Here is a 72,089-nt window from a genome sequence, read left to right as displayed (position 1 = left end):
CATTCCTTCAAGCTCTTTTTGCATCCTCCTTAACTACTAGGATGATTAAAGTATAAAATTCAAAAGAAGCTATGAATGGTCCAAAGAAATACCGCAGCTGTTGGATGCTAACCTCACACTATACATGGTTCCCTGAGCCCCACCAGGGGTGATCCCTAAAGGCGGAGACAGAAATTAGCCCTGAGCACAGCCAGGTGTGGCTCCAAAACAAACCAAAGAAGATGCAAAGTTCATCAAATTCAACCTGCTTATTATACAGAAGTGTAAATTGCGACATAGAAGAGTTAGATGAAATTTTACAAGGTACTAGTGACTGTGCACCTGTAAATGGCAGGACTTTATCCTCTGTATTTCCTCCTGGGCTCCTTCTGCCTCTTCCTCCTTTCCCTCCTACTTCTCCTCCGCCATGTTTAGGAAATAGTACTGGTGCTTATGTATTAACAGGGAAAACCCAAAGTGTTTTTAAAAGAAGTTTTAGGAAGAAAATAAGGACCAATTACAGAATTTCAAATATTAAATAGTAAACTGCTCAGTGAACAGGGCTGCTCATGAATTTTATGATTCTACTGGCCTCACACTCTTCACCGGTCAAAATCCACCTGTGAATTTCATACCTGACACATGAGCAAAGGCAGAAGAGTCATGGGAAATAGCTTTGTGCTTTGAGTTTATTTCAGTTGGCCAAACTGAGGCTTCTGTTCATTCCTTCAGATGTCAGAGACAAGAGGAGTTTTCTAACTTCTGGGAATATACTATTCTTTTTATTTTCTTTTATTGGCATAATAAATAAAAAAATCAGTGACTGAACTTAATGAAATCAATGGCCAAAACAATACAAGTTTGCTATGGTATGGGGGTGTAGGTCAAAAGTTGGACAGTTTGCAGCAGGAGGGAAGTTGACCCCGGTGGGGGGATTTGGTGTTGACATATCATATGCCTAAAACTTAACTATCAGTAACTTTGTTAATCACGATTTTTTAATTAAATACAAATATTAAAAGAATAAAAATTGGAAAAAATTAGTTGGACAGATTGACTTGACTAAAATCAAGATCTTAGGTATGCGCGGTATAGTCTTCTGAAGAGGTGGGAGGGGGAAATTACTTCCTTGTCCCCTTTTCAACTGTAGGCATCATCTGATTCCAAAGTTCATGCTCTGATTTATAGCAGCTATTTTTTCTCAAAAAGCTCTTCAATTACATCCCTCCTACCTATTTTCCTACTTCTCTCTCCCATTATTAAGGATGCTCATGGTTATATAAGGTTTATCTTTCCTAAGGTGAACTGGTGACCTTGAATTAGGTTGTCCATCCCAATGACTCTTTGCCATAGAAGGTAACGTGTTCACTCATTCCAAGATTTGGATTAGGAATCTATCTATCTATCTATCTATCTATCTATCTATCTATCTATCTAATATTAATAATTAATTATTGTATCTATCTATCCATCTAATTATCTATCTATCTTGTCAGCAATCTGACTACCTTTAATATGCTTATCAAATAAACAAGCAATTTTTTAAAAAAGTCACTCAAAGATGGACTGACTGTAGATCAACAGCTGTACGATGATGTGTCCACGGAGTTATATTTAGCAATGAGAACAGCCTATTTGTAATCACAAAGTTAGTTATCCCTGCTGTTACACTTAACCCCTCTTCAGGTACATCATCAACAAAGACTTCATTATTGTATACTGGAAATTTATAGCTCTGAGATGGCATCTTGTTGTCACTCAGGAGAGTGCTGTGGGAAATTGTCCCCCTAACACAACTTCCTAAGGTTGTGGTGTAAATTTTAGGTCTTAAAATACCTAAAAGGGGTTGGAAGTGTGCACCCAGAATAGATAACAGGGCAAGCAAAGTGCACCCAGGATAGAATAGTATAAGCAGTTATACTTATATACTTAGTATACTTATATTACATAGTATAAATAGTATAAGTATAAGCAGTATAAGCAGTCCATTAGGTGTCTCCTGATTGACTATGTGAAATATTCCAGCCTCTGCTCTTCAAGTACCCATTGGAGGTTAACTTACTTACTGAGTGATCTTAATGGCTCTGTCAACTTAATAGCTCATGAGTGGGGAATGCAATGGTGGTCGGGGCAATATTGCATTGAACAAATGGCCTGTGATGATTGACGGCAGCCCTGGTGACCTAAAGTTTAAACATTTCATCATTTCCTATTTCTTTGTCTCCTGTGTTTGTCTCATTCTCTGCAAAAGTACCCGCTTCTGTGCCTCTCCCCCACCCTCTTACTGGATAGAGTTTAAAGTTGTTTTGTTTGCTGAATTTAAATACACTGTACCTTTTTCCATTCCAAGTCAAGGTAATATTGCATGTTTATCAATGTATAGATTTGACTACTTCCTTATTCCAATAATTGAAGGATAGTGAAATGTGGTGATCCATATACAAGTGAGTATATCATAGTTGGCAAATTTTACTGATGACTCTGTTGCACTTCTGTGGCTTCCATCTCAGTACTTCTAGCATTCCAGCTTCCTCCTGCTCTAAACTTTGATTGTTGCATCACACTGTGGAACTTTTGTGTGTTTTGTGCCACACCTGGCAGTGCTCAGGGTTTATACAAGTCCTTGTGTTTAGGGATAAATCCTGGGGGGAGTTGAAGGATTCTCTTTGGTGCTGGGATCAAACTTGGTTCAACTGTATGCAAAGTGAGCACTTTACCACTTGTTATCTCTCTGTGGACCCAATACTATAACTTTTAACACAGAAGTTTAGTCCCCAAGCTTCTGCTGTCCCTGCAACTGTAATTTCAGTTGATAAGTGTCTACCAGTGGCCCCCTGGCTTTATTTCTCAGAATAACCAACCAGTGTCTAGAAAATTTTCTCATGAAAAATTTTATTTATTCCACTGCTATATCTATTAATGTCTATATCACAAGAGATTACAGAGAACAGTTTTATCTTCACTAAGTATCTGCCCTTGCTTTTTAAAAGAATATACTGTCACATTGACTTATATAGTGTTAAGGAGGGAGAGACGTCAGCCTCAAGAAGGGAGTCTGCTCTTTCCCCGTTAGGACACTGGTGACCTGGAAAGTGCCTCGGGAATCTTGGAGTGATAATCTATTTATTTTTATTTACTTTTTTATTTTTTGGGGTCACACCTGGTGATGCTCAGGGGTTATTCTTGGCTCTGCACTCAGGAATTACTCCCGGTGGTGCTCGGGGGACCATATGGGATGCTGGGAATCGAACTTGGGTGGGCCGCGTGCAAGGCAAACACCCTACTCTCTGTACTATTGCTCCAGCCCCTGGAGTGATAATCTAGACAGACCTCAGGTCTCACCAGCCCCAGGAAGCAGCCCTTACACACCTGAGCCCACTTGTTTTCCCTGGCATGGGCGTTGATCCCTGACATACAATTTCTTGGGGAGCAGAGGACTCAGGCGGAAGCAAAGAATCATTCTTTGCAGAAAAGAAAAGTCAGAGCTAGACTTTACCCAGGATTTTGGTATCCATGGCCTTTCCCTTGCCATAAAGAATTTGGGGAGGAGAGGAATAGTGAAGCAAATTATCTTTATTTAGTGATGATGAAGAAGGAAAGAGACAAACATACAAGGGAGGGGGGGGAGAGTCAGAGAAAGAGAGACAGAGTCAGAGAGAGAGAGACAGAAAGACACAGAGAGACAGAGATGAGAGAGAAAATATGGAATTCTCCTAAGGGAAGAGGGGAGAGAACTGAGAGTCCACATCACAAGTGGAGTTGCAGGCAACTCCCCCACCTCCAAAGGGAGAGGCATATGCTTATCTTTACAAAGCTAGTTTTACATATTTTTCTTCCAAGCTGTCTCAGCAGGGCTTTCTACCTAAATAAGAGTGTATTGGTATGGCATCGGCAAGGAAAAGAGTTTGAAACTTTTGATCATCCTCCTTCATGTCCTTATCCCAATCCTTATTTCTACTGGAACTTCCTTCAGGAGGGCATGCAGCCTATCTCTGGGTCTGTGCTGGCAACAGTTAGGGTCTTATCAGATCTCAGTTCCTGTGTCTGGCCATAGAGTGGGTCTGACAATAACGCTTTTTAACTGGTTTAGGGCTAGTGACAGAGTAACTTCTTCAAATTTCATCTTGGCTTTATTATGTTCCAAGAACTCATTGCTGTCCCCCTACTACCCCCATCAACTATACGACTTCTTCAATACTGTCAAAAAATTTTGTCCATGCCATTACTTTTTATAATATAATTTGAGACTTTCCTATCAAGACTTTCCTAGACCCTGAGCTTTTGGGATACTGTGGAATTTTTTCAGTAGATTGTATTGTTGCATAACCTCAGAATGAAATATATTTTAACTGCATGATTTGTCTTTGAATTGGACCTAAAAGTGTAATAGAAAACGCAAATACTAAATAATTAATTATGTAATTTCAGTGACAATGAGATGTAAATGTCTTCTCCATGCTAAAATACTGACATAAAGGAAAACTTTCTTAAGAAAAATAGCTTTTTAAAATAAGGCTTAAGGAAATCAATATACAGCAAATAGGTGGGGCTGGGAGAGAAAGTATTTTCAAAGTCCTAAGATGCGCTTCATAAATCTGAAAGCCATTTTGGCCTATTTTTTGATAGAAAAGGCAAAGATAACTTGAAAGTAAGCCACAAAGATTTGGGGTCATTCTTGGCAAGATCTGTTCAGGACTAAGCTCTTTTTCTCACAGAAATGGATGATGAAATGATGTGAGCAGAAATATATTTTATTTCAGTTTTTATAATTATCTTTTAATTCAATGAATACTTTCTAGGAAAATAATATTTTAAAAGACTGCTTTTGACAAATATTGTGTTTAATATATTTATTATAAGGTGATCAAGATGCAGAATAATTTCCAAACTATAAATTTTCTGATTCTTTTAAATCAATTCCTGCCCCTTGTGAACAAGTATTGCAATGCTATTTTTATTGTTATGGGAGAAATTTGTCTATTCTGGAAATTCATAGAAATTAGATCACATTGGGACCCTCTGCGCCTAAAGACTTTGATTCCAGAGATCTAACACATTCGGGCATCCAGCACAGCATCCAATAGCAATGCACTAGGACTGCGAACTGGGCTACAACTCTGTACTGCCAGGGGGTGGATTTTTTTCCTCCCTACCCTGTCTTCCTGCATGGAAAGCGGCGGGCTGGCGGCACCCACGTGGCAGGCGCCATCTTCTATGACTCCAAACCCAGAGGTATTCGGTTTTTACTTTTGGGGCTCCCAGGAACTCATGGGAAGGGGGCTTAACCAGCACGCCTTCGGCCCAGATAAATCCGGAGCCCCTGAGCGTGAATCGGACCCTCTGCACCTAAAGACTTTGATTCCAGAGACTTCTTACAGCAATGCACTGGGACTGAGAGCTGGGCTATGTAATTTCTGGCAGAATTTTCCCTGGACTTTATACAGAAATCCAAAACTTAACATTTATAATTGTCAGCAATGTGAAACGGTTCCTTTTGAACAGGTCTGACTTGGGGGGGAAACTCCAAATAATAACAGTAAATTTTTGTTGAAATATTGAAGGTTATTAATGTAGCAGCCACCTCTCTGGACTGTGAACTAAGCAAAAGCCCCACGCTGGCCGATGCGGCGTGGCGTACACCATACTATAAGGCGCGGGAAGGGGGATGAGGGGGAAAAGGAAAAAAAAAAGAGAGTTATGTACTTGTAGCAGTGGGGCTACATATTCATTTCCAGCAATGAAAAACTAATTATCAAAGGTAGTAAGTCTGTCTCTCTTGGGTGGAAACTCCAACAACTATAGTGAGTTTTGTGTTGAATTATGGAATGTAATCAAGGTAAAGAAAAAATGAAGTGAAATTCATTAGTTATACAGTAGGGGGTAGGGGGTGGGGGCGGGGGGTATACTGGGGTTTTTGGTGGTAGAATATGGGCACTGGTGAAGGGATGGGTGTTTGAATATTGTATAACTGACATATAAACCTGAGAACTTTGTAACTTTCCACATGGTGATTTAATAAAAAGTTAAAAAAAAGAAATTATATCACATAATCTTTTTTCTGGTTTTCCACTTTTATTCATTTAGCATGTTTTTTATTTTAAAAGCACTTTTTATTGATTTTAAATTATTATGCAATATTATATAAATTCATGGATAACAGCTTCTAAACTTGATATATGGATATGCCAAACTGCACTCTACCATTTCTCCTGTCCTTTTTCTTTTCCTCTCTGGTAACCATATTTTAGTCACAATATTTTTGATATTCTCCCATGTTGTAGCTGATCTTTTATTTTATAGTGCTTTACATTCTAAAAAAAATTACTATTAGGTTGCAAAGATATTCTCTCTTCTTATTTTCTTCTACAAATTTGACAAGTTAGCTCTTCAGGTATGGGTTGTATTATACACACAACACATTTTCTTTATTAATTATATATTTTTAACTTTCCTAATGATGCTGCTATAATTTGTTAAAAAATATTTTTTTCATTTGATCTGACTATGTTTGAAAGCATTCGTAATATGCATAAGCATCTATTCCCAAACCTTATTCTGTTCCTCTGATTTAATTATTTATAATTATTCCAAAAGTCATATATTAATTTATCTCTTTATTAAGGTATAAATAAAACAATTGAAATCTTTCAATTTTACTTCTAATTTTTTTTAAATTTTATTGAATCACTGTGAGATAGTTACAAGTTTTTATGTTTGTGTTACAATCACACAATGATCAAACACCCATCCCTCCATTAGTGCACACTAAGAAAATGATGGCTGGAGGAATCAGTTGGGATGAGAGATGTGTGCAGAAAGTAGATAATGGACCAAACAGGGTGACCTCTCAAGAGTCTGTGTTGCAAGCCATAATGCCCCAAAGTAGAGAGAGAATATGGGGAATATTGTCTGCCATGGAGGCAGGGGGAGATTGGGAAAGGGGGAGTATACCAGGGATACTTCTAATTTTCAAGATCAATTTTCCCATTTTTCTCACTGGCATTATATACACTTTAGATTGGTCCTATAGCTTCTATACTAACAACTGCTAGCATTGTGTAATTCAGAACACATTCAACATAAATTAGTGATTATTTAAATTCATCAGTTTATTATGTCTTTATTTATTCTGGTCTTAATTTATTTCTCCCTATAATATTTATGGTGTTAAATATGAAAATATGAAAATATTTCTTGATTATGTTTGACTTAATTTTCATATATTTTAATTTTGTTTTTCAGGTATCTTAGAATGCTTTAATGTAAATAGTCATTTTATTGGGTATCAACAAAATATTTCTTACATTTTTGTTTATATTTGTGACTTTTCATTGCTTTATAGCTGTGGCTAAGTCATGCAATAAAATAACAACTAGGTATTTAGTCAAAATATGTTAATATGATTTATTTGCATATATATAAATGTATATTAATACCTTTCTCAGAATGATAAATATGCAACTTTTAAATTTTAAGAGCATGCTATTAATGCATAAAATTATAACCTTTCAGGTAATCAATGGAAATTAATACTATTAACCCAGTTTACTTATAAGACATTTTAGCAACATTTTTGCTTTCTCATGCTCTGTGAACCTGAGAACTCCATTGTCAAACTCTCCACAGTATATCAAACTAATTGTTGATTTCAAGTTTGCATACTCATTAGATCATGCTATCCTCATTACACGCTCTTTAAAATTTGTTGCAATGAGGTTTAGCTCCAAGTTCAGAAGAATGGAAGAAAGTATTTACTTGGAGATGACATGTTATAAAGGAAAGGATATTATAAATAAAACTGAAGTTGGGTTGTATGAATCAAAGGGTAAAATGCTTTCAGGTGTGAGACCCTAGCTTCTACTCCTGGCATTCCATGGCCTCCTAAAAGCCCCTAAAACTGAGACAGGAACCCGAGTATCACTTGAAGTGTCCCTATCAGTCTCAAGCATAACCAACTACGGACCCTGCAACAACTGCAAAGAAAAATAATAAAGTAGGGATGGTCTTATTGTTAAAAATACTAAGGCTGATAAAATATGAGAACAGATAAATGGAAATTTGAAAGGGTAAAAAAATACTGAAGGGGATAGTTAAAATCATTTAACATTCAAGGAAGAATTGGTTGATAGTGGAGGATGGTAAGTGCACAAATTGAGCTAGGGATGTAGTGTGTATGTATGTGGATAGCTTGGCTATTGGTTATAAATTAATAACACTTTATCATTTTTACTCCATTAGTGAAATCATCTTCTTGTTGGATATCCCTTAGTCCAGTTCAATTTGTACATACACACTAAACTCAGTTGGGAAATTACTTTCTTTGGAGAGCTTTGTTTACCTCTATGATGTTCAAATATCATCATTTCATTTACATGGATATCAAGGAACTTCTCATTTACAGGTTTACTTGCAATTTGTCATTAAATAACTATTTGGCCAACATTTATCTACCTTGATAATAGTAAGTTAAAAAAATAGAAATAACATATCAAAAATGGTTTTCAAAATGTTCTCAGTATGAATCAATATATAAGAAATTGAATACTCCTTGGAAAAGATAATAGAAGTTATTCATCATGAATTCTATAAGAACACAGCTGAATGAATATTATTTTGAGAACTGAATAGTACCTACAAGATGTTTGACAACCTACTACTGAGGCATGACTAATAAAAATACGGGAGTTAGGATTGGGGAAGAACAAAGCTGTTATCTGTAATCACTAATGTGACAAGAATAAAGAAACAAAAATTGGTGAAATCAATTGCATAGAAATGATTCATGACGACTTCCCTGAGGAGCTGAATGCATTAATTGCTCAAAATCAGAAATGCATGATGATCTGGAAAATAGGACAGGCAATCCCTAAAAATTAAGTGCATGAGCAACAGGAATTTGGGATCTGGAATTCAAAATATGCTAGGAATTGTATTTGAAATTTACACAGCCAGTGAGTAGAAAAGATGGGCTGGATTTAAGCAGGAAGGAGATGTAGCCTTATGGACCCAGACGAGGCTCAATAGGAAGCTAGTAGAGAATGGACTCCCGTTATAGGGGACTGGATATGTGGGCAATTACTTCCCTAGCAACCTCAAGGTAGAGTCAGTCTGCTGGGTAGAATATTTAATGTGTTTTAGAATATAATCTGGGCAAAAAAAAAGTGCCAAGAAAGAATAAAAAGCTTAGATATTTTTTTTTAATATAGAAGGCAACAGGAAAAAATAGAATAAGAAATTGTGAATTTGCTCTATAGTTTAAGGATGCCCAATGATTGATTACCCCAGCTTGACGATGCACAGGGGTTACTCCTGGCTCAGCACTCAGGAATTACTCCTGGCGATTCTCGGGGGACCACATGGGTTGCTGGGAATCGAACCCAGGTTGGCCTTGTGCAAGGCAAATGCCCTACCCGCTGTGCTATCTTTCCAGTGTCTTTCTCTATTAACTTAAGCAATGGTCTGTGTGTTGGGAACCCAGTGGAATGATGTACTTAATAAATGGCATTTCTGTGGGCTCAACTCATTGCTGCTCATGAGACTCAAAACAGTCCTATTTATTTATTAAGTCTATTTGTCGGTCTCTTCGTGTCTGTTTGTCTCATTCTTTGTGACAGAGCCCCCTCTGGACAAATGTGGAAGGAACCAATCTGATTGGTGTTAGCTATGGAGACACGAAGTTACTATTAAGCTACTAGAATATACAAGGAACCTGACTCTGATGCTAGTAAATTTACAATGCTGCAAAATTTGAGGGAGTCTAGGTATGGCATGTTCGTTTCCTATAACACTTTTTGTATGGAATTCTGGCAGTTGCTTTAAGTATAATGACAAAGGATTTAGTTAATTAATTTTGCGAGGGAGCACATATCTGATATGTATTATATATAGTCGAGAATTTATTCCTTGAAACCTTCACTGAAGCCTGGAGCAAAGTTGCCTCTTTTAAAAATAAGATACAGTTATAGACCAAGGGGAAAATACTTCTTAGATTTATATCCTCAAAGTGCCAGGAAGATGAAGCTAGTTTATGAATAAATGGAGACAGCAGAATTGAAATCCGCACGACAGTTTCATTTTTGTTTCAGGCACATCACTGGTAACCCTCTCAGTTTAGCTTCTCCTCATCACTCCGTTGTCACAGACATTATTCCAACTTTCACATGAAGCTCTATGTGAGGTTATTCAGTTTTACGGGATCACTCCCATCCCATGGACACATTTTATTTATATCAATGTTATTATTAAACAATTCTTTTTGTAAACAACATACCTGATGCCTGTTGGATCACTTCCCAGAAAAGTGTCAGGAGGTACGTGATTTCCTTTAAGTCCTGGGACTTTGCTGAGACAGCCAAGTGCTGGGTTCTCGTGCAAGGCGATGAAGATTAGTAGGAAAGAAGATTTAAGCACCAAGTCGATCCAGAGAGTAGAGTCAGCCTCATGTAGGACTCAGTCAGGCTTATGAGGCAGCCAACTGGAGACACCCAGTCAGGCATCAAAGAGTCCAGGGGCTCAGGTGCTCTCTGGGTTCCAGAGAGAACAGGCATGGGGCCAGGAAGCTGTTGGAAGGGTTGGAAAGAGGAGAGCAGTAGTGCAGAGGGACCTCAGGGGCCCTGGAGGACTGGGAGACCACTTAGGACTTAAGTGGGTGGGGCAGGGCTGTGGGTTCCATCACTATGGCATCCCCTCCTTGACCTTGTGTCTCTTTGTGACTTCAGTGCACGGTGATGTCATCAGAGTCTTTGTAACCCGCGTGCTCTGGGCTCAGTTGCCACAGGCCAGCGGACTGATTTCCCTAATTCTGAAATGGATTTCAAAAACTGTCACTGTCCCACATGTCCTCAACACCCAGACTACCCTATGGGGCCAGGGTCTAAGAAGGAGAAAAACTCTGAGCTCGAGGAGTCTGAAAACACGATAGAATACCACTCCTCCCAGAAACCCAAAGATAGGGTGTTTTTCTTGTGTTTCCCACCCCCCCCCCCGCCACGCCACAGGGGGCCAATTTTACATTTGGAGATCAATTGGGTGTTGAGCTTAAGGCCCACATACAGTTCTGCTGGATACCTGGCTCTCTTCCTGGGCCCTCAGCTCTGCAGAACACAAGTCTCTCACTTGACCTCCAGTCACAAACCCGCATGGGGGTCACTCACACAGGGGCCTCCAAGTGGGGCTGATCAGGACAGGGGTGATGCTCTTCTGAAAGCCCCGAGCAGAGGGGCCACTGGTTTGCCTGAGGCACACAGGACCCCGGGGCCTTGTTTTGTGTCTTTTCTTCTCTGGCCTGAAGCGGGGGGGGGGGGGGGCTGGGTGGTGGCAGCTGCCCTCCAGGTGGGCGTAGGGTTGGAGCTAGACCTTTGAGTCTCCTGACTGGAGCACATTTCCCCGAGACCATGGGTGAGGAATCTCCTCTGAAGCAACTGTTCCCTCGGGGCTCCCAGGGCGGTGCTGGGGTCCCAGGAGACGTTCTTTCTGACCTTTATGCCTGAAGCAGGTGTCTCCGTGAGTCCTGGGACACTGCATGCATTGGGCAGATCCCCGAGGCTCTCAGAGACAGAGCTGACCCGGGATCCCCTCTGGGTCCCCGAGGGAAGCCTTGTTCCTCCCCCAGAGAACCCTCCCCTGCCTTCTAGGAACCTCCTATTTCAATCTCAGAGGACATGGGAAGGGTCTTTGGATCTTCATCATGATCCAGTGACTATTCTCCATCTCGCACATCAATTCAGGGCCTCTTTCTCCTTCTCCCTCCTCTCCTCCTCTCCTTCTCCCCCCTCTCCCTCTGCTCCCCCTGCTCCCCCTGGCCTGCTCTCCAACACCAGGGCTGCCAGGGGCTGGCTATGTGCAATAGTGCAGGACCCTCCCAGGCATCTGATGCTGGGCTCAGCCCCACGCCTCACCCCTTCCACTTCGGTCTTTCTTGGCACCCGCTGTCCTGACTCTTCTGCTCTAAAATTCCTGGGGAGTGCTCCCCAGCTGCAGGTGAGCCTCCCGGTCTGGAGAGTGCTGGAGAGTCCCAAGGGGATCCTTGGGAGTTGGGTCTGTACCTGCTTAGCTGGTGGAGCAGGATTTAGGGGCTGTGAGACCTTCAGCCATGCCAGGAGGAGCACGGTTGCAGAGGACTGTGCACAGGGGATGCCCGGGTTCTGCAGGGTGCGGACACGATGGATCCTGATGGAGGCATCAGCCATAATGGGGCTGAGACTTGAGACGCTTCCATGGCCCCCTTGCTCCAGTTTCCCCTTGACCTTTCCCAACCTCTCCCCTTGCCTGTCCAATTCCACTTTCCCGGGTTTTGCCTGCTGCCCCATTTTTTGCTCATTCTCTCTCAAATTCTTCTAGATTTTGTATTGATTTTGCAGTCCTTTTTTATGCTTAGATAAGTGATCCACAAAAGTTATATTTGTCTTGTAGGGTTGGAGCCATAGCACAGCGGGTAGGGCGTTGGCCTTGCACGCGGTCTGACCAGGGTTCAATTCCCAGCATCCCATATGGTCCCCCAAGCACCTCCAGGAGTAACTCCTGAGTGCAGAGCCAGGAGTAACCCCTGAGCATTGCTGGGTGTAACCCAAAAAGCAAAAAAAAAAGTTATTTTCATCTTTCTAGATTGTTTACAATATCTAGAAACATTTTGGTCCTTATGGTTTGGAGAATGGAGTACTCTTGGTTTCTCATAAGCAAAGATTAAGGATAATGCAAACATTTTGCTTTTTATAAGAATATACCCACAGAGGGGCTGGAGTGATAGCACAGCGGGTAGGGCGTTTGCCTTGCACGCAGCCGACCCGGGTTCGAATCCCAGCATCCCATATGGTCCCCTGAGCACCGCCAGGGGTGATTCCTGAGTGCATGAGCCAGGAGTGAGCCCTGTGCATCGCCAGGTGTGACCCAAAAAGCAAAAAAAAAAAAAAATATACCCACAGAAAATAATTATGTGACCCAAACAAGCAACAGTGCAGGTATTAAGAATCTGTTCCTCACAGGAGAGAGGCCACGTGGCCAGACCACAAGCTGGTGAGAGGACAGGAGAGAAAAACGTGACCAGACTGTAAAAGGCTGGATACAGGGGATGTGGCAGCTGGCACGAGTCTGGGATAGACTCATGGGAAGCTCACACCCCATGTAAGTGCTTTTCTACTCGTAATCTGCAAGTCCTTGGCTGGGGGTTCTGGAGGAGAGTTGGAGAGGTGGAGAGGGATGGGGTGAGAGGAACAAGAACAAGCAGCTTGAGTAGTGGACCGTGAACAGGTGTAATGGGGGAGGGGAGGCGGGCTAGTAGTTTCTGAGACCTGGAGGCCTCCAGGAGCAAAGCAGAGAGCCACTGCAGCTGGAGAAAGGCCAAAGAGAAACTGCGTGCTTGTGAATGGAGAAGGAAACACATCTCCAAGCCAGGATTCTGAGGACAGAGCAGCAGGGGAGGGAGAAACTCCTGCCCTAAAACAAGAGCCACAAGATTCACTGGCCTCTATGGGAAGGAGGGCTGGACCCATGTGGACAGGCCTGTCCACAGCAGAGAACACACCTACCCCCCACCCCCTGGCTCTCCCCAACCCCCAACCAATGCACACAAGGTGAGTGTTGAGAAATAATCACAGACGAAAAGAGAAGCAGGAGTTAAAGCGCTTGCCTTGCACCCAGCCGATACTGGTTAAATCCCTGTTACTGTGTGATCCCTTGAGAATTGTAGGGTGCAGTTCTGGAGGCCCCCCCAGCATGACTAGGGTGGTCCAAGTAATCCCGAAAAAAAAAAATAATCTGTTCCTGAGGTTTTTCCCGTTTTCTCTAGAACAGCTGTTTTCTCTAGAATAGTGTTCTTTTTTCTTTAAAATTTATTTTTTTGGTAGCTGAATCATGTTCAAATTCTCAACATTTCTTAATTCTTTGAAGTATTTTTCTGTATTCTTCCAGCTTTTACTTTCATCATGTAAGTTCTAGAGTAGAATGGGTATAGCAATTTAAGATTATGTACTTCTGTGCATATTCTTATACACATTCTCTTATCTGAAACTTAAGTCTTTTTATAACATGTACTTTTTTTTCTCTTGGGTCTATTTCTGTCATTTACATATATTTTAACCAAACTATGAATGTTTATTCATTTTGATTTTGATTTTTTAAACTATAGGAAAATCATATATCTAAGCACAGCTCCAGAAAATAAAATGACATAAAATTAGTTAAAAACTGATAATAGTTAAAAATAATCACTATATACTCTGAGACTGAACTGTAAAAGTTAAACAAGTATCAAAATCTCTATGAAAATCTTAACTGTTCCAGGCCATTGTGAAGGTATCTGGTTTTGAACTCAGAGCCTTAAACATATGAGAGAGTTTATGACCTACCATTACTACATACTCTATCTCACCAGGTTCTTTGGTCAATGATCAAATCTTATACAGAAAACTTTACATAGTTGTATTTATTTTGCTTGATATTAGAATATATATTAAAGATAATACTTAAGTATCTGCATTAAGTATTAATAAAATGTTGTGATAAAAGTCTGTAAATTCAAAGAAATAACCTGATTAGACACAGAACATTAATAAAAATGGAACATAAATTCTTTACTTAAAAAGTATAAAATAATAGGCCTTTCTTAATCTTGTCCATGCGTTTGTGTCATGAGTCAATGGCATACTAAGAAGGCAAGTGGTGAGAAACTTGTTTTATCTTTTAAAGAATTTCCTTTATGGCTTCTTGCAAATCTGGTCTCAAGGATATGAATTCCCTAAATTGTTGCCTATCCAAGAATTTCTCTATTGTTCCTTTAAATATAGAAGATAATTATCTACATAGAGTATTTTAGTGAGATGTTGATTCTTTGGCCAGCACTTCCTCCTCCTTGTATATAGTAATTAAAGAAATTCTCAGTGAAATTAACACTATTTATAGCTCTTAGTCTCATTTGATTGATCTACTCTTAAGGACTTCCCTTTGTCTATAAATTTATTTTTAATCTACTGCTTTCAATACTCAGTTTCTGTCTTTGGCTTTTGTAATTCTTAATATAATAATTCTTCCTATGTGGGTATATGTTTTGCTGGGACCTTTTGAGCCTCTTGGTTCTCAATGCCTACACTCCTCAGCTCTGGGAAATTTTTAGTTAGGATTTCATTAAGTAATGGTTCTTCATAGAATTTGCCTTCCTGTTGTTCAGAGACTCACATGATTCTTATATTGTTCCTCTTTTATTTGTAATGCAGTCACTGTGAAATTGCAAAGTTATTCATGATAGTGTTTCAGGCATACTGATATTTCAACATTGATCTCTTCTTAGTGCCCACTCCCCTCCACCCATCCACGTTTGCCTCTCACTCACCAGTCTGCTTCTAGGAGAGATGCAGAGAGAGAGAGAGAAATAGAGAGAGAGAGAGGGGGGGGAAGGAGAGGGGGAGGGGGAAGAGGAGGGAAGGGAGAAGAGAAAGGGGAGAGGGAGGAGAGGGAGGGGAGAGAGTGGAGAGAGATAGGTGTTTTGCACTGTGGTTTACAGCACTATTCCTGATATGATTTCATATATAACACTTTACCATTCATCTTTCAGCATCACTTCATCCTCCATCCATCTTTTCAGCATCACTTCTGCCTCCTGGTTGAGTGCTCTGCTCCACTATAGATGTTTCCCCCTTCCTGTCGTATCCTCCAACCCCCTCAAGTGGCATGTTTCCTACTGAATACCTGTTCTCGTGTTCTCTATTTCCATTGCATTTGGGTATTCATTATTCCACCATTCTTCTTGACCTCATCCTATGATTCTCTGGTGCGATATTAATTTACTTTCAATTTTTTTCTAACTCCTATTGTTTCTTAAAGGTTTTCTGCATCCAATTTTGGAGTTCCTTTAACTTTACCTTGGCTCAATTATTCTGCTGCTTATGTCTTCAATCGAACTTTTATATCACCTACATATCTTTATTTCTTTCATTTCTGATTGTAGTTTTCTCATTTCCGCTTTCATACTTCTTTGTGCTTTGCTGACCACCTTGTTCAGCTTGTTGAACATCTCAACCTGGTGTGATTAAAGTCACTCTCTGAGAGTTTGCAGACTGGTTTATGCTGGTAGAGCCTTTGGCGTTATTATTTTCACTCACTGAGTTTGGTGGGATTCTACACCTATTTTCCAATTGTGTTTCCTGCGTTCCTGTTGTGCTGAGTTGAGTCTTTATAATTAATGCTCCCAACCCAACCCACTGCCTCCAGACTCTTTGAGGTCTTTGCTGGGCATTGCTCTTTTTCTGCCCTGCTGGTCTTCGTACAGTGACAGAAAGTACAAATGTGAGCTGTGTGAAGTGTGATGGGTAGAACTGTCAAGTGCCCGCATATGCAGCCACATGGTTCAGGAAATGTGGAGGTGAGCCTGCCAAGCAGATGGTGCAGCGGGTCAGATAGGCCCAGACGGATAGAAAGAGAACCTGCTTCCAGAACCAATAAATCCCTGGGGATGTCAAGCATCATATAAGATATATTCATATATGGAACCGGTTATAGTAAGAGAGAAACAAACAGAGGAGTCTAAATTAGCAATTTTTCCAACTGTCCCCATATTTTAAATGCGAGATGAATGTAAGCTTATTGTTCAAAATTCCAAGTCATCTAAATTGATGAATAGATTGATGGAAAATCATTGTATACTTATAGTCACATTTCTGTGTTATATCAGAGAAACATCATCACATGAAGTCATCAAACATGATATTAATATTTTGCTCCATTTCTTTCTTCTTGATCATAGTCCTATGGTTGATATGGCATATGATACATAGAAGACTCACAGGGGGTCTTCCAATACTCCATGTAGACAGAGACTTCCAGATGGCACGTGGTGGGATAGAGGTCAGTGCTCTGAACCTGGTTGCTGGGGTCAGAAAAGCCAGAAGCAGAGCCTGATTATACCGAGTTATCCCAGATGAGGAGGAAAAGTTTAAAGAGCAGCAATTATTAACAGGTTGATAGAAAATAGGAGTTCAAGTAAGTGTCAGAAAAGTCTAATGTTTAAGGTCATCTTTGTAGATTGGGTACTGATGTTGCGCAGAGTGTTTTGGTCCCCACACATTTGCACATCCTTCTCAGAATATGTATAATTCATTTATCCTCATTGAAATTGCAAAATTCAAACTTCATACCAATCATGTGTATGGGTCTTATAATCTGTTTTTATAGCAAGAAGCCTATATGAGAAATTCTGGGAAAGTTGTAACACTGTCACTCTAGCACTTTTATCCCATTGTTCATCAATTTGCTTGAGCAGGCACCAGTAATGTCTCCATTGTGAGACTTCTTGTTACTGTATTTGGCATATCAAATATGCCACCGGTAGCTTGCCGGGCTCTCTGAGAGGGACAAAGGAATCGAACCCGGGTTGGCCGCATACAAGGTAAATGCCCTACCCACTATGATACTATTCATATTATTTTATTGTCAAAGTCCCCCTTTCTCCCTGGTACATAACTTCATGCAGATGAATTTCTACTTTATTCTGAATTTTTTCTGTCACTTTTATACAATGTCAAATGATCAGTAGCAAAGCATTACATTTTTTATAAATATGCTTCTAGTGATTGATTCTACATGTCACCCATGATTCACGTTCTCCAAATTTATTTTCCATTCATCACACATTATAATGCAGTATTTTTTGCATCAAATGGAAGGGAGAAAATGATAAATGACTGAGACATAACTACAAACAAAAGAAGAGAAAAAATATTTTAAGGATAATGTGATTCAAGAAGAATGTAGTGAAAACATCACAAAAGAAATTTCCATGAACCCATTTGAAGAGAAAATAAAGATGAAAATATAATACAGGAGTAAAATTGGAGAGAAATTTCAGGTATGGATTCTACTTACTGTTGTTAGCCAATGGTCTCTTAATTCTACATACCATGCAGACACATTTTGAAAACATATGTAGTGTATGCACTTTAATACGTTTTCATTTATATAATTGAAAATTTAAAATAAGACTGGCTGTATCCTAAACAGCTCAGATTTTCCACTGATTAGAGATGGCATGTTTTGTGCACTTTAAAGCCAACTGCTTTCTTGCAATTTCCTCTGAAAACATAAAATCTTTTTGATCACCTACCCATTTATTCTTCTTTTAACTTACATATGTGATGAATGTTCATCTTTAATAAGCTTATTGTATCTGATAATCTTAGATAAATAGATGCTTGAGATAGTAGAAGAATATTAGGACACAATTTAAAAAAGAAGTAGACACAATATTTGCTAATTGTTATATTTGCTAGTTGACTTGTCCAGGAAAAATGAGACTAAGAAGGAAGAGGAGAAAACAAAATTGATAAATCACATGTAAAAGAAATGTATTATCCTACCAATTTGTTCAATCCTTGATAGTGGTCTGCCATGGAAAGAACAACAACAGCAACAACATAACAATAATGACAAAGTTGACCTTGGCTTAAGATCTGCAGTGAGATTTTCTGAAGTCAGCCTTCTTTGGGTATCTTAATTGTTCAGGATCATCAATATGGCAACTTGTGATCAACCAAGGAGTTGGTACAAGTCCACTCAGTGACATTGCAATCTAGTGTAAAAAACTAAAGAACGCCGAGGGGGCGCGTGCACTCGCAGGCTCTCGGGGCGGCTCTGTCTCACCACCCGCGTTCGGTGCTCTGGAACCGCAGTGTGTGGACTGGATCAGGACGGCCGGTGGTCAAGGACAGGCGAAGGAAGAACGAGGACCAAGCTGGTTGCTGATTAGTTACCGTTTATTCAATCTTCAAACTTTCTCATCTCCCGCACTCCCAGCTCCCGGCCTCTCTCTGGATCTACTGCTCAACTGCTGCTTCTCTCTGGCTTCTCTCTCTCCTCCTACTTGTCTCTCTCACCTTGCCCTCTAGGCTACACCCAGCCAGGTAGCCAAATTAACATAAGAAAGCCCTTCCTGAGGGCAGGGCACCCCAAAGCCCTTCCTCACTCTTAAGGTTTTTTTCTTTTCCTTAGTCCAAGAACTTATTAACATCTTAATACTAGTTGTTTTTGTATGGACATAGCAAGGGATACATTGAGGCTTGCAAGGCAGCTCTCCTGGCAACATCTTGCCACAGGCTCAGACCACAGCACTCAGGCCAGATTAATCATTCCTCACCCTAGCAGGGTCCAAATCTAGTATCACTGTTTGGATCATGACAGCATTTGTCCATGATCAAGCTCTTAACTTATAGTTAAGCATTAGGCACTTTGGCCAGGCCCATCTCGATGCCAGGGTAGCACACAACTCACCACTTGCCCTGGGTCCTTCTTGTCCCACGTCGGGACCTGCTTTGGGGGTGCTAGGAAGTAAGGGCAGCTGAGGCTTAGGTCAAGAGAACAGATGCCCTGGAGGAAAATATCATGTAGAGTCAAATGACTCCCAGGTTACAAAAGCATAACATTTGTTAAGTCTTCCTGTGTCCATACAAAAAGGACTTGCTCTGAATAAACTATGCAAAGGACTCAAGGAGAAGAGAAAAACATTATTTACAAGTCAACAGAACACCAAGAAAGAAGCTACAAATAAACAAAGAGGAATAGGAGCACTGTAACGGGAGTAACCCAATAAACCTAAACTACTGAGGCTATGTTATCCTACAATCTAGCTCTTGGATTTCCAATATAATTTATTGGATAAAATATGAATGTACCATTCTGTAAGTATTATTTCCATCTTACAATAGATTGCTATTGAGGCCACTGAATTTATAACTTAGCAGTTTCTACAAGGCTTAGCTCATGATGGACAACCATTAACGGCTCTTGCCTCGTCTCAAGATGAAGGTCCAATTAGAAGCTAAGGAGTTTATTCTTAGAGAACAACAGGTCTTGTTATAAAAGTTTTATTGGGGGCTGCTGTGTGAATCTCTCACTGGAACTTGCCATCAATTATTACACGTTGCTTTTTTTGATATGTCACCAACTCCAGATGATCTTTCACATTGTTTGGCTCAAACAAATAGGAGCAGTGCTTATTTGAAACTAGTCTGGCAGGATCTTTTCTGGCTCCTGATCCAGTAAAAATTTCATTCATAGCTGTAATTCAGAGATGTAATTACTAGGAAGGGGATCTGTTTCTTGCAGGACCCTAAGTGTTCTATTTCCTTATTTAAAGAATTTGGAAGCAAGAGACTTTTTCGTAGAATATATTTTATATAGTTTAATTAGCATGGGGGCTGGAGCGATAGCTCAGCAGGTAGGGCATTTGCCTTTCACTCGGCCAACCCGTGTTTGATTCCTCCATCCCTCCCAGAGAACCCGGCAAGCTAACGAGAGTATCCTGCTCATACAGCAGAGCCTGGCAAGCTACCCTTGGCATATTTGATATGCCCAAAACAGTAACAAGTCTCACAATGGAGACTTTAGTGGTGCCCACTTGAGCAAATCGATGAGCAAAGGGATGACAGTGACAGTAATTAGCATAAATATAGTTCTGTAAATGCATTCATATAGCAATGCATTACTTTATATAATTTGGACAAAGATTTAATATATCTTTAATTTTTTTAAAAAACAGGTAAGAAAAGTGATTAAATACAATGCTATTTTAAATGTATGAAAGGGAGATAATTCTTAGGTAATTGTGATGCAAATCTCAAGATACCCAAACATTGCAGTAATAGAGTATAAGTATCAAGTCTGATTTGCCATCTTTGTGACAAGGTAGTTTGTTAATTGCAAATTATAATTTACAACCCCCCCAAAATAATCCCCTAACACAGATTATTTTATACATCTCTACCTTGCTCATTTTATTTCTTTACAAAATTATCTGAAATTCCTTCTATATTGCTGATGTCCTTTTTTATTTATTTTTTATTTTTATTTATTTATTTATTTTTTATTTTTTTATTTTTTTAAAATTTATTTTATTGAATCACCAAGTGGAAAGTTACAAAGTTCTCAGGCTTATATCTCAGTTAAACAACGCTCAAACACCCATCCCTTCACCAGTGCCCATATTTCACCACCAATAAAAACAAAAACAAAACAAAAACAAAAACAAAAAAAAACAGTATACATCCCACCCCTCACCCCCCAACCCCCCCCCCCAGTGCGTGAGTGATAATTTCACTTCCTTTTCTCTTTACCTTGATTGCATTCCAGATTTCAACACACAACTCACTATTGTTGTTAGAGTTTCAAAACAGACTCACTGTTTTTGTTGGAATTTATCTCCCAAGAATACAGCTCTATTGACAAGGAAATATTTGATAATAAGTTTTCCACTGATGAGAATGAAGAGATTAAAATGTCACAATTTCTGTATTATAGTAATTAAGTCCGCGGAGATTTAAGTTGGAAAATGAATCATTTCCCTTCCTGGAACAACATGTAGCAAAAACTTAGTTCACAGTCTCCATACATGGGTGCAAGCACTTGCTGGAAACCCAAATCCTAAAGCTGTCTCTGGTTCCTGCTCGTTCCACATCCACCGGCTGTGCAGAGGCATGGGAACCCGGGCCGAAACTCGGCCGGAGCCGAGCACCGGCCCGGCTGAGACTGCCCCCGGTATCCCCTGATGTCCTTTTTTAATACTTAAATTTTAAAATGTATTTATTTTCTTTAAATTGTGATATGTACAGTTACAAAGTTGTTTATAATTTTATGATTGGGTGTCAGTCATACAAATCATGCATGCAATACAAGAATTCTATAAAACAGCATTTTTGAAGATATAAGTGCTTAGGACTCAAGTTAAATTTCTTCATACACTTTATTAGATTTCCAAATATGCTTTCAGAAATACAGTGAATATTAATCTAAATATCCCAAATAAAAAGGATAAAATACTTGTAAATAGCCAATTAAACTAAAAGTAGAAGTAATGCATAACTGGAAACCAAAATAAATGAGTTTCACTGTATCACTGTATCACTGTCATCTCATTGTTCATCGATTGTGGATTTACTTGAGCGGGCACCGGTAACATATCTATTCCTCTCAGCCCTGAGATTTTAGCAGCCTCTCCTTACTTGTCTTTCCCAGTGATTGGAAGTTCTTTCAGGGTCAGGAGATTGAGACTTATTGTTACTGATTTTGGCATATTGAATATGCCATGCTAGCTTGCCAGGCTCTGCCCGTGCAAGTAGGATACTCTTGGTAGATTGCTGGGCTCTCTGAAATATATATGTATGTATATATACATATATATATTACTCTCTCTATATATATTACTCTCTAATCTAAATGTCCCAAATAAGAAGGATAAAATACTTGTAAATAGCCAATTAAACTAACAGTAGAAGAAATGCATAAATGGAAACCAAAATAAATGAGTTTATTACATTAAATTCATTTGTATTATTTTCTATTTTACAAATAAAATGCAACAAGAATCACATTAGTTCATTTATCTGTTGTGCATTAACATGAATTCTATTCATTAACTAATTTATTTCATTGATCTCATTCATCATATTAATTCATGCAATAGAATTAATCATTGAGCTTAGTATATTTTAGAGGCAGGTTTTAGTCAGTAGTTTGCAACTGAAGAATAGCTGATCAGAGAAGATTTTCTTATGATTAATAAGATTAAAACTCTTTCTATTAGAGAAGGAAAGTGCCTGCCATAGAGACAGGCTATGGGGATGGTGACTGGAAGGAAACTGGGGTCATTGGTGGTGGGAAATATATGCTGGTGGAGGGATGGGTGTTGAAACAGTGGATGAATGAAAACCAATCAGGGAAAACTTTGGGACTGTGAACCTCATGCTGACTCATTAAAAATCGCTATTTAGAGCTATTACTCAAGTAACCGGAAGCTTCAGCAGAATGATGGGCAGAAGGCAAACACACAGATTGGTTTCTAACTTGATTATTGACAGTTTCTGGAGGTGAAGAGGGCAGGGACACAGAATTTGGTATGAGAGTTCAGGGAAAGGAAGTCACATGTCCTATAACTTCTAGGTTTAGAGACCAGGAAGTGGCAACTATTGGACCCTGAGACCAGAGACTGTGTAAGTTATCTCCCAGGTACTGCACACTTATAGGACCACCTGTTGAACAGCGGGATGTGGGGCAGGAAACTACCCAAGATGTCTGGCACCTGGAAGGTTCTTAGCAGGTGCCCTGGCAGTCATGATAGGGAAGCCCAGGTGGCAGGTTCCGGGAGGGCTAAGGTCAGTGCTGTAGGCAAAAGCTGCAGGGGTAAGAGGAACCACCAGAAGAGTTTGGATAGAACAGGCAGCTTCAAGGGACTTGGAAAAGCTTCCAGAGCAGTTCTTGGACGTGTTGACAGGAAATTAATTCAAGTGAGTGATGGGGTAAGAATTCAGATGAGTTACAGGATATTTTGAGGTTTAATATCACCTCCTGGAGTGGAATTTTGCTATACTTTCATGCATGGGTGTGACATTTTGGCAATCAACTTTCCTGTATTTGGAATCTCTCATTTTCCTAAGTGCTGTTTTTTAAGTTTTATTAAGGAGCCAACATTTAGAAAGTTGGTAAAACCCAGCACCACATCCACTGACAGTGTCAGTGTGCCTCCTCTAATCTCAAGCTTCCCATTTGCCACCCCCTCACCCCCCGCCCCCGACACCTCACCATCCCAGCTTCTTGGCCGACTGTTCTGTAGGCTCTCAGGGCCCATTACGATCATGTATTATCACTTGTATCATTTGTAGTCCCGTTGATCTTCGATTTGCTCGAGCGGGGGCCAGTAACATCTCCATTTGTCCCTATCGCGTGCTAGGAGAGCCTAATGATATTTGCTTGCTCCAGGAACAGAAAGAGCGTCAAATCATTCATTCAGGGATTTGACGAAGAAATCTGACCATCTAGTTGGTTGGTGGGTGGCCACGAGGTCTTCTGACATCCCGTGGAATCCAGTCGGTAACAGCTCTAGTCCAACAGTCATCTCTGAATCGCATTACATGACCAGCCCATCTGATTTTTGATGCCTTAGCAAACGAGACAGCATCCCTGATTTTTGACCTTTGATGGAGGTCAGAACTCCGGATTCCTTCTCTCACTTGAGTGAGACATGATATTCCCAGCATAGCTCTTTCGATTCCTCTTTGGGATACCAGAATAGCATTCTCATCCTGTTTGAGTAGGGCCCAGGTCTCTGAGGCATATGTTAGTGCAGGAAGAACATCATGATGATGATTGACATCCACATCCATCATGTATTATGTAATGTCATATTCCACATATGAGAGTAGTTTTTCTGTATTTGTCCCTTTCCCTCTGATTTCATACAGTGTTAGACTGTCTAGTTCCAACCGTGCTAACTGCAGCTTGCATGGTTTCCTGTTTTCTGTTTCTTTATAACCCACATATATGAGAGACATTCTGTGTCTAGAAAAACTATATACTATTGAAGAGAAGCTGGAGTTTCTGACTCTATGGGTATCTCCCTCTTTATATGATTAATAAAAGTGGCTGGAAATCAGTAGAGTTTATGGCATTTTCTTTACTCCCTTTTTTTTCATATATATTTAGAATGTTTTCCTCCATTTCTAAAACTTGTCCTTGGGGGTTGAAAAGATAGCACAAGAGTAACCTTCTACAGGACCAATCCCAGTTGGATCCCCAGAATTGCATATGGTCTCCACGTACACCAGGGGTAACACCTGAATAGAGAACCAGAAGTAAAATTTGAACACCCCTGGGTAAAACTCCAATCCCCTTAAAATAAATAAAAGAAATTCTCATTAGACAGTACCTTATGGAAAATAAAATCTTTTTAATGCAACATTGGTTTGCATCAGTGCTACTCATTCGGGAGCCATATTTTTTATTTATTATGTCTGAAAGTTTATGGCCTGATAATTAAATGAAGAATAGAACACATTTTGATTATTTTACTGATATCTGCATTTCTTTATTCCTTAGTTTGATATCAAATTCTGATAATCCTTAGTTTTCTTTCGTTTTAGAGATTAGTCAAACAGCATGGAATTAAACCCCATGATCTTGAACCTTCCCATTCAGTTTCATCTGCTAATAATATTATTAGAGAAAAATCTGTAGGGAAATACTGACAAACCATTACTTTTACCAGAAAATATTCAATGACTTAAAACCATTACTTAAAATTTGTACATAGTCAATTTTATTTGTTCCCTAATTTTTTCTATCATGTATAATTCTAATAACATAATTTTTAAAATATTGTTTTAGAAACAGACAAAACTATGAATTAATCTTCTATGTGTCTCATGAGGATCAATACAGTAATAAGTGAATTTAATAATTAAGGAATCAAATTTATAATATTGAAATTTAATCTAAGTGAATAAATATAGGCTTATACTATAAGCCTATAGTATATATTTATTTATTCCTTATACTTTATAGTATAAGATATATATATTTCTGTAGTCTTCAACAGCATGCAAATTGAGAAAAAAACTCAAGTCACAAAATGTGTTAAAAGTTCCAAATTTAGGCTTTCAGAATATTCTTACATAATGTTTTACGTATGATAATAGTCACAAAAATAATGACTAAATAAACAAGTTTGATAAATATATTAAAATTTGACTATTAACATTATTTTGGAAGAAAATATAAACAACATTAATTCATTTACATGCCAAATATAATCTTTATTTTCAGATAAAATTGAGTTATACAACTTTCAGATAAATTCAGTGTCCAATATTTGAGCCAAAAGAGAATAATAAAAGGATGAATTTAACCAGAGATGATGAGTTTTAAGCATCTTAGGAAGAGAAGCATTGATATACTGAGAAACAGTGAGAAAGGTAACGAGGTGACCATTAGCAGCCGGATCCGAAGATTGGTCTATAACAAGAAGACTGGCAGGGCAGGGAAGTCAGGTAGGAAGGGCGGCAGAACGCAGAGCCATAGGTCAGAGAAGGGAAGCCACTGGCCCCACAGGCCAGGGGTCTGAAGCCGCTGGGCCCACAGCTCACGGAGTAGCGGCTTCCAGCCCCATAGCCCAGGGAGCAGCTGCTGCTGCTCCAGCCCCTGGCCCCAGCACAGGGGGACCCGCAGGGGTTGCAGAGGGTGGAGGGCCTGGGGCGGGAGCAGGAGGACTGGCAAGGGCTGCAGTGGCTGGAGGGCCCAGGGAGGTAGCAGGAGGGTTGGCAGGAGATGGGCACCACGCAGGGGGCCTGGCACCTGCTGGGCTGGCAGATGGTTTCCCCACAGGCGGTGTGCAGAGAGGATCCCAGCTGGCAGGGGCTGGGAGAGCAGGCGTCTGTGCGGTAGACCAGGTTGCTGGGGTAGGAGGAGCCGCAGGCAGAGGCTACTGAGTAGCGCAGGCAGCTCCCCAGGGAGCTGGAGGAGAAGTTTCCAGAGCGGCAGTTGCTGGACATTTTGGCTTGAGTAGAGATGAGTGGAGTTGGAGGGAAAGGATTCTGAAGATGAATGGCACCTCTTGGACCGGAGCCTTTTTATACTCTCAGCGATGGGTGTGCCCTCCTGCACAGTCATGTTACCAATAGCAGGAATCCCTCATTTCCATATGTGTAGTCTGAAAACAATTTCTATTACTGCAGAAGAATGTTTCCTACTATCTCATTTAAATTAAACGTGAATTTATCAGGAAGTTACAGTCTAATCCAAGGAGCTCTTCCAGTGTCTTAAATGCAGTGACTACTCCATTTAATGCCTTGTAATCCCAGCTGGGGATTACAAACCCTACCCAGACACTACACTTTTTTTTTTTTTTTGTATGTGGGACTAGGGGTTGCATAATTCTAGAGAAAAGAATTCAAATAGACCTACTTTTTTCTTCTTTCAATGAAAGAAAATTTTAGTTTCGAATGCTGTCTTTTCTCTAATTTATTTTATCCCCTGAAGTTATTTTACATGTCTTGCTCTCGTCATTTCTATTTCTTCTCACATCTAGCTGAGGGACAAAAGATATTGGATACATTGAGAAATGTGAGAGTTAAAAGATAAACCATATCAAGTGTTTAGATACTACTTTGCTACAGTTGTCTAATTTGAAACGGTATCTCAGTGTATTGTAACACATGCACATATTTAAGGTTTCTAAGTCAAAACCTCAGATACTCCATATCTTTCATGATTGCTAGTCTTAAATAATGGAGCACAGAAACTCTCTACATGACATTGTTCTATGAGTTATTATTATTTATATCCTTTATAAGACATCTTAGATTATACAATTATGGAATTTTTTTAGTTTATACAAACATTAAACAGTGTTGCTTAATAGAGTTTGTCATTGGTTAATTTGGTATGTGCTTTGGCATAATGGAAACAATAACTTTAATCCTCCATGGGGATATTTAGGTATGACTATGCTAGTGATAATAGAAGTAAATGTAGGAACTCTGGGTTTTATCCACGTTTTATGTAGTTCAAATTAAAGTAGGTTAGGTAACAATATGTAACCCTGTAGGACTGTCATCTTGTTGTTCATCGATTTGCAATTTGCTTGATCGACACCAGTAACATCTCCATTGAGACTTATTGTTACTGTTTTTGGCATATTGAATACACCCTGGGTAGCTCGCCAGGCTCTGCCATGCAGGCAGGATACTCTCAGTAGCTTGCAGGGCTCTTCGAGAGGGACAGAGGAGTTGAACCCTGTTTTGCCTCATGCAAGGAAAATGTCCTACCTGCTGTGCTATTACTCCAGCCCAAGTAACAATAACAATGTACATATGGGAATTTATATATGCATTACCCCTTTGTCATGACCATGTACATTTTTCCAGAGATCTTGCTTTTCCTAGAACAATAGTGATGAGGCAATTTTTTCTGGACATGTTTACTTTTGGCATATTTAGTATATTTTGTGAAATTTTCTTTTCATTGAAAAACATTCTATTTCTATATATGTAGTACATATATAATATTATTTTTCAGTTAAATATTCTATATATCCTCTTATAAATAAGTATTCTCATGTCTGGATTAATGAATTAAAAATGTTGAAGAATATTCACTAACTTAAGAGATAATATTTTTTTCCTTTTTGGGTCACACCCAGAAGTGCACAGGGGTTATTCCTGGCTCTGCACTCAGGAATTACTCCTGGCAGTGCTGGGGGACCATATGGGATGCCGGAATCGAACCCGGGTCGGCCGCATTCAAGGCAAATGCTCTACCTGCTGTGCTATCGCTCCAGCCCCAAGAGACAGTTATCTTAGTGTGAAAGTTTGTTTGACCAGAGAAAAATAAAACACTTCAATATATGTCAATTGTGTCTATTCAGTGCACAATGCTAGTAGACCTAATTTTGGTTATAATTTGAGGTATATATGAACATAAAACACTATGATGATCATTAAATTCTCTTAAGATGGTTCTAAAATTAAAATATCAATTATGGATTAAATTACATAAACATTTTATGACCCTCTCCTAAAAGCATTAAAAAAATACAAAGGGGCATAAGATGTGGGTCAAATTGCACTGCAATAGTAAATATGTAAGAATATGACTATATCAATAACTGAATCATATACAGCAGGACTAAGCAGTACTTAGAAATGAATATAGTTTCCTACTTTAAATAGATCATCTTAGGGAGCAGCAGTGCAGATGTAGAGTTTGATCCTAGCACCCACGAAATCCATCCTACCCCTCCAAGGGATCCCTCAGAGCAGTCAGGATTAAGCGCTGAGCACTGCTGGTTGTGACCACCCCTGCCCTGTCCCAATAAATATTATATTAAATATAAGGAACCTGAAAAATCAAAGCATAAATAAACATATCAGGAAAAACAAACAAACAAGTAAGTTCCTTCCGCTTCATTAACCTGCAATTTTAATCACAGATAAAGCATTTATTAGACAATAAAGCAACTAAAGCAAGACCTGACTGAGCAACATTTCTGTCCTGCTTCCAGGAAGATGCAGATCGGTTTACTGTTTGTGTAAAGGTCATTCTAAAGCTACACCTGCTGATAAATCACCTGTTTTAATATGTATTATATTAGACTTAGAATAACTCATTTAAAATTTGATTTCTCAAATAGTAGAAGTCATTTAAGTTGCTGAATGAATACATGGGGCTAATGGGTACCACCTGCTCAAAAGTCTCAGCAAATAGTTTCAGCTGCTCATAATGTTGAATGGAATATCACTTCACTGGATATCATTGTTCATAAGCAAATATAATTAATTATTTATTTAATTACATATTAATTATATATATAATTTTTAATGTATTTATATTCCTATATCCTGTCACTGTCACTGTCATCCCATTGTTCATCGATTTGTTCGAGCAGGCACAGTAACATCTCTCAATGTGAGACTTATTGTTACTGTTTTTGGCATATCTAATATGCCACGGGTAGCTTGCCAGGCTCTGCTGTGTGGGCACGATACTCTCGGTAGCTTGCCGGGCTCTCCGAGAGGGGCAGAGGAATCGAACACGGGTTGGCTGTGTGAAAGGCGAATGTCCTACCGCTGTGCTATCGCTCCAGCCCCTTCTATATCCTTAAGAAGACAAAAAATATCAGAGACTTAAAACCTTTTATCCTGATCCTGATTCATGTATTACTGTTACTGTTAGGGTTCTATATAATACTATATAAACTATATAAACTGTGATAAACCTGTGTACCTATATATATAGAAAACCATATCCACAAATTTCATAGCATATTTTTATTTATATATGTTTATTTATACTACAGAGGCTTATCATAAATGTATATAGATATATAATCTCTTTATACCTTTATACCATAATTCTTATTTACATTCCTAAGTATACTATTAGAATTCAATTGCAGTCTTAGTATTTTTTTTGAAGGTGACTTGCATTTCTTTCACTCTCTTATTCTCTAATCTTTTTCTCTTTGGCTCATCAGTCTAACTTCAGGGTGCCTAAGTGTAGACATTTCTTAGTATATTTCAAGCATGGGTTTCTTAAGGATAAAATGATGTTGATTTTCCACTTGAAACATTCTCTCTACAATAGTTTTTATTATGTTACTTCTTATAGACTTGGTGCTATCTTGACTCTAGCTAGTTTTGATTGAACCCACGCATATGTAGATTTAGTTTAATCTATTAAAATTGTGTTAAAGCTTTTTAACTATTTACATTAATTTTAAAAACATTAAGGCGCCATAATTTGCATATTCACAGTTGAGTCTCAGGTGTACGATGTTACCCGATGAATCCCACCACCACTGTTGATTTTACTTCACTAATGTCCCTATGTTCCCTCCCACACACCTTCAACTCCCTTGACAGGCACATTTTTATTTTTACTTTTTTTTTGCTTTTTCAGGTCACACCTGGTTATTTTCAGGAGTTCCTCCTGGCTCTGCACTCAGGAGTTACTCCTAGCGGTGCTCAGGGGTACTATATGGGATGCTGGGAATCGAATCCAGCTGGTCGCATGCAAGGCAAACTCCCTACTTGTACTATGCTCCTGCCCCATTCAGGCACATTTTTAATTGTAGTTTGCATCTCATTTTTTCAGTTTGTGGTATAGCGATATGTATATACCACAGCTCTACATCACTAATGTGACCAAACTCCTGATCCCTATCCCTATGATAATGTTCCATCCTTCTCTTCTTACTTCCCCTCTGGATTTCTTTCCTACCTGTCCTTCTCATTTCATCTTTCCCTGTTGCAACTTCTCTGATGTTGGATTGAGTAATGTGTGTGGATATCCCAAGCAGTGCTCAGGAGGCTCTGGGGACCACTCCCAGTGATACAGAACTCAGCAGGCTCACTGCTTCAGTGCAAGGGCTCAAGGATGGCTTACTGCTCAGGCATTGCAGTGCTAGGAATGCCAGGACCACTCACCAGTGCTCCAGGCTCTATAGAACTGCACCGAGAAATTCTCAAATCCATTATTTCTTGGGGAAAGAAAAGGGATTGAGTGCACTCAAGGCATAAGACTGAACATCTGTACTGCACCCATATTTTTACTTCAATGCATCTAAATAATGAAAACAGGCAAAGCTCATCTGCATATTATGTTAACATAATCATTTATAAATGATTTCAAGCAAAACCTCAATTAGTAAGGGAGTTATATATTTATGGTTCACTATACTATTTAATAGATGTTCTGATTTGCAGACAATTTTGATAAAAAATTTGGAGAGTTTAAAGTTCAATGTCTTTTTTAACTTTGGTCTGTACCAAACTGGGCTTAGGGACAATTCCAAATGATATGCACCCCTATATTTTGTATAGTATAACTATATTTTGGATAATACAAATGTTGAATTGTAGCAAATTCCTTCACATAGCTATCACTTAATGATAGCTAACTGTTCAAAGTTTTTTGCATGTGCTAATAATCTATTTGAGTTATCTTTTACTCCTCACAATCAAAATACTCTGAAGCTTTGCAGTTGAGTGTAATTATAAAATGACAAATTAATTTAAAATATGCCCATTAGCTCACAGGATTTTGATTTTATTTTTTCAGGGTGGGTGAGACAGGAATCACAAGTTGTGATGTGATGCTCAGGTGTTACTTCGACTCTGCTCTCAGGAAACACTCCTGACAGTGTTGAGGTCCAGCTGCAACATTAGGGAGTCGATACCATTTAGTCAGATGCAAGTCAAATGCACCTTACATGCTTTGTGAATGCACCAGCCCAAAGGCCACACAACTTTGGAAGAAAATACAAACACATATATTGAATTTTAAATGCAAAATTTAGAATTTATTGTTTAGCTAAAACTTGAAGTATATAATTTCAAATAAAGTCACATGGGGCCACAGACAAGGTAATATGAAGATAAACAAGAAATAAAAGGCTAAACAATTCTGTAGCTGATGAAGTTAATAAAACTTAATCATAGAAGCACTGATAACATTGAGGAAAATAAAGTAAAAGTGTAACGAGATGATCATTAGCAGCCGGATCCGAAGATTGGTCTATAACAAGAAGACTGGCAGGGCAGGGAAGTCAGGTAGGAAGGGCGGCAGAACGCAGAGCCATAGGTCAGAGAAGGGAAGCCACTGGCCCCACAGGCCAGGGGTCTGAAGCCGCTGGGCCCACAGCTCACGGAGTAGCGGCTTCCAGCCCCATAGCCCAGGGAGCAGCTGCTGCTGCTCCAGCCCCTGGCCCCAGCATAGGGGGACCTGCAGGGGCTGCAGAGGGTGGAGGGCCTGGGGCGGGAGCAGGGGGACTGGCAAGGGCTGCAGTGGCTGGAGGGCCCAGGGAGGTAGCAGGAGGGTTGGCAGGAGATGGGCACCACGCAGGGGGCCTGGCACCTGCTGGGCTGGCAGATGGTTTCCACACAGGCGGTGTGCAGAGAGGATCCCAGCTGGCAGGGGCTGGGAGAGCAGGCATCTGTGCGGTAGACCAGGTTGCTGGGGTAAGAGGAGCCACAGGCAGAGGCTGAGTAGCGCAGGCAGCTCCCCAGGGAGCTGGAGGAGAAGTTTCCAGAGCGGCAGTTGCTGGACATTTTGGCAGGAGAAGAGATGAGTGGAGTTGGAGGGGAAGGATTCTGAGGTTGAATGTCGGTTCCCTGAAGAGAGAGCCTTTTTATACTCTCAAACATGGGTGTGACAGTTTTTAAAATCACATTTCCAAGACCAGGAGTCACTCATTGCATCTGTGTAGCTCAATAATATTTTTAATTGTGACACGTTAATCCTTAGCATCATTGTTTGGATTCAGAAATTCATCATATTCTTAACATTAAGTCAACGGCTACAATAATGTCTGGAATACTATGACTCTATGCCATTAATGTCCTCTTTTTCCTGGTCGAGTGAATAATTGCATTACTCCTTGGGCAAAAGTCATTGAGTCTTTCTCTTTATGATGGCTGAGTGAGGCTAAGGGCATCCGTTGAAGCACAAAAAAATTCCACCTTTCTTCTGTATGTTCTATGTAGACATCTAATTTTTATCAATGAAGTCTTTATTAGGAGCTAATTCTTTCTTAACTATTCTCTTGATTTAAAATATATTTTATTTGCCCCTTGAAACTTCATAAGAGGAAAACAGAAGAACAGTAGGTTACTTAGTATTTACATGTCAAATGGCTGAGGAAAGCCAAATTGAAATACAGTCTCTGTGGAGTTTACTTTATGCATATGCAAGATGGAAGTCTCAAAGATGAAATGCAACAATGTTCATATGAACCAATTATAAAATTAAATTTATACTTCTTTCTCTGTAAGTTTTATCTCCTAAATACTTGCATAACAACTATTTACTTAAACTTTACATTGTGCTCTTTGCTATAAGTAGTGTAGAAATGACTTTGGGATATAGGAATTTGTGTAGCTAATACTAAATTTTATGTCATTTTTATGTAAGAGAATAGAGCATCATTGACTTTTGACACCATTGCCTTTGGAATCCAGAAACCACATCTACTTTTGTTTTCCCAGGATTATCAAAAAACTATTGACATCTAGAGGAAAGAGGAGGCATCTACCCCCAGGAACACTAAATCATAAATCAATAAAAATCACATCTCTTCATAAGAATTATTTACAACTATGAAGATCTGGGAATAACCAAAGTGCCCAACAGCAGAGGAGTGGATAATAAAATTGTGGATAAACACATTAAAGTATGAGAAGAGAGAAATCTGGCAATTCTTTGCAACCTGAGAAGAATTGGAGGATATAATGCTAAGTGATGTGAGTCAGAAGGCAAAAGCCAAATAACAGATGATCTCTTTGGTATATATGGAGTATAAAGAACCAAAGCTATGCAATAGACAATTCCCAGTGGTGTAGGGAGCCATTATACAATCCTGGCTTTTATCTTCAAGCAAGACAGAGCCTGGCTCTTCTCAAACAGGGGCTTACTTAAAATCCCTGTAACAGGATGCCATTGCTGACCCTACCGACCTTACCATTCCGCCATTGTTTACACTAGCCCATACTAGTGCCTGACATGATAAATGGACATGTCACGATCTGTGATTAACTACTGCTTGTAGGGGGGCCCGGGCACGCATACCATACCACTGCCTCCCAGCAGGCAAGTATACATGCTGTAGCTGCCAGTGGAATAAAGCTCTCTCCTCTTTCTTGCTGCTTTCTGGCTCTGTGTCTGTTCATTTGGCTGCGTCCCCTCCTCAACCCCACAAAGGGTCCTCCCTGCTGGACAGGAGGGGACCCCCACACCTGGCGCCCAATTGTGGGGCAATAGGGGACCACCGAATGCCCGGTCAGGTTCACGTTGGCTGACGGACTCACCAAGAAGTGAGTATCTCTGAGGGTTGTCTCTCTCTTGGGCGCATGCACTAGTATGGGACTGGGCTCCAATACAGTCTCGTGTTAAGGACGAGACGGTCACTGGTGGAAGGCTTGAATTCCCTTGTCTTGTGTGTGTGTGCGTGTGTGTGTATGTGTGAGTGATTGTGCAGTCTTGGACGTCCTCGTCCTTGTACTGAGTCTGTGGCTCCACGACTTGGCATACTTAAGATCCCTTTAAGGTTACGGAGTCCGATTGGGCTGTCTGCGATTTCACTAGGAACATATGGTCTAGGGCGGTGCTGGTTTAGACACCGGCCACAAGTCACCTCTCAGGCTGATCCACTATGGCTAAGTTCCTCACCGGCCAGGCATGCATCTGAGTGGTTCATTATGAGTGCCTCTGTCTTCCCCTTCTTGTGATAAACCATAAGCCTTGTTCTTTCTGTGCTTTCATTTCTGTTGAGTTGGCAGAAACAGCCTACCAGTGACCCTTTCCTTTCTCTTCTTGCTTTATGGCCTACCTATCCTCTGTTTCCTTCCTCTGTATTCACCCCTGGGAACTCCCCATTATTTGCATCTTCTTCCTCACTATCCTTATCTTTGTGGCCATCTGCATTTTCAAAAGGTGCTTTTCCTGCTGATAAAGATAAATCCACTCCCTTACTCCCTAGAATCATGGGACAAACGCTTTCTAAAAAAGAGCTCTTTGTCAATGGCCTGAAAGACTCCCTTAAACACTGTGGAGCAACAGTAAAGAAAAAAGACCTAGTGCAATTTTTTCTCTTAATAGAAGATATTTGTCCCTGGCTCCCTCAGGAGGGGACAATTAGTGAAAAGAAATGGGCCAGAGTAGGTGATTGTATGAAAGATTATTATGAAGAATTTGGTCCTGAAAAAATCCCTGTTTCTGCTTTTTCTTATTGGAACCTAATAAATGAGATTCTTAGGGTGCACAAAAGACAACCGGAGACTCAGCACCTTGTTTCAGAATTTGAGACCTTTTTGAGGGAGAAATATAAGAGTTCCAAGGCTCCCTCAGTTTGTGAGGATGAGGCCCCCCCAACACAAGAGGCTGACTCCTCAAAATCTGCCATTATAGACTCTGAACATCCTGCTCCCCTATCTGAGCCCTCCCGAACAGAGACACCTCCGAGACTTTATCCTGTGATTTCTGGTATCTCCGATCCCTCTCCTCTGGAACCTGAATCCCTGCCCCCGGAGGATGGGGCTATCCTGGAAGATGAGGTGGCGAGGTATCAGCAGCCCTTAGCCCCTTGGCCCCCATCGGGAAAACAGCCACCCCCTTATCTGTCCCATGCCACTGACTTTTTAAATTCCCCATATGATGCCAGTGGGGCAGTTCGCCAGCTTGCCCGGGACACTGCCGCCTTACGCGCAGTTCTCCAACAGAAGCAGGAATATGTCCATCTTTTGACTCAAATAAGGCAGCTGGATAAGGAACTTGTGAGTGCCCTACAGCCTTCTATCCTCTCTCGAGGACCTAGCATTTCTCAAGGACCTAGCAAGAAAAGCTCAGTCTCAGTCTCTCCCTCACCCTGCCACACTCTAGCTTTAAAACCTGTGGCTGCCTTCCCAGTTACCAGGTCCCATTCTCTGGCCCCCGATCACCCAACCTCTACCACGGCTCCACCTGATGATGATTCCTCAGACAGAGAAGCTGAGGAGGCCGATCAGCCTGAGGATGGGGCACATCCTGAAGAGGAAAACCCCCCTCAAGACGTAGTTCCTCAGGCACCAACCCGCCAAAGCTACCATAGATTGAAATTTGGGGACCTAAAAGATTTGAAGGCCGCTGTCTCTACTTGCGGCCCCACTGCTCCCTTTACGCTTGGCCTCTTGGACTCCCTTAGTGAGGGATGGCTCACGCCGAACGACTGGTTCTCAGTCGCTAAGACTGTTCTGAGCAGAGGAGACTATCTCTTGTGGAAAATAGATTATTCTGACCGATGCCAAGACATAGCATGCCGTAACATCGCAGCAGGAGGCCCTTCCTCATCCTGGGTCTTTGCTAAATTTCAGGGCCATGCACCCTTCGATTCTAACGAGGTGCAGGCTCAATTTCCCCCAGGGCTACTTGCCCAGATAGAAACGGCTGCCCTCCGGGCCTGGAGGGGACTTCCCTCTAAAGGGTCAGTCGTCACATCCCTAGCCAAGGTTCGTCAGGGAGCTAATGAGCCCTATAGTGATTTCATTGGGCGCCTCACGGAGGCGGCTGAAAAACTTATGGGAAGCGAAGAGACGGATAATGAGCTGATCCGCCACCTGGCCTATGAGAATGCTAACTCCACCTGCCAGGCCGCACTCCGCCCCCATAAGCGTGGGAAGACCCTTTCAGAATACATCCGGCTATGCTCCGATGTCGATCCCACCACCCAAAAAATAGGACTTGCTATAGGGGCTGCTTTCAAACAGCTTGCCATTCAACCAGCGAACAGCCAGGACAAGCTGTGCTTTGGCTGTCAGCAGCCTGGACATTTTTCAAAAAACTGTCCCAATAACAAAGTACTCCCTGGGATTGTAGATGCTGATTTTCAAGGGCAGATTGGAGTAGTAGTTGAGTCAACCTCCCCATTTTTCGTCTTGGATACTGGCGCGCGGCTAGCACAGCTATTACTCATTCCTATAACAGCAGAGGAAGAACCATCCCAAGTGTCAGACACCTTTGCATTTTTTGCCCAGCGCATTCTTGGCCACAAGGGCATGATGACTTTAGAAATCAACGGGAAGGAGCTTTCTGGTCTGATTGACACTGGCGCAGATGTAACGATCATTGCCAAAAAAGACTGGCCATAAGAATGGACCCTCACTGACTCACCTTCAGGGTATAGGCAATCCCAAAACCCTACGTTAAGCTTGTCCCCGCTTGATTGGCACACCAAGGAGGGCAAATCCGGGACCGTATGCCCCTATGTCCTGCCTGGCCTCCCTGTCAATCTCTGGGGCCAGGATATTCTCTCACAAATGGACCTTTTACTAATTGACACCAAGGGCCTAGACATGCTCCTCGAGGCTGGTTATTCTCCCGGAAAAGGTTTAGGTATAAACCTCCAAGGTATGCCTGCGCCGCTAGCCCTCACCCCAGTGAAAAATGACCACGCAGGCTTAGGTTTTTTTTAATAAATGCCAATGCTCCTCCTGTACCCCATATGGATAAGATCATGTGGAAGTCCAATGAACCTGTATGGGTGGACCAGTGGCCCCTTCCCATTGAAAAATTACAGGCCGCCAAGCTGTTAGTGCAGGAACAACTCGCGGCAGGGCACATAGAGCCCACCTCCTCCCCCTGGAACACACCCATTTTCGTTATAAGAAAGAAAAACGGCAGTTGGCGACTGCTACAGGATCTAAGAGCAGTAAATAAAACCATGGTCATTTTCGGGGCACTTCAACCTGGACTGCCGTCCCCAGCAGCCATTCCTTCAGAAATGTATAAGATAGTACTCGATTTAAAAGATTGCTTTTTCTCAATTCCCTTGCATCCTGATGATCACCCCCGTTTTGCCTTTAGTCTGCCAGCTACTAATTATAAAGAGCCCATGCAACATTTTCAATGGAAAGTTTTACCCCAGGGAATGGCAAATAGCCCCACACTGTGTCAAAAATTTGTGGCTCAAATTCTTGCTCCCATCAGGCACAATAGCCCAACATTTATATGGTTCATTATATGGATGATATACTGCTTGCTGGATCTAATCCACAGGCCACTATGCTCTGCTGCAATCAAGTAATCTGTGCGTTTACTCAGTCTGGCTTTCAAATAGCCCCCAATAAAATTCAGACTGCTGACCCCTTACTTTTCTTGGATTCTGCCTCCAGGGGTCCCTTGTATTTCTGCAGAAAACGCAATTGAAGCTTACTTCATTAAAGACACTACATGATTTTCAACAACTGCTTGGGCATATTACATGGCTCAGTCCCTATCTCAAACTTACCAAAGGAGATCTTATCCCCCTTTATGACCTTTTGCGTGGTAATGCTGACCCTTCTTCCCCTTGGAGTCTGACACCAGTGGCCTGGGAATCCCTAGTTCTCATAGAAAAAGCAATTGAAGGTCACTTTGTTTGCTCTCCAGATTACCAGCACCCTTTTCACCCCTTTATCTTCGCTACTTCTCATTCCCCCATGGGCTTAATTTGGCAGGAAAACCCTGTTTCTTGGATTCACCTTCCTGCCACACCAAAGAAAGTTCTTGTACCCTACTATCTCTTAGTGACATCCTTAATTATTGAAGGAAAGAGTTTTTCTCTCAGACACTTTGGTCTTGAACCAGCTTCTATTATTCAACCCTATAATAAGGAGCATTTAGACTGGCTTCTCCAAAATACTGATGACTGGCTTATTGCCTGTGCCTCCTTCTCAGGAGTTTTAGATAATTATTATCCTCTCAATAAGTTGATACAATTTATGGCTTTACATCAATGGGTTTTTCCCGTTGTCACTAAGTCCAGCCCTATTCCTGGGGCTAAAGTGATTTTCACTGATGGATCCTCTAATGGCCAGGCTGCCTATGTCTGTGAGGGCGAGACTGTTTCCTTTTCCACAACGGAGTCCTCTGCTCAGTTGGTTGAACTCACGGCTGTTCTAATGGTTTTTAAAAATTTCTCCCTTTTTCCTTTCAATTTATACCCAGATAGTGCTTATGTGGCCTTTTCCATACCACTGCTGGAGACCATTAGTTACATAAAGCCCTCCTCTTCCGCAACGCTATTGTTTTTGCAAATCCAACAGTGCATTCGCTCCCGGCGAGCTCCATTTTTCATAGGCCATCTTCGTGCCCACACTAACCTCCCTGGGCCATTGGCTACAGGCAATCATTTGGCAGATTTGGCCACCCAATCCTTGGCAGCACTAACTTTAAAAACAGATCCACTACAGAAGGCAACAGCTGCACATGCCCTTCACCACCTAAATGCTCAAACTCTCCGCCTTATGTTTAAAATCACGTGTGAGCAGTCATGGCAGATTGTGCGCCAGTGCCCTTCCTGTGTATCCCTTCCACCCGTGCCTCACTTAGGGGTCAATTCCCGAGGACTAGTCCCTAATGCCATCTGGCAAATGGATGTCACTCATATTCCTTCCTTCGGGCAGTTTAAATATGTGCACGCACGTGACCATTGACACCTTCAGCGGGTTTATTTGTGCCTTAGCCCAGATAGGAGAGGCCTCAAAAAATGTCATTGCTCATGTCTTGTTCTGTCTTTCTGTACTGGGCAAACCGCAGTTAATAAAAACAGACAATGGCCCAGGATACACTGGTAAGAATTTTGAGCATTTTTGTAAGAAGCTGCAGATTTCCCATCGTACAGGGATCCCCTATAACCCTCAAGGGCAGGAGATAGTGGAGCGAGCCCATCTCATGCTCAAATAATATATTCAGAAGCTCTGGACATAAAAGGAGCTATACCCAGCCTCGATTTCCCCCAAGACGCTACTATCCCATGCCTTGTTTGTTATAAACTTTCTTATATTAGACAGAGAGAGCCGCAGTGCTGCGGACCATTTCTGGCACACTTCCACCAGCCCCTCCTATGCAAAAGTAAGATGGAAGGACCCTTTAAGTGGCCTATGGAAAGGCCCTGATCTGGTCCTTACATGGGGCCGAGGATCAGCCTGCATATTTGATACAGAGGGAGACACTGCCCGTTGGCTGCCTGAACGACTGCTCAGACAGGTTGATTCAGTAACTCCATCCAGAGCCAGAGAAGGCTCTGAGATGTTTTCTCTCTCTTCCCCAGAAACTGCAAATAACCCAGTCACGCATCATGGACCGGATGACGCTGGCCCTGTGATGCTTCCGCAGGACAATGTGGGTCTTTCCGCACCAGCACCTGGGAACCCTGTTGATGCTGTCATGCCTCTTGACCCCTCTGGAAGCCGGCTTCAAACCACTTGATCACAACGCTCTTCTAGTGCACCTTTATGGCAGACTATGCGACTGCAGCGGCGGTTATACAAAGGAGGCTGTCTCAGCCTACACATCCAAAATTGACTGTGTGGATAAGACTGCTTACCTTCAAATGCGCTCCTTCCCTTCTGGAGGCTTTGTACAATCCTGGGTATGCATGCAAAAACCACAGCTTGTTCCGGCAGGGAGCCAGTGCTCTGCTGATTGCACGAGGCTGTTCGAGTTCTACTCCTCTTGTTATTTTCTCTTTCTCTACTTGTTCTCTTGATGGCCAACCCCACTTTACAGCTGTCAGCATAGCCCACCGTGATGGCTCCTTTGGCGGTGTATTTGACGCCACCAACACAAAGCAGAAGTATGCTTCTGCCTCTTGCTCTGCCGAGCCAGGGACAACTGTCTGCTGGCCACAAACGCCACCCATACACATCATAGATGATAGCCCCAATGACCAAGTTCGCACTTCCCTTGTTATCAGGTTGAGCAAATCATTCGAGCCATGGAACCTCCCATACGTTACAATCCTCTCCTGCGCCCACGAGCCAGGCTTCTTGATTTAGACCGTAGAATTGAGCACCTACTTGCATCCACCCTGTCGCTCCTGAATGCAACTAACCCCAGCCTTGCCTCTGATTGCTGGCTGTGCCCTGCTTTAGGAGGCCCCTGGCCCTTGGCCCTGCCGATTAACCTTACCCTTGAATCCACTTCCCCTGACAATTGCACGAAAGGATCCCTTTCAAGGTGATGCCCATTTCTCCCAGTCTTGCCACCTGAATAGAAAGCCCCTTCCTCAATACCTCCTTTGCGATTGATGTCGGCAAAATTACAAGTTGGAATTGTACCACTGTTAGACCTGTCAATTCCGCTATGTTATGTCCACCTTTGGGTCAAGTTTTTGTTTGCGGTGGAAATTTGGCTTTCCCCTTTTTACCCACCAATTGGACTGGCTCCTGTTCATTGGCCCTGTTGCTCCCTGACATCAACATTCTCCCGGGTGACGCGCCCATTCCGCTCCCCAGCTTCAACACCCTGGTCCACAGAATGACCAGAGTGGTCGAATTCATCCCACTGCTACTCGGGCTAGGTGTTTCTGGCGCCTTGGCCACTGGTTTGGCTGGGATGGGTGTCGCCCTCCAATCTTAGAGTCACCTCTCACAGCAGCTGGCTGACGATGTGCAAATGGTATATCAGTCCGTACAGGACATTCAGGACCAGTTGGACTCACTAGCGGAGGTGGTTCTTCAAAACCGCCAGGGTCTTGACCTATTGACTGCAGACAAAGGGGGGATTTGCGTGGTACTGCAGGAGAGGTGTTGCTTTTATGCTAATAACTCAGGTATTGTTCGAGACTGCATCCACAAACACCAAGCTGACCTTGAGTCAAGACAAAGAGAACTTTACGAGAACCCCTTTTGGAGCATGTGGGGCAGTATCCTCCCATATCTTTTACCACTTTTGGGCCCTCTAACAGCCCTTCTTTTACTTGTTAGTTTTGGACCTTGTATTGTTAACAGAATGACTAGCTTTGTGAGATGTCAGATCCAGGAATTACAGGCAAAACCTATTCAGGTTCACTATCATCGACTTGATTTGCAGGACGCTGACACCCCTGTTCAGATTCATACCTCATCTTCCCCCAGTTCTTTGCCTTGAGGATGCCGGGCTCCCAAGGATTTATTCTTGTGGATCAGGTTCCCAGGCAAAGCACTGCAAGGGAGGGCTGATACCTGGGCCCGGCTCCCTGTGAGGTATTCCGGTGTAGCATAGAGGTTACTCCAAGACCAGGGAATGATGGGACTTGTGAGGAGCCCCCTGCATAGACCCGATCATCCCTTCCCTCCTCTCCCTGCAAAAATGGAGTCTTTGTGTCATAAGGGATACCGGACAATGCCTCCCCTGACCACATTTAATTTAAAACAAAACAGGGGGAGATGTAGGGAGCCATTTTACAATCCTGGCTCTTATCTTCAAGTAAGACAGAACCTGGCTCTTCTCAAACAGGGGCTTACTTAAAATCCCTGTAACAAGGTTGCCAACTAACAAGTAAAAGAAGTACAAGACCTTACTGACCTTACCGTTCCGTCATTGTTTACACTAGCCCATACCTGTGCCTGACATGATAAATGGACATGCCACGATCTGTGATTGACTACTGCTTGTATGGGGGCCCGGGCACGAATACCATACCACTGCCTCCCAGCAGGCAAGTCTAAATGCTGTAGCTGCCAGTGGAATAAAGCTCTCTCCTCTTTCTTGTTGCTTTCTGGCTCTGTGTCTGTTCATTCGGCTGCGTCCCCTCCTCAGCCCCACAAAGGGTCCTCCCTGCTGGACAGGACAGGAATCCCACACAGTGGAAACGGACCCTGAAATATTTCCAACAGTACATATTTCCAACTGTAATTAGAGGACGGTTAAACGGGGGAAGTGAGGACGGTGAAGTAGCACTGAAGGTATAAAACAAGCTTGGAAACTATTGTAAAACACTTTACCTACCTAAACTTTAATCACAGTATCACCCTATCACTGTCATCCTGTTGTTAGTCTATTTACTTGAGTGGGCACCAGTAATGTCTATATTCTTCCCAGCCTTGAGATTTTAGCAGCCTCTCCTTACTTGTCTTTCCCAATGATTGAAGCCTCTTTCAGGGTCAGGGGAATGAGACCTACTGTTACTGTTTTTGGCATATAGAATACGTCACGGGTAGTTTGCCAGGCTCTGCCATGCAGGTGGGATGCTCTTGGTAGCTAGACGGACTCTCCGATATATATAAACATATATATGTATATATATACCTCTAATATATACACATATATGCATACATATATTGCATACATATATGTATGTAATATATACATATGTATGTATATATTATACATATGCTTGATGGGCTCTCCAAGATACATATATCCCTAATATATACATATATATGTATACATATATTAGAGGTATATATATTACTATGATATATATTACTCTCTATAGTTTGTTGCCTGCTGTTTAAACTTTCATATATATGACTAATCTTTCATATATATGTATGTTACATACATATATCTGTGTGCATGTGTGTGTGAATTACTTCTAAATATTAGTGTTAAAATAGTTTGTGCTTATAAATTGCAAATAGTTTTATTTTATTTTTTATTTTTATTTTATTTATTAAATTATTAATAGTTTTTATTGATTAAAGTTTCTTTAAATTGCTAAAATTAACATTAAAAATAGTAACAATGGACATAGGTAGTATAAAACCTTTATGACTTCATCAATGATCCCTAAAAATGAAAAAATATAAGAATATCAACTAGTAATAAATAATTTTGTAGGTGAAATTCAACTGTGCTGAAAATATATTGGAATATCATTACATAATCTTTATAAATAACTGGGGAAATATCAAAATTTTCTTCTACTTAAGATATAATTTCTTAATATGATATTGAAAAGAAAAATTAAAAAAATACATCAGTTAAAAACAGCAACTAAAACTTCTACTCCCTTATTGGCCTCAAATATTTTTAATTAATAAGATGCTTATTAAGTATAAAGCAAGGTATTTGGAAAAATCATTATGCCTTCTTCTGAATGATATATAATTCTTTAATTTTCATTTAATGTTACCTTAAAACCTAATCCTCCCTGTGAGTCCCCACAAGTGACACACAAGTGAAATCACACATTTAAAATAACAGTAAATTGGGGCTGGAGCGATAGCACAGCGGGTAGGGCGTTTGCCTTGCACCTGGCGGACCCGGGTTCTAATCCCAGCATCCCATATGGTCCCCTGAGCACCGCCGGGGTAATTCCTGAGTGAAGAGCCAGGAGTAACCCCTGTGCTTCGCCGGGTGTGACCCAAAAACCAAAAAATAAAATAAAATAAAATAAGATAAAATAAAATAAAATAAAATAACAGTAAATTACACATTCTATTCCTTGGTCATAGGAGCAACATTTATAAAGGAGATTAAATGTGGCTAATAGGTGCCCGAGATGAAATGAAGATCAACATATTTTTTAGCATCATATCTTAAAGCTCTATAATTTAGCATTAAACTAAATACCCCAACATATATAGTATTTTCACTAATATAATTAAAATTTACTTATTTCCTGAATAATATAAGGGCATTAGAAATTCTGATTTATCATTGTCCCAGTTAATATAATTCTTTGCTAGGATTTTTTTCTTCGATTTCATATGTATGTATGTTGATATGTAATTGTACATATACTTTCATAGACAACATTTCTTTAACTTTACCTAGGCAAATGTTTATTTAATTCTTATTTTTCTTTTTTTTTTTTTATTTTTGCTTTTTGGGTCACACCCAGAGATGCTCAGGGGTCACTCCTGGCTCTGCACTCAGGAATTAGCCCTGGCCGTGATCAGGGGACCATATGGGATGCTGGGAATCAAGCCCAGGTCAGCCGCATACAAGGCAAATGCCCTACCCGCTGTGCTATCACTCCATCCCCTTAATTTTTATTCTTTCTTATGCTCCCTGTGGTGTATTCATAACCGAAATACAGTAACAGATATATACATACCTCTCGGACATACATATTTGTAATTTTTATTTTTCAGATGTACATATTGTACTGAAATAAAACATATTATTTCTCCTCAGTTGTGTATGTTACATATAGCCATTTTATCAATTATATTTTTAATTAATCACATTTATTAATCTTAGAAAATCTACATGATTCCTTTGATATGTGTGTTTCAGGGCTCTGCAAAACTTTGCAGTCTATCTTTTGCATTTCAAGCATGTCTAGCCTAGCTCATCAACATCTATGTGTACTAGTTCCTTGAAACTAGTGACAATCCCTTTCTATTACAAGTACATATTTTAGAGTTTTTAATTTCTTCCATTCAAGAGGCATAGTAAAATGTTTTATTACTAATTATTAGTCTATGTCTATTTTCTATTTATCACATATATGTAAATATGTATATAATTATCCTTATCCATTTTTTATATTTCTAAATGGTGTCTGTCAGTTTTTAAATCACTAATATTTACATTTATATATATTTCTCATAATTAAATAATTTAGGATTCAACCTTATATAATGTTAATGTAATCGTGTATAGTAATGCTTTTGAACTATACCATCTTGTAACAAAAATAACTGCATATGGTATACACTAGAGTGATAGATGTCTTAGAAAATTTTATTGGAAATTTCAGCATGCAATTTCAATTTCCCAGCTGAGTCCAATTATTCTCAATTTTATGTCAAATAACATCAGTAATCTAAAACTAGTCACAAAATATGTAAATTTTTGTTGTAACTTAAACTTCTTTTGAGTTTTGTTTCTGCTAGATCGACCAGAGGTAACTTAAGACAGTCATGGAGTGTCATGTGGACTTTCGTGCTGTGACTGAACAATAATTTTGTACATTGGGTCTATTAACTGAAAACAATCCTCTGACCATATTACCTAATATATATATATATATATATATATATTTTAAGTTTTAACTTACCTAATCTTGGTATAATTATCTAAAGCTAATAGGATATGGGTCTTCAGCCAACAGCAAATGGTATAATTCCATCAAGTCACGGATAATTAGACACACAAATAAATAGGGACACAAACACAAAGGATTGTCCAAGCTTTAGGGTTGCCTGAAAAGCCACAAGTGACCTTGTAGCCAGGCCATTGATTCAATACCTCGCTCCTCCACCCTTGATCCCAACCTGTGAGTTATTGTTTAAGTTGGCCAAGGCACTGAGAACAGTTACTAAGCACATCACATTTCAGTGGCTACACTCAGAGCAGAGACAAGCATACAACACAGCCCCAATTAGCAGATACCCTTAAAGTATAAAGTAAGGTCATGAGAGTTTCCTGTTCTATTTTTGTTCATATTGTCCTCTTCATCTAGAAGATCCTAATTATTTTATTCTATTATTTCCTGTTCAAATTTTGGCTTGCCCTGAAAACTATTCTATTCTTTCCTTGGATTAGGTTTGCTGCCACTTTATAATCTAAGACCTTAGCTGTATTTTTCCCAGGGGACTAAGTTCAGCTTGGGGTTGAGTTTTTGTTAGGGGAACTATCTCTCGTAGATAATTTCACACATATTTTTTGTAATTTAGTCTTTTTAAATTAAACATATCAGTTCTAGTTCCAAGGATTGTTTTGATTTATGGCTAGATGTTTTGGATTTTTTTACTGTGGAGAAGTCTTGTTCTCCCTTTAACAGGGATACCTTTCTTTTGTTCCTCTCACACTTCTCTAAGAATTTTTTTATAACTTAAAACTATTTTTCTTTACTATGAAATAAATGTATATTTTTACTCTTTACTCATAGAAATGAATTTAGAATTTAAACTGAGCATATCGAGGGTTCATTTTCTGCAATATGAAAGTGACTCAAATAGTAGAGATAGAAATAAACATGTTCTATCACAAAAGTGGTTTAGTGTTTTGAAATGAAGATGAAGCAAATAAAAATTATGGTGATATAAAAATGCAATGCATTTGATGATACAAATATTTGTTCCACTAATGTTGGAGTAGTGAGTATTTATCAAATACTTTAGCCATATTTGTCATTGAAATGCCATGAAAAATATCCTTAATGTGTAACTTTACAAAATAATCAATTATCACTTTCATATTCAGGGCATGTTCATCTTTTCATGCTGTGTGTACTCTATTCATCTTCTAAGACTGTAAGATTGTCCTCTTCACATTCATGCATCTTGATAGTTTAGAGTAGATTATCTCTTTTAAGATGTCATGAGATAGGTTTTCCTCTAAGATTCCTATTGACTAAGTGTTTTATTTCTTTAGCAAAAAATATCATAATGACATCTTTTCTAAGATCTGCCACATCTCAAAGAATTAATACATATATATTGTTATCTACTAAGCATTGAACACTTTAAATATGTTTTATTTTTCTTATCGAAACAGTTTATACCTCCAGTTATATTTTTTGAATTTTAGTGTCTGACAGAATGAAATTATCATGTGAATGGTATTGACAGACTATAGGTTGAGATATATATCAAATTTCTTCTTATGAGATCAAAAACTTGATATTATTCAGATGTATGAAGCATGATTAAATCCAAGAATAAATATCAAATCTAAGATCCAATATCTTTTATCAGTTTTCACAATATAGCTCCTTACACTCTTCATTTTTTCTAAAGAAAACTATCAGGAAGAATCACTAGGAACATGATTAATTTGCTAAATAATGTTACTCTCAATCAACATTTCTCTAAAACATAATTTACTATGTTATTTTTATTTCATTAATGTCCTTACATTTTATATATTTTCCATGTATGTCTAAATATAACTTTTATTTTTTTATTTATTTTTCTTTTTTGGGTCACACCCAGCAATGCACAGGGTTATTCCTTGCTCTGCACTCAGGAATTACTCCTGGCAGTGCTGGGAGACCATATGGGATGCTGGGAATTGAACCTGGGTTGGCCACGTGCAAGGCAAAAGTCCTACCAGTTGTGTTATCTCTCCAGCCCATAACTTTTCTTTTAGATTCTATATAAAAAAATAAAATATTTTCCTACTATACACTTGTACTTGTATGAATAAATACCCATATTTAGTGAAGAAGTATTGCTCTTCAAGATTTTGATATTTTAACTCACTAAGGGTATTTCTCTTATTTACACAATAAAATCCGGTTACTAATAGACTGAGAACAGGAATCAATAACTTGAGTAAGGTTGATAAAACATTAAATTATCAGAAAGTTAAAATTTTAAACAAATTATAAAAAATACAAGCAAAAGCCTTCAATATTCAGGAATAATAGACTTTATTTTTAATTATAATTGAGCGAAACAATTTTCAAATGATTTATCTCAGGGTTCAATAATTGAGATCATACACAACGAAGATCGTCAAGGGGAGAGAGGATGATCTTATGTAGAGATGATGAGGCTTAAACTTCTTGAGAAGAGAAGTGTTGATTACGTTTGGACATAAAGAGAGGAAGTAGTGAGGTGATCATTAGCAGCCAGATCCGAAGATTGGTCTATAACAAGAAGCCTGGCAGGGCAGGGAAGTCAGGTAGGAAGGGCGGCAGAACACAGAGCCATATGTCAGAGAAGGGAAGCCGCTGGCCCCACAGGCCAGGGGTCTGAAGCCGCTGGGCCCACAGCTCACGGAGTAGCGGCTTCCAGCCCCATAGCCCAGGGAGCAGCTGCTGCTGCTCCAGCCCCTGGCCCCAGAATAGAGGGACCCACAGGGGCTGCAGAGGGTGGAGGGCCTGGGGCGGGAGCAGGGGGACTGGCAAGGGCTGCAGTGGCTGGAGGGCCCAGGGAGGTAGCAGGAGGGTTGGCAGGAGATGGGCACCACACAGGGGGCCTGGCACCTGCTGGGCTGGCAGATGGTTTCCCCACAGGCGGTGTGCAGAGAGGATCCCAGCTGGCAGGGGCTGGGAGAGCAGGAGTCAGTGCGGTAGACCAGGTTGCTGGGGTAGGAGGAGCCACAGGCAGAGGCTGAGTAGCGCAGGCAGCTCCCCAGGGAGCTGGAGGAGAAGTTTCCAGAGCGGCAGTTGCTGGACATTTTGGCAGGAGAAGAGCTGAGTGGAGTTGGAGGGAAAGGATTCTGAGGTTGAATGTCGGTTCCCTGAAGAGAGAGCCTTTTTATACTCTCAAACATGGGTGTGACATGCTTTACAATCACATGACCAGCACTAGCAATATCTCATTTAAAGATGAATTACACAATAAATTTTAATTGCAGTGAATTAGTCTCCAGCATCATTGCTTTCTACAGGCGAATTCATCATGTTATTTGAACACGAAGTCAATGACTCCACCAGTGTCACAAATGCCAAGAATCTCTGCAATTAATGTTATAACTCATGAATTCACTGATTGGAAATTCAGGATACCACCAGTCAGTAACCCACTGATTTCCTGATTTCGAGATATTTCGAGAATATCTTGTCTAGCTGATGTTAAGGGCAGCCATATATATTTTATATATATATGTATATATATATAAAAGGTTCTTTTTCTCTCTATCAATTATGTTGAGACACTGGGTTATCAATACCATCTTCCATCTTAAAATTTGAATTTTCTCTTTTCCCTATTTTACAGGTATTGTTCTACATTTTATTTGCTATGTAAAGTTTTGTAGAACAGGAAGCAGGATAAAGTTAATTGAATGGAAATATATGAATATTTTGTACCTATTTATTTATAACAATATCTGTAGACTACATAGGTCAACCAAGATATTTAGAAGCAAATGATATGAAAACTATTTTGAAATAGTTTATGTAGATTCAACTTTTGTTTTCACATACATAACTGAAAATACCTGTATGTCAAATATGCAGCATGCCATTCACATGAACTTATATTGCAAATATCAATTCAAACAGAAGTGGAATAATTACAGTTTGTGTGATCAATGGAGATAGAAAAATGTGTAGGGCATATGGCTTTTAGTTAATCAACTTTGATGCCTGCAACACATTTGGTCCCTCCCAGCCCTGCTCCCAATTCTGAGAGCCAGGAATCAGCCCTGAGTATCACTGGTTTTGACTTTAAAACTGAAATAAAATAAGAAATATGAACATTTGTATCCCTCTGTTGCTTTTGATCGTGCAAACTACATGATAGCAATTCTTACAAGGACTACATTGTGTTATTTTCTATAAATGAAATTATCTCATTTATTGAGTATAGGAGTTTGTGTAGATTATATGAAAATACCATATCATTTTGCACAAATAAATGAAGCATTATGCTTCTGGGAACATTTGGGGAGTCTGGAAACAAATATACTTACCTTTTCCTCAGCATATTTGAAGAAAAGCTGTATTCCTGAGGAAAGAGAAGGAAACTGCTGGCCGTTTTGCCAAACCTTTTTATTCAAATTAAATTTGGTATATCACCTAGATAGTTATTTTTCCACCATTAATACATCTTGCTCCAGGATTCACTATCAGGCATCATGTTCCTTTATTGTTGTTTGTTTTTAGTCCACTTCCAGTGGGGCTCAGGGGTTAGTCTTTACTCTTAGCTCAAGAGATTACTACCTGATGGCACCATGTGGGCTGCCAGGGATTGAACCTGGATTGGCGACATGCAAGGCAAGCATCTGTTGGTGTTTCTCAGGTTATTTTTGTCACATAGTCTCACATAGTTATATAATTATGCCACCAAGATGAATCTATGAAGAGTCACTGTTCACAGTCATAGTATGAGATTGTTTGAGCTCTGCCTAGGTCAGGCTCAGAAAGCTCATGCTGGGCCTGGGGTCTAGGGCTTCATCTTGAACTTTCAAACACACAAGAGAAATCATTATTTCTGTGCCATAGCTGCTCTGCGGCTTGTGTCCTTCAAGAGAAAGTGCCAGCTTTTGGGAGGAAGGATAATATCAACCTTATTAAGCCTCTACAAAGGAATTGGTTGGTTTGTGTTTTTCTGTTTATGAAACACACTTGATGGCACTAGGGTGGGGGGTCAGAGGCCTAACCATCAGGGGGAATGCCAGGGATTGAACCTTCAGCCTGTAGAGAGCTCTCTCTTCTTCGACACTGATTTTTTTAAAGTGTCAAAGCTGTAAGTAAATCAGTGTTTTCATATTCTAAAGTGAGAGTGACTGATCAGACTTAAATAGTATTAGAACAAGAACCTGGAGCAGATAGCACAGTGGGTAGGGTGTTTGCCTTGCACGCAGTCAACCTGTGTTCTATTCTTCCGTCCCTCTCAGAGAGTCTGGCAAGCTATTAAGAGTATCCCTCCTACACAGCAGAGCCTGGAAAGCTACCCGTGGCATATTCAATATCCCAAAGACAGTAACAAGAAGTCTCACAATGGAGACGTTACTGGTGCCCGCTCGAGCAAATCAATGAACAATGGGATGACAGTGATATACCATTTAAGTAGTTCATCAGATTTCATATGTACATGACTCATATTTTAATTACACTTAAAATGTGTCCAGAGAATATCCATTTCTGGAATAGCTTGCATTAGGCAATGCCTGTACATCTTTATCACCAGGTAATTTCATATAATTCATGTAATTTTATATGATTTTTTAAATTTTCATTTCCTCCAGTTAACATTAAGATTAATTTTACCCTATAGCCTATATATTTAGAGGTATAACTAGACAAAAAATTAATAATGAGAAAATAAAGAATTAATTTACTTCAGATAAAAAAACTAAAACTGTAGGTTTGGTATTACAGGTGAGAATTTAAACCACTACCTTGTTGAAGACTGTTTCACTAAAATATAGTTTAAAGACAGAATGAAATGTCTCCTGGTTTCTTATGAAACTGTGACACAAACTTATATTAAGCAAAACTACACAATTCTAGAATCAAACTTCCCTTAGAAGTATTGTTGGATATCATTGGTTTGTCCTTTCCCCCTTGCCACTAGGAGCTTAGGTTTATCAGTCACACCCATCAAAGTGCTCCTGAGTCACTTCCATTCCTTTGTTTATCTGTAACCAATTCTACCAGTTTATCTGCTCTTCCTCTAATCAAACTCTGTTAATTGGTAAGGTCAGAACTTCCTAGGACACTGAATATTATAACATTGCCTTTCTCTCCTCTTTATGCCTTTTGAATAATTTACTTTAAAGCTATGTCTTTTTTTGTATAGACACAAGAAGACAATATTATGTTTTTATAACTTAAGACTTAATTGGCCTCGAATATTATTCCCTTCTGGGCATCTGCTTTCTCCACTTAAGCCTCAGTTGCCCTCAGTTCCTAGCACCCCAAAGTAGGGTCCCCGACGTGGGACGGGAAGGATCCAGGGCAAGCGGTGAGTTATGTGCTACCCTGGCATCGAGATGGGCCTGGCCAAAGTGCCTAATTCTTAACTGTAAGTTAAGAGCTTGATCATAGACAAATGCTGTCATGATCCAATAGTAATTATGAGACTGGGACCCTGCCAGGGATAGGAAAGACTGATCTGGCCTGAGCACTGTAGTCTGAGATTGAGATGGCCCCAGGAGAGCAATTCTATAAGCTTTAATGCATCTCTTATTGTGTCCATACAAAATAGTGAATATTATGAATTCTTATATGTTTGCTGGCTGAGGAGAAGAGAAACACATTCATGGGACTCTGCCCTTGGGTGGGTCTTCCTGCTGAAAGAGAGATTCTGTCCTAGTGAAGGCATTCCCCTAAGAGATAGAACTATACCCCCTATGGATTGTAACCACACCTTTAGATAAGCCCCAGGCTGCTGGGGGACGGGGAGATTTAAGGTAGCTGTATGAGGGGGCAGGGGGAGAGTTCCAGAGGAGAGTGTATAGGGGGAAGATTGGAATAAACTGCAAGTGAGACCAACCATCTTGGCTCCGTTCCTTCCTTCGCCTGCCACATCTTCGCCATCAACCTCCCCGGGGTGGGGGAAGCGGCTGGAGGCTACCGAACTCGGGTGGCTGGAGAGACAGCTGCTGCCCTAGGCCCTGTGCCTGGCTCGGTGCGGTGAGGCGTCCCTTCCCTCGCCCGCGCCTTTTCTTTTTATTTTTATACAAGTATGTAATTGAATTGAGAGTCCCGAGGTAAACTCTCAAATGTAGGAGCACTTAACCTGTGACAACGTCTGTTACCTCTAGAAGGAGATCAAGAAAAGTCTCTTTAACAAATGATTCTGGGGGGAAAAAAATCCCTGTGCAAAAAAGTTAACACTAGAATCCTATTTGGTATATATATATATATATATATATATATATATATATATATATATATATATATATATATATTTGCTTTTTGGGTCACACCCAGCGATGCACAGGGGTTACTCCTGGCTCTGCACTCAGGAATTACTCCTGGCAGTGCTCAAGGGACCATACGGGATGCTGGAAATCGAACCCGGGTCTGCCACGTGCAAGGCAAAGGCCCTATCCAATGTGCTATTGCTCCAGCCCCTAGAACCCTATTTCACACCACATGCAAAGGTTAACTCAAAATACAGTAAAGACCCCAACATCAGACCATTATTACATAGACTAAGGAAAACTTAGGCCTTTTCATCTACAATATTAATTCCAGGAGAATTGTGAATTAGAATATATTCCTGGCAAAGAAGTCATGCATATACAAATAAGAATATGGCAAATGGAATAGCTGCTTCACAGACCAACTAAATTATTTTTAATTTCAGAGATAAAAGTGATATATGAAGAGATATCTCTGATAGGAAAAACTGTTTGTAAGTCCTGTGTAGAATAAATGACTGGTTTTCATGATATCTGAAGCACTCTCATTGTTCACCATAAAAATCCCAAGAATACCATCAAGAAATAAGGAATCTGAACAGATAATTCTTCAGAGAAGTATTGGCCAACTACTTATAAAAGGTTTTATCATAACAGTTATCAGGAAAATGCTAATAAGAATAAAAATGAGTTAGCGCATCATACCAGAGACATTGGCAGATATCAAAAAGATGGAAAATATTGAGGCTGGGAGGATGAATCAGTGAAAATGGTACCTTAGTGCTGTTTATAGATCAGCTCTCTGATTTAGCCTTTATGGTAAATAGTGTCAACTTCTTACATTTTCTACAATAGAACATCCATATTAGCCATAAACTCTCTTCTTGGGTGTCTAACCAATAGCTGTAAGACATTAATCCACAGATATATTCACACACATATGTGGATAACAATGTTATTTCTGAGAGCTTAAAATCACCCAATCATCCAGCAAAAGATGAATGACTGCAGTATATATACCATGCATGTAGAATCTAAAGCTATGAGAAAATATGGAATGTTTCAGTTAAATGCACCCTGGAGGAACGTGGGGGAATAATTCTAAGTCATGTGTCAGAATGAAAGAGACAAAGCACAGATGGTCTCATTTGTGGAGTATAAAGAAACAAAGGAAGCAGGGCATTCCCTTTTTCTTTCTCTCTCCTTTTGGTTGTTTTGGTTTGCAGTAGAGGTATTAAGTGGCCATCATGTTCAATCTATAGTCCTGGCACCCTTTACTTGGTGGTCCCTTCTCAATCTGAGCTGCCTTTTCACCCAGCATGCGAGACTGGATTCTAAACTGTGGAGTAATCCCCCTGGTACTTATCTCTACTGTTCTTGGGTGTTAGTCTCCCATCCTGTTACTTTATATTCCACAAATGAGTGCAATATATGTCTTTCCCTCTCTTTCTGACTCATTTCACTTAGCATGCTACTTTCCATGTTGATCCACCTATATGCAAATTAACTATACCTTATGGTGTTTCACTAATAAAAAAATAGAAAAAATAGAAACGAAGGAGGGGAATGACAGCAAAACTCTGGGAGGATGGGAACAAAGGCTGAGATAATGTCAGCAGAGCAATGATCAGAGGATTCCAGAGTGGGCACTGTGGGATTGTGGATGAGAATTTTTGACACTGTGTTTGCTGAGGGTGAAGCAGAATCACTGCAGCTAATAAGACAGCCAGGTGTATATAGCCTTAAACCACATGACCTCCATAAAAATAATTTGCGCCACAGAGATAGCAGACTGGTATAGAAGATTATCTTGAAGTCCAAATCTGCTTTGACCCTGGCACCACGACCAAGTATAAACCCAAATAAAACCGTATCCAAAAAACACAGTGTGTGATCCTGAACAAATATTGAAACTCTCTTCTACTTAAAATAGATTTTCTTATGTTAGTCACCAATGGCTGGAGCAATACACAGCAGTTGGGCATTCGCCTTTCACATGGCTGACCCAAGTTAGATTCCTCTGCCCCTCTTGGAGAGCCTGGCAAGCTACCGTGCATATTGGATATGCCAAAAACAGTAACAATAAGTCTCTCAATGAGAGATGTTACTGGTGCCCGATCGAACAAATCAATGAGCAATGGGATGACAGTGACAGTGACAGTCAACACAAAAGGGGAGTTTTTAGGGGCTGGAGCGATAGCACAGTGGATAGGGCGTTTGCCTTGCACAGGGCTGACACAGGTTCGGTTCCCAGAATCCCATTTGGTCTCCTGAGCATCGCCAGGTGTAATTCCTGAGTATAGAGCCAGGAATAATCCCTGTGCATCTCGGGGTGTGACCCAAAAAGCAAAAACCAAAACAAAAACAAAAAAAGGGAGTTTTTAAAATGCTGTATTGTGCAAAAGAAAGCAAAACTAATTGAATTCTGCTTTACTTATCTCAAAATAGCTAATAAGATTTATTAGTTGCAGTAGAGTAAGGTATTTCAAAATGATTACGTATATACATGTACATATTCAGCCACACCGTGGATTTAGAATTGCCATTACAATGATGTCAGATCTTGCTATCTTCACTGTGCTTCATTTTTCCTAATGCACCATTCAACAAGTTTAGCTGTTAGATGGAAATGTTCTTCTGCCCACCAAGTATCTCTTCAGTTGCATTTGATGATTTCATCAACTGTACACTTAATTCATCACATCATTTAATTTTAGAATATCTGCAGTTACATTGAACTGTTTCAATGGTCTTCAAAAGTTTCAGTCCATTATTTTAATTCCCAAGAATGCCGATATTTGATAATTAGCCTCTATATCTAACTTTTCCTTACACTGAAAGGAAGAGTTTTTCTATTTCAGAAACATTTTCTATTTAATTATTTCTATGTTCCTTGAAATATCTTAAATTTTTTTTAGGTTTGATTACCAAAGCTCATGTTTGTATTATCTATAGTTCCTCTACATAGTAATGTGTATATGTTCATTTTTATGTATCCCATATATTCCTAAAATTATTTATATCTCAATCTTTAAAATTAACTATGTTTATATTAACCTCCATTATATAGTAATGTAAATATAGTTTAAATTATAGTTAAAAGTTATTTAACCCTATAGCCAAATAATTTAAGATTCAACCCTCTTTAATATTATATGGTAATCTATGGCAAAGATTTAGAACTGAACTTGTAAAAAAGGAAATGCTGGTTATTCGTCCTACCCTAAAGTGATTTTCTGTGTGCCAGAAAATTTCATTGTATACTTCTTTTTTTTTTATTTGCTTTTTGGGTCACACCTGGCGATGCACAGGGGTTACTCCTGGCTCTGCACTCAGGAATTACTCCTGGTGGTGCTCAGGGGACCATATGGGATGCTGGGAATTGAACCTGGGTCGGCAGCGTGCAAGGAAAACGCCCTACCCAATGTGCTCTCCTCCAGCCCCTCATTGTATACTTCTGACCTTCAATTTCTGTTTCCCAGATCATGAGTCTCATTCATTCTCAAACTTAGTAAACAACATCACTAATAGAAAACCATTAACAAAACATACTCATCTATATATGTTCTTGTTATTTAAAATTCTTTTAAGTTTTGTTTTAGCCAAACTGGTCCAAAGGTGTCACAAGACAGCAGTGGAGGTTCATGGTCCCCTTGGAGCTGGTGACGAGCAGTAACTTTTTACATCAATATTATCATCTTCGATATTTGCCATATTTCCTTCATTTCAACAAAAATGAACTTTAAAAAATTTTGACTCTACTAATTTCTGGATTTCAAATACAATTTCTTTGTCTATATTTTCTAAGTTAAATACATTGGTTCCATTTCAAGAATTGTTTTGACATGTAAGCTTATGTACTTTTACTCTCCACACTTAGAAATGAACTAAAAGTTTGCACATAACACTAGATTTAAGTTTTATTTCCTATAACAAGAAAGTGATTTAAACAGCAAATAAATAGAAATAAATATTTTCAGTCGGAACAGTGACTTAATGTTTTGAATTGGACATGAGTTTTAAAAAATATAGACTTAATCCATTATGTATTATGTGAACTAAAAAATGTTTAAAAAATTGAATGTAGGTTACAATAATTGCTATTTATCAAACATCTAAGATGATATTGGTCATTGCAATGTCATATCAAACCTTGCTTTATAGTTTACTAAATATTCAACTATAACTTGAAAGAATATGGAAGGCATATTTTTCCTTTTCTACTTAATTTAATTCAACTTCCATTGTTCTTTTCATGTTCCTGTGTCTTGATATATTGAATATGTTTTATATTTTAAGATCATAAATCCTGTGTTTTTTACATTTAACATAAAAATTACTATGATGGACGTCTTTCTCTAAGATCTATTGTACAGCCATGAGAAATAGTTTGTGAAAGTATTTGTTAAGCTTTATTTAAGTATATTAGTCATACTTTTGAGATTTATGTAAAACTTACTTTGTTTTCTTAATTTCATTTTTCTAGAATTATGTTTCCTTAAAATGAAAAATAATATTGCCTCCATTTTTGGTTGATATGTACATTAATATATGTGAGACCAAAACACAAACATTCAGACATTATTTGAAACATGAACATATCCCTGAAAAATATAAGCTCTAGAGTAATATATACATCTATCAATTTTTGTGACATATATCCTTATACATCTGGAAATCAAATCATAGTGAAGGTTCAGAAGGAATTGATGGCACATAATAAAGTTTACCACCAATATTGGGTGATCAAGCAAGGTTACTATTTTTACATATTTTCCATGGCCTTCAGTTCATTTTTTCTTATGCATATAAAATATTTCCATATAAACCTAAATATAATTGTTTCTTTTGAAGTTTATGATAAAACTATCAACTAGATCATCTCACTTATTTGTGTAGATGTATCAAAAAAAGTAAATAGAGTATTTAGAATGACAATTCCATGACCTTGAATTAGAAAAATTTGGTACCCATGTAACAAATGGTAGGAGAAAGGATGGAGGTGAGACAGACCAGAAGTAGCATAAAGATATTTGTAGAAGGTATTGCAGACTGTATTCGGTGAGAATGAGGTGGAGAAATAATATAAATCAATACCACTGTTAATTGGCATTAACATTATTTTAACCAGGTTACCTAAACTATCATAAAATATTTTTTGTAAAACTCTCAGATGCCAGAGAGACAAGCATCTGACACTTGTTCATTTCCTAGTACCACACACTGTCTCTCAGGCACCTACAGGAGTCACGTCAGAGCTCAGAGTCAGGATTAAGCACCACTGAATTTGGCTCCAACACAATAAGCCAAATTATTTTCCCCCTTTCTCTCTTTATTCATTGTGTTTCATTTTTCAGAGAGAGAGAGAAAGAAAGAAAGAAAGGAAGAAATAAAGAAAGAAAGAAAGAAAGAGAGAGAGAGAGAAAAAGAAAGAAAGAGAAAGAAAGAAAGAGAGAAAAAAGAGAGAAAGAAAGAAACAAAGAAAGAAAGAAAGAGAGAGAGAGAAAAAGAAAGAAAGAGAGAGAGAGAGAGAAAAAGAAAGAAAGAAAGAAAGAGAGAGAGAGAAAAAGAGAGGAAAAGAAAGAAAGAAAAAAGGAAGAAAGAAAAAAAGACAGAAAGAGAAAGCAATCATGCACTCAAAAAAGACTGTCAACTAGTCTCTATTGATAACCTATAGGTATATATCTGAAGGCACGACTCTAGGGATAAATCAATTCTGATCATGATTCTGAAATCCAAATTCGCTGATAGCGATAGCATCCTTTTCTTCTCGCAAACCCTGTTATTATTCAACTCACAATAGGAATAAAAGAGCTGGATGATAGAATTAATAAAGTCATAAGATTATAAGAATAGGGATTTTTGGGAAACAATCTGGAAGAAAATACAAATTCAATTTTAGAGTAGAACATAGATTTTATTTTTGGTTAATACTGGGTTATACAACATTCAGGTAAATTCTGTAGCCAGTGTCCAGTATTTGAGATAACAGGCAGCTGAGAAAAATTGTCAAAAAGTAAGACAGAAATCCTATGTAGGGATGATGAGGTTAATACAGATTGAGAAGAGAAGCATTGATTATATTGGAACACAAAGTGAGAAAGGAAAAGAGGTGACCATTAGCACCCAGATCCGAAGATTGGTCTATAACAAGAAGCCTGGCAGGGCAGGGAAGTCAGGTAGGAAGGGCGGCAGAACGCAGAGCCATAGGTCAGAGAAGGGAAGCCGCTGGCCCCACAGGCCAGGGGTCTGAAGCCGCTGGGCCCACAGCTCACGGAGTAGCGGCTTCCAGCCCCATAGCCCAGGGAGCAGCTGCTGCTGCTCCAGCCCCTGGCCCCAGCATAGAGGGACCCACAGGGGCTGCAGAGGGTGGAGGGCCTGGGGCGGGAGCAGGGGGACTGGCAAGGGCTGCAGTGGCTGGAGGGCCCAGGGAGGTAGCAGGAGGGTTGGCAGGAGATGGGCACCACGCAGGGGGCCTGGCACCTGCTGGGCTGGCAGATGGTTTCCCCACAGGCGGTGTGCAGAGAGGATCCCAGCTGGCAGGGGCTGGGAGAGCAGGCGTCTGTGCGGTAGACAAGGTTGCTGGGGTAGGAGGAGCCACAGGCAGAGGCTGAGTAGCGCAGGCAGCTCCCCAGGGAGCTGGAGGAGAAGTTTCCAGAGCAGCAGTTGCTGGACATTTTGGCAGGAGAAGAGCTGAGTGGAGTTGGAGGGAAAGGATTCTGAGGTTGAATGTCGGTTCCCTGAAGAGAGAGCCTTTTTATACTCTCAAACATGGGTGTGACATGCTTTACAATCACATGACCAGCACTAGCAATATCTCATTTAAAGATGAATTACACAATAAATTTTAATTGCAGTGAATTAGTCTCCAGCATCATTGCTTTCTACAGGCGAATTCATCATGTTATTTGAACACGAAGTCAATGACTCCACCAGTGTCACAAATGCCAAGAATCTCTGCAATTAATGTCATAACTCACTGACATTATTCCCTGATTGAATAATGTCATATTCAATGAATTCACTGATTGGAAATTCAGCATACCACCAGTCAGTAACCCTCTGAGTTCAATATATTTTGAGAATATCTTGTCTAGCTGATGTTAAGGGTAGCCATATATTATATATATATATATATATATATATATATATAAGGTTCTTTTTCTCTCTATCAATTATGTTGAGACACTGGGTTATCAATACCATCTTCCATCTTAAAATTTGAATTTTCTCTTTTCCCTATTTTACAGATATTTTTCTACATTTTATTTGCTATGTAAAGTTTTGTAGAACAGGAAGCAGGGTAAAGTTAATTGAATGGAAATATATGAATATTTTCTACCTATTTATTTATAACAATATCTGTAGATTACATAGGTCAACCAAGATATTTAAAATCAAATGATATGAAAACTAATTTGAAATAGTTTATGTAGATTCAACTTTTGTTTTCACATACATAACTGAAAATACCTGTATGTCAAATATGCAGCATGCCATTCACATGAACTTATATTGCAAATATCAATTCAAACAGAAGTGGAATAATTACAGTTTGTGTGATCAATGGAGATAGAAAAATATGTAGGGCATTTGGCTTTTAATTAATCAACATTGATGCCTGCAACACATTTGGTCCCTCCCAGCCCTGCTCCCAATTCTGAGAGCCAGGAATCAGCCCTGAGTATCAATGGTTTTGACTTTAAAACTGAAATAAAATAAGAAATATGAACATTTGTATCCCTCTGTTGCTTTTGATCGCGCAAACTACATGATAGCAATTCTTACAAGGACTACATTGTGTTATTTTCTATAAATGAAATTATCTCATTTATTGAGTATAGGAGTTTGTGTAGATTGTATGAAAATACCATATCATTTTGCACAAAGAAATGAAGCATTATGCTTCTGGGAATTTTTGGGAGTCTGGAAACAAATATTACCTTTTCCTCAGCATATTTGAAGAAAAGCTGTATTCCTGAGGAAAGAGAAGGAAACTGCTGGCCGTTTTGCCAATCCTTTTTATTCAAATTAAATTTGGTGTACCAGCTAGATAGTTATTTTTCCACCATTAATACATCTTGCTCCAGGATTCACTATCAGGCATCATGTTCCTTTATTGTTGTTTGTTTTTAGTCCACTTCCAGTGGGGCTAAGGGATTAGTCTTTATTCTTAGCTCAAGAGATTACTACCTTGATGGCACCATGTGGGCTGCCAGGGATTGAACCTGGGTTGGCGACATGCAAGGCAAGCATCTCTTGGTGTTTCTCAGGTTATTTTTGTCATATAGTCTCACATAGTTATATAATTATGCCCCAAGATGAATCTATGAAGAGTCACTGTTCACAGTCATAGTATGAGATTGTTTGAGCTCTGCCTAGGTCAGGCTCAGAAAGCTCATGCTGGGCCTGGGGTCTAGGGCTTGATCTTGAACTTTCAAACACACAAGAGAAATCGTTATTTCTGTTCCATAGCTGCTCTGAGGCTTGTGCCCTTTAAAAAAAGGTGCCAGCTTTCTGGGAGGATGGATAATAACAACCTTATTAAGCCTCTGTAAAGGCATTCGTTGATTTGTGTTTTTCTGTTTGTGAATCACACTTGATGGCACTAGGGTGGGGGGGCCAGAGGTCTAACCATCAGGGGGACTGCCAGGGATTGAACCTTCAGCCTGTAGAGAGCTCTCTCTTCTTCGATCCTGATTTTTTTTAAGTGTCAAAACTGTAAGTAAATCAGTGTTTTTATATTCTAAAGTGAGAGTGACTAATCAGATTTAAATAGTATTAGAACAAGAACCTGGAGCAGATAGCACAGTGGGTAGGGTGTTTGCCTTGCATGCAGTCAACCCGGGTTCTATTCTTCCGTCCCTCTCAGAGAGTCTGGCAAGCTATTAAGAATATCCCTCCTACACAGCAGAGCCTGGAAAGCTACCCGTGGCATATTCAATATCCCAAAGACAGTAACAAGAAGTCTCACAATGGAGACGTTCTGTTGCCCGCTCGAGCAAATCAATGAACAATGGGATGACAGTGCTCTACCATCTAAGTAGTTCATCAGATTTCATATGTACATGACTCATATTTTAATTACACTTAAAATGTGTCCAGAAAATATCCATTTCTGGAATAGCTTGCATTAGGCAATGCCTGTACATCTTTATCACCAGGTAATTTCATATAATTCATGTAATTTTATATGATTTTTTTAATTTTCATTTCCTCCAGTTAACATTAAGATTAATTTTACCCTATAACCTATATATTTAGAGGTATAACTAGACAAAAAAATAATAATGAGAAAATATAGAATTAATTTACTTCAGATAAAAAAACTAAAACTGTAGGTTTGGTATTACAGGAGAGAATTTAAACCACTACCTTGTTGAAGACTGTTTCACTAAAATATAGTTTAAAGACAGAATGAAATGTCTCCTGGTTTCTTATGAAACTGTGACACAAACTTATATTAAGCAAAACTACACAATTCTAGAATCAAACTTCCCTTAGAAGTATGTAATTGAATTGAGAGTCCCGAGGTAAACTCTCAAATGTAGGAGCAGTTAACCTGTGACAAAGTCTGTTACCGCTAGAAGGAGATCAAGAAAGTCTCTTCAACAAATAATTCTGGGGGAAAAAATTCCCTGTGCAAAAAAGTTAACACTAGAATCCTATTTGTTTTTTTTTTCTTTTTTTTGCTTTTTGGGTCACACCTAGTGATGCACAGGGGTTACTCCTGGCTCTGCACTCAGGAATTCCTTCTGGCAGTACTCAACAGACCACGCGGGATGCTGGAAATCGAACCCGGGTCTGCCACGTGCAAGGCAAATGCCCTACCCGCTGTGCTATTGCTCCAGACCCTAGAACCCTATTTCACACCACATGCAAAGGTTAACTCAAAATACAGTAAAGACCCCAACATCAGAACTTTATTACATAGACTAAGGAAAACTTAGGCCTGTTCATCTACAATATTAATTCCAGGAGAATTGTGAATGAGAATATATTCCTGGTGAAGAAGTCATGCATATACAAATGAGACTATGGCAAATGGAATAGCTGCTTCACAGACCAACTAAATTATTTTTCATTTCAGAGATAAAAGTGATATTTGAAGAGATATCTCTGATAGGAGAAACTGTTTGTAAGTCTTTTGTAGAATAAATGACTGGTTTTCATGATATCTGAAGTACTCTCATTGTTCCACCATAAAAATCCCAGAATACCATCAAGAAATAAGGAATCTGAACAGATAATTCTTCAGAGAAGAATTGGCTAACTACTTATAAAAGGTTTTATCATAACAGTTATCAGGAAAATGCTAATAAGATTAAAAATGAGTTAGCGCATCATACCAGAGACATTGGCAGATATCAAAAAGATGGAAAATATTGATGCTGGGAGGATGAATCAGTGAAAATGTTACCTTAGTGCTGTTTATAGCTCAGGTCTCTGATTTAGATTTTATGGTAAATAGTGTCAACTTCTTACATTTTCTTCAATAGAACATCCATATTAGCCATAAACTCTCTTCTTGGGTGTCTAACCAATAGCTGTAAGACATTAATCCACAGATATATTCACACGCATATGTGGATAACAATGTTATTTCTGAGAGCTGAAAATCACCCAAGCATCCAACAAAAGATAAATGACTGCCGTATATATACCATGCATGTAGAATCTAAAGCTATGAGAAAATATGGAATGTTGCAGTTGACTGCACCCTGGAGGAAAGTGGGGGAATAATTCTAAGTCATGTGTCAGAATGAAAGAGACAAAGCACCAGCACTGATGGACTTATTTGTAGAGTATAAAGAAACAATGTAGGCAGGGATTCCCTTTTGCTTTCTCTCTCCTTTTGGGTGCTGTGGTTTGCAGTAGAGGTATTAAGTGGCCATCATGTCCAGTCTACAGTCCACTTTCAGCCAGCATCTCCCATCCCTAATGGGCCCTCCCAGCACCCTTTACTTGGTGGTCCCTTCTCTATCTGAGCTGCCTTTTCCCGCAGCATGCGAGCCCGGATTCTAAACTGTGGAGTAATCCCCCTGGTACTTATCTCTACTGTTCTTGAGTGTTAGTCTCCCATCCTGTTACTTTATATTTCACAAATGAGTGCAATATATGTCTGTCCCTCTCTTTCTAACTCATTTCACTTAGTATGCTACTTTCCATGTTTTTCCACCTATATGCAAATTAACAATACCTTATGGTGATTCACTAATAAAAAAATAGAAAAAATAGAAACGAAGGAGGGGAATGACAGCAAAACTCTGAGATGATGAGAACAAAGGCTGAGATAATGTCAGCAGAACAATGAACAGATGATTCCAGAGTGGGCACTGTGGGATTGTGGATGAGAATCTTTGACATTGTGTTTGCTGAGGGTGAAGCACAGTCACTGCAGCTAATAAGACAGCCAGGTGTATATAGCCTTAAACCACATGACCTCCATAAATATAATTTGTGCCACAGAGATAGCAGACTGGTATAGAAGATTATCTTGAAGTCCAAGTCTGCTTTGACCCTGGCACCACAACCATGTCTAAACCAGAAATAAGAGCCACAGGCAAGCCTTGAGCACAGCTGAGTGTGCACCGTCCTCCAAATAAAACTGCATCCAAAAAACACAGTCTGTGATCCTGAACAAATACTGAAACTCTCTTCTACTTAAAATAGATTTTCTTATGTTAGTCACAAAGGACTGGAGCGATACACAGGAGTTGGGCATTCGCCTTTCACATGGCCGACCCTAGTTAGATTCCTCTGCCCCTCTTGGAGAGCCTGGCAAGCTATTGAGAGTATGGAGCCCGCTCAGCAGAGCCTGGCAAGCTACCCGTGCATATTGGATATGCCAAAAACAGTAACAATAAGTCTCTCAATGAGAGATGTTACTGGTGCCCTCTCGAACAAATCAATGAGCAATGGGATGGCAGTGACAGTGACAGTCAACACAAAAGGGGAGTTTTTAGGGGCTGGAGTGATAGCACAGTGGGTAGGGCATTTGCCTTGCACAGGGCTGACACAGGTTCGGTTCCCAGCATCCCATTTGGTCTTCCGAGCATCGCCAGGTGTAATAACTGAGTATAGAGCCAGGAATAATCCCTGTGCATCTTGGGGTGTGACCCAAAAAAGCAAAAAACAAAAACAAAAACAAAAAAAGGGAGTTTTTAAAATGCTGTATCGTGCAAAAGAAAGCAAAACTAATTTAATCCTGCTTTACTCATCTCAAAATAGCTAACAAGAATTATTAGTTGTAGTAGAGTAAGGTATTTCAAAATGATTAAGTATATACATGTACATATTCAGCCACACTGTGGATTTAGAATCGCCATTACAATGATGTCAGACCTTGCTATCTTCACTGTGTTTCAGTTTTCCTAATGCACCATTCAACAAGTTTAACTGTTAGATGGAAATGTTCTTCTGCCCACCAAGTATCTTTTCAGTTGCGTCTAAGGTATTTCAATGATTTCATCAACTGTACACTTAATTTATCACATCATTTAATTTTAGAATATCTGCAGTTACATTGAACTGTTTCAATGGTCTTCAAAAGTTTCAGTCCATTATTTTAATTCCCAAGAATGCCTATATTGGATAATTAGCCTCTATATCTAATTTTTCCTTACACTGAAAGGAAGACTTTTTCTATTTCAGAAACATTTTATATTTAATTATTTCTTTGTTCCTTGAAATATCTTAAATTATTTTTAGGTTTGATTACCAAAGTTTATGTTTGTATTATCTATAGTTCCTCAACATAGTAATGTGTATATGTTCATTTTTATGTATTCCATATATTCCTAAAATTATTTATATCTCAATCTTTATAATTAACTATGTTTATATTAACTTCCATTATATAGTAATTTAAATATAGTTTAAATTATACTTAAAAATTATTTAACCCTGTAGCAAAATAATTTAAGATTCAACTCTCTATAATATTATATAATAATCTATGGCAAAAATTTGGAACTGAACTTGTATGAAAGGAAATGCTGGTTATTCGTCCTACCCTAAAGTGGTTTTCTGTGTGCCAGAAAATTTCATTGTATACTTCTGACCTTCAATTTCTGTTTCCCAGATCATGAGTCTCATTCATTCTCAAACTTAGTAAACAACATCACTAATAGAAAACCATTAACAAAGCATACTCATCTATATATGTTCTTGTTATTTAAAATTCTTTTAAGTTTTGTTTTAGCCAAACTGGTCCAAAGGTGTCACAAGACAGCAGTGGAGGTTCATGGTCCCCTTGGAGCTGGTGACGAGCAGTAACTTTTTACATCAATATTATCATCTTTGATATTTACCATATTTCCTTCATTTCAACAAAAATGAACTTTAAAAATTTTTGACTCTAATAATTTCTGGATTTCAAATATAATTTCTTTGTCTATATTTTCTAAGTTAAATACATTGGTTCCATTTCAAGAATTGTTTTGACATGTAAGCTTATGTACTTTTACTCTCCACACTTAGAAATGAACTAAAAGTTTGCACATAACACTAGATTTAAGTTTTATTTCCTATAACAAGAAAGTGATTTGAATAGTAAATAAATAGAAATAAATATTTTCAGTTGGAACAGTGACTTTGACTTAATGTTTTGAATTGGAGATGAGTTTTAAAAAATGTAGAGACTTAATCCATTATGTATTATGTGAACTAAAAAATGTTTAAAAAATTGAATGTAGGTTACAATAATTGCTATTTATCAAACATCTAAGATGATATTGGTCATTGCAATGTAATATCAAACCTTGCTTTATAGTTTACTAAATATTCAACTATCACTTGAAAGAATATGGGAGGCATATTTTTCCTTTTCTACTTAATTTAATTCAACTTCCATTGTTCTTTTCATGTTCCTGTGTCTTGATATATTGAATGTTTTATATTTTAAGATCATAAAACCTGTGTTTTTTACATTTAACATAAAAATTTATATGATGGACGTCTTTCTCTAAGATCTATTGTAAAGCCATGAAAAATAGTGTGTGAAAGTATTTGTTAAGCATTATTTAAGTATTTTAGTCATACTTTTGAGATTTATGTAAAACTTACTTTGTTTTCTTAATTTCATTTTTCTAGAATTTTTTTTTCCTTAAAATGAAAAATAACATTGCCTCCATTTTTGGTTGATATGTACATTAATATATGTGAGACCAAAACACAAACATTCAGACATTGTTTGGAACATGAACATATCCTTGAAAAATATAAGCTCTAGAGTAATATATGCATCTATCAATTTTTGTGACATATATCCTTATACATCTGGAAATGAAATCATAGTGAAGGTTCAGAAGGAAATGATGGCACATGATAAAGTTTACCACCAATATTGGGTGATCAAGCAAGGTTACTATTTTTACATATTTTCCATGGCCTTCAGTTCATTTTTTCTTATGTATATAAAATATTTCCATATAAACCTGAATATAATTGTTTCTTTTGAAGTTTATGATAAAGCTATCAACTAGATCATCTCAATTATTTGTGTAGATGTATCAATAAAAGTAAATAGAGTATTTAGAATGACAAATCCATGACCTTGAATTAGAAAAATTTGGTACCCATGTAACAAATGGTAGGAGAAAGGATGGAGGTGAGACAGACCAGAAGTAGCATAAAGATATTTGTAGAAGGTATTGCAGACTGTATTTGGTGAGAATGAGGTGGAGTAATAATGTAAATCAATACCACTGTTAATTGGCATTAACATTATTTTAACCAGGTTACCTAAACTATCATAAAATATTTTTTGTAAAACTCTCAGATGCCAGAGAGACAAGCATCTGACACGTGTTCATTTCCTAGTACCACACACAGTCTCTCAGGCACCTACAGGAGCCACCTCGGAACTCAGAGTCAGGATTAAGCACCACTGAATTTGGCTCCAACACAATAAGCCAAATTATTTTCCCCCTTTCTCTCTTTCTTCATTGTGTTTCATTTTTCAAAGAGAGAAAGAAAGAAAGAAAGAAAGAAAGAAAGAAAGAAAGAAAGAAAGAAAGAAAGAAAGAAAGAAAGAAAGAAAGAAAGAAAGAGAGAGAAAAAGAGAGAAAAAGAAAGAAAGAAAGAGAAAAAGAAAGAAAGAAAGAAAGAAAGAAAGAAAGAAAGAAAGAAAGAAAGAAAGAAAGAGAGAAAAAAAGAAAGAAAGAGAGAGAAAAAGAAAGAAAGAGAGAAAAAGAAAGAAAGAGAGAGAAAAAGAAAGAAAGAAAGAAAGAAAGAAAGAAAGAAAGAAAGAAAGAAAGAAAGAAAGAAAGAAAGAAAGAAAGAAAGAAAGAAGGAAAGAGAAAGCAATCATGCAAACAAAGACTGTCGACTAGTCTCTATTGATAACCTATAGGTATATATCTGAAGGCAGGACTCTAGGGATAAATCAATTCTGATCATGATTCTGAAATCCAAATTCGCTGATAGCGATAGCATCCTTTTCTTCTCGCAAACCCTGTTATTATTCAACTCACAATAGGAATAAAAGAGCTGGATGATAGAATTAATAAAGTCATAAGATTATAAGAATAGGGATTTTTGGGAAACAATCTGGAAGAAAATACAAATTCAATTTTAGAGTAGAACATAGACTTTATTTTTGGTTAACACTGGGTTATACAACATTCAGGTAAATTCTGTAGCCAGTGTCCAGTATTTGAGGTAACAGGCAGCTGAGAAAAATTGTCAGAGTAAGACAGAAATCCTATGTAGGGATGATGAGGTTAACACAGCTTGAGAAGAGAAGCATTGATTATATTGGAACACAAAGTGAGAAAGGTAATGAGGTGACCATTAGCAGCCAGATCTGAATATTGTTCTATAACAAGAAGCCTGGCAGGGCAGGGAAGTCAGGTAGGAAGGGCGGCAGAACGCAGAGCCATAGGTCAGAGAAGGGAAGCCGCTGGCCCCACAGGCCAGGGGTCTGAAGCCGCTGGGCCCACAGCTCACGGAGTAGCGGCTTCCAGCCCCATAGCCCAGGGAGCAGCTGCTGCTGCTCCAGCCCCTGGCCCCAGCATAGAGGGACCCGCAGGGGCTGCAGAGGGTGGAGGGCCTGGGGCGGGAGCAGGGGGACTGGCAAGGGCTGCAGTGGCTGGAGGGCCCAGGGAGGTAGCAGGAGGGTTGGCAGGAGATGGGCACCACGCAGGGGGCCTGGCACCTGCTGGGCTGGCAGATGGTTTCCCCACAGGCGGTGTGCAGAGAGGATCCCAGCTGGCAGGGGCTGGGAGAGCAGGCGTCTGTGCGGTAGACAAGGTTGCTGGGGTAGGAGGAGCCACAGGCAGAGGCTGAGTAGCGCAGGCAGCTCCCCAGGGAGCTGGAGGAGAAGTTTCCAGAGCAGCAGTTGCTGGACATTTTGGCAGGAGAAGAGCTGAGTGGAGTTGGAGGGAAAGGATTCTGAGGTTGAATGTCGGTTCCCTGAAGAGAGAGCCTTTTTATACTCTCAAACATGGGTGTGACACGCTTTACAATCACATGACCAGCACTAGCAATATCTCATTTAAAGATGAATTACACAATAAATTTTAATTGCAGTGAATTAGTCTCCAGCATCATTGCTTTCTACAGGCGAATTCATCATGTTATTTGAACACGAAGTCAATGACTCCACCAGTGTCACAAATGCCAAGAATCTCTGCAATTAATATCATAACTCACAGACATTATTCACTGATTGAATAATGTCATATTCTATGAATTCACTGATTGTAAATTCAGCATACCACCAGTCAGTAACCCACTGAGTTCAATTTATTTTGAGAATATCTTGTCTAGCTGATGTTAAGGGCAGCTTTATATATATATATATATATATATATATATATATATATATATACATATATATGTATATGAAAGGTTCTTTTTCTTTCTATCAATTATGCTGAGACACTGGGTTATCAATACCATCTTCCATCTTAAAATTTGAATATTCTCTTTTCCCTATTTTACAGGTATTGTTCTACATTTTATTTGCTATGTAAAGTTTTGTAGAACAGGAAGCAGGATAAAGTTAATTGAATGGAAATATATGAATATTTTGTACCTATTTATTTATAACAATATCTGAAGATTACATAGATCAAGCAAGATATTTAGAAGCAAATGATATGAAAACTATTTTGAAATAGTTTATGTAGATTCTACTTTTGTTTTGACATACATAACTGAAAAGACCTGTATGTCAAATATGCAGCATGCCATTCACATGAACTTATATTGCAAATATCAATTCAAACAGAAGTGGAATAATTACAGTTTGTGTGATCAATGGAGATAGAAAAATGTGTAGGGCATTTGGCTTTTAATTAATCAACTTTGATGCCTGCAACACATTTGGTCCCTCCCAGCCCTGCTCCCAATTCTGAGAGCCAGGAATCAGCCCTGAGTATCACTGGTTTTGACTTTAAAACTGAAATAAAATAAGAAATATGAACATTTGTATCCCTCTGTTGCTTTTCATCGCGCAAACTACATGATAGCAATTCTTACAAGGACTATATTGTGTTATTTTCTATAAATGAAATTATCTCATTTATTGAGTATAGGAGTTTGTGTAGATTATATGAAAATACCATATCATTTTGCACAAAGAAATGAAGCATTATGCTTCTGGGAACTTTTGGGGAGTCTGGAAACAAATATACTTACCTTTTCCTTAGTATATTTGAAGAAAAACTGTATTCCTGAGGAAAGAGAAGGAAACTGCTGGCCGTTTTGCCAATCCTTTTTATTCAAATTAAATTTGGTATACCAGCTAGATAGTTATTTTTCCACCATTAATACATCTTGCTCCAGGATTCACTATCAGGCATTATGTTCCTTTATTGTTGCTTGTTTTTAGTCCACTTCCAGTGGGGCTCACGGGTTAGTCTTTACTCTTAGCTCAAGAGATTACTACCTTGATGGCACCATGTGGGCTGCCAGGGATTGAACCTGGATTGGTGACATGCAAGGCAAGCATCTTTTGGTGTTTCTCAGGTTATTTTTGTCACATAGCCTCACATAGTTATATAATTATGCCCCAAGATGAATCTATAAAGAGTCACTGTTCACAGTCATAGTATGAGATTGTTTGAGCTCTGCCTAGGTCAGGCTCAGAAAGCTCATGCTGGGCCTGGGGTCTAGGGCTTCATCTTGAACTTTCAAACACACAAGAGAAATCATTATTTCTGTGCCATAGCTGCTCTGCGGCTTGTGTCCTTCAAGAGAAAGTGCCAGCTTTTGGGAGGAAGGATAATAACAACCTTATTAAGCCTCTACAAAGGAATTGGTTGGTTTGTGTTTTTCTGTTTATGAAACACACTTGATGGCACTAGGGTGGGGGGTCAGAGGCCTAACCATCAGGGGGAATGCCAGGGATTGAACCTTCAGCTTGTAGAGAGCACTGTCTTCTTTGACTCTGATTTTTTTTAAGTGTCAAAGCTGTAAGTAAATCAGTGTTTTTGTATTCTAAAGTGAGAGTGACTAATCAGATTTAAATAGTATTAGAACAAGAACCTGGAGCAGATAGCACAGTGGGTAGGGTGTTTGCCTTGCACGCAGTCAACCCGGGTTTGATTCTTCCGTCTGTCTCAGAGAGCCTTGCAAGTTACTGAGAGTATCCCTCCCCCACAGCAGAGCCTGGCAAGCTACCTGTGACATATTCAATATCCCAAAGACAGTAACAGGAAGTCTCACAGTGGAGACGTTACTGGTGCCCGCTCGAGCAAATCAATGAACAATCGAATGACAGTGCTCTACCATCTAAGTAGTTCATCAGATTTCATATGTACATGACTCATATTTTAATTACACTTAAAATGTTTCCAGAGAATATTCATTTCTGGAATAGCTTGCATTAGGCAATGCATGTACATCTTTATCACCAGATAATTTCATATAATTCATGTAATTTTATATGATTTTTTAAATTTACATTTCCTCCAGTTAACATTAAGATTAATTTTGCCCTATAACCTATCTATTTAGAAGTATAACTAGACAAAAATTAATAATGATAAAATAAAGAATTAATTTAGTTCAGATAAAAAAAACTAAAACGGTAGGTTTGGTATTAAAGGAGGGAACTTAAACCACTACATTGTTGAAGACTGTTTCACTAAAATATAGTTTAAAGACAGAATGAAATGTCTCCTGGTTTCTTATGAAACTGTGCCACAAACTTATATTAAGCAAAACTACACAATACTAGAATCAATCTTCCGTTAGAAGTATGTAATTGAATTGAGAGTCCCGAGGTAAACTCTCAAATGTAGGAGCAGTTAACCTGTGAAAAGTCTGTTACCGCTAGAAGGAGATCAAGAAAAGTCTCTTCAACAAATGATTCTGGGGGGAAAAAAATCCCTGTGCAAAAAAGTTATCACTAGAATCCT

The 72,089-nt window shown here is 39.3% G+C and overlaps 5 protein-coding genes across 5 annotated transcripts; all 5 read right to left on the bottom strand.

The window, feature by feature from the left end:
- Window positions 1-25,704: 25,704 nt before the first annotated feature.
- LOC129402547 (keratin-associated protein 13-1-like) lies at window positions 25,705-26,276 on the bottom strand. The gene has a single exon (XM_055129524.1). It carries the CDS (start codon window positions 26,274-26,276, stop codon window positions 25,716-25,718), a length of 561 nt encoding a protein of 186 aa, XP_054985499.1. The 3' UTR covers window positions 25,705-25,715.
- Window positions 26,277-31,775: 5,499 nt separating this feature from the next.
- LOC129401725 (keratin-associated protein 13-1-like) lies at window positions 31,776-32,345 on the bottom strand. Its single transcript, XM_055124534.1, has one exon. The coding sequence runs from the start codon at window positions 32,331-32,333 to the stop codon at window positions 31,776-31,778; it is 558 nt and encodes a 185-aa protein (XP_054980509.1). The 5' UTR covers window positions 32,334-32,345.
- A 15,676-nt stretch (window positions 32,346-48,021) lies between these two features.
- Window positions 48,022-48,579, bottom strand: LOC101544206 (keratin-associated protein 13-1-like). Its single transcript, XM_055124533.1, has one exon. It carries the CDS (start codon window positions 48,577-48,579, stop codon window positions 48,022-48,024), a length of 558 nt encoding a protein of 185 aa, XP_054980508.1.
- Window positions 48,580-58,838: 10,259 nt separating this feature from the next.
- Window positions 58,839-59,411, bottom strand: LOC129401724 (keratin-associated protein 13-1-like). The gene has a single exon (XM_055124532.1). It carries the CDS (start codon window positions 59,394-59,396, stop codon window positions 58,839-58,841), a length of 558 nt encoding a protein of 185 aa, XP_054980507.1. The 5' UTR covers window positions 59,397-59,411.
- Window positions 59,412-68,514: 9,103 nt separating this feature from the next.
- On the bottom strand, window positions 68,515-69,072 carry LOC129401723 (keratin-associated protein 13-1-like). Its single transcript, XM_055124531.1, has one exon. It carries the CDS (start codon window positions 69,070-69,072, stop codon window positions 68,515-68,517), a length of 558 nt encoding a protein of 185 aa, XP_054980506.1.
- Window positions 69,073-72,089: the final 3,017 nt, after the last annotated feature.

The sequence above is a fragment of the Sorex araneus genome, chromosome 2 (assembly GCF_027595985.1).
Source record: "Sorex araneus isolate mSorAra2 chromosome 2, mSorAra2.pri, whole genome shotgun sequence".
Lineage (NCBI taxonomy): Eukaryota > Metazoa > Chordata > Mammalia > Eulipotyphla > Soricidae > Sorex > Sorex araneus.
The sequence above is the reverse complement of the archived record's forward strand: the minus strand, read 5'-3'. Positions and strand labels throughout refer to the sequence as shown.

Excerpts from the sequence above, each read along its gene's own strand:
- LOC129402547 (XM_055129524.1), bottom strand. The coding sequence starts at position 26,276 with ATGTCCAGCAACTGCCGCTCTGGAAACTTCTCCTCCAGCTCCCTGGGG.
- LOC129401725 (XM_055124534.1), bottom strand. The coding sequence starts at position 32,333 with ATGTCCAGCAACTGCCGCTCTGGAAACTTCTCCTCCAGCTCCCTGGGG.
- LOC101544206 (XM_055124533.1), bottom strand. The coding sequence starts at position 48,579 with ATGTCCAGCAACTGCCGCTCTGGAAACTTCTCCTCCAGCTCCCTGGGG.
- LOC129401724 (XM_055124532.1), bottom strand. The coding sequence starts at position 59,396 with ATGTCCAGCAACTGCTGCTCTGGAAACTTCTCCTCCAGCTCCCTGGGG.
- LOC129401723 (XM_055124531.1), bottom strand. The coding sequence starts at position 69,072 with ATGTCCAGCAACTGCTGCTCTGGAAACTTCTCCTCCAGCTCCCTGGGG.